Raw genomic sequence first — 71870 nt, forward strand, 5'->3', positions numbered from 1 at the left:
TTCAATCCTAGGACAGTGGCAGTCAACAAGGATATCTCAGTCTTGATATCCCGAATGTCTGCCCGGACTCCTTCCAACTCTTTCTTCCATTCCAACGTGGCTGCCTCCGGCACTGAGCTCACCTCCGCCTTGCCTGCTGCTTCAGTCTGGCCAACCTCATAGAAATAGACTACGCTTTCTTTTGTGTACAAGAGCCCCTTATTGAAAAAGAAATCCAAATTAAATTGTTCTGGGGGATCGCACATTTCCAGAGACGGCACCGACCTCGCGATCGTCATTGTGATATTACGCTGTAGATAAGCTCCAAGGAGATGGCAAGTATAGAGGTGGCGGGACGTGTGGGTAGTCATCAAATGGCACGCTTGGGCCAACCAGTAGCCGAGGTGGACTTTCACACCCTTTAACATACACCAGGTAAAGTAATGCTCTGGTGTTGTCAGGGTGGAGCTGACTTGCCCCATCAGATTGTAGCCAACGAATATCTGGGCAAAGCGAAGGAGGTGGTTGGTGATGTGGACTCCCCGTGATATGCTGGTTTTGAAATGCCCCCCACGTTTGTGCGTGATGAGCTACCACGCCTGTTGCGTGTTAAATCCTAGGGTTAGCCTAGGGGGACCAATCTGTCTGTCATCCCAACCTCCTTTAATCTCTTCCTCCGTGGTCAGTAATCCCAACCTCAAGGACCACTCCCTGATGTTCATTGTAGTGTCAACATTGAACAGACGAAACGAGATCGAATCAGTGTTGATGTCTGTGGTAAAGTTGAGCTTGAATGATGTGAAGAACTCTTTAGCAAGGGCAACTGGCACCTCCACAGTGCTATGGCTCAACAACCATTCAAACCCAATTGCGTTGATCTAAGAAAGGAACTCTTCATCTGACTCGATCTCTTATAAGGATTCAGGGTGATAGCTCTTCCCTGACTTAGCTTGCTTCCCCTTCGTTCCGCGTTCCGCATACGTCTTGGCCTTCTTAGGGTCGCTAAAATAGGCCATCTCTCCCAGAAGTTTCTTCGTGACTACCACCTCTTCCGGCAAATACACGGGTTCCTCAGCATTGCCCTCCTTTGAACGTTCTTCCTTGGCGTCTACATTCTCCTCTACGTCCTCTTCAGTATCATGAGCGAAAGGCACTTTGATCGGCTCGCTCGCCTTGGGATTAGATCTCAACGTGCGTGGCCCCATAGGCTCCATCGCTTCTTCCACCTGTTTCTGTCTCTGCATTTCTTGCTTTCCTACCGAAGTTTCCTCATCCTCTGGTTCTGCAACTTTCTCTTCAACTTCTTCCTCAGCTTCTCCATTTCCTTCACTCTCCGCTACATCGTCTTCCTCTGCTTCGACATTCCCCTCATCACCATCCACCAGACCTTCGTTTTCCGCAGAACCAGCCGTTTCTTGCTCTGGTCCAATGGCCACTCCCGGAATCTCGTCGTTATGAATTTCCTGGGCCCCCTCTTTCCCTTAACTACTTGTCTCGTCGACAAGTGTGGAATCTGGCGCTAGGAGTGGTACCTCCGCCTGAGTATCAGAAGAAGGGAACTCTTCAACCGGCGTCATGGCCATCTGTGGTTGAGCGGTCATTTGATCCCCTGCTGGAGACTCAGGATGGGGTTCAGGTGCGTCATATGAGGGCGGTTGTACGATGGTCTGAGTTGAAGTAGCGGTTGTCTCCCCAGTTCTGCAAACTTCTGCCAGACGGGCATAGATTGCACTGGCCTGTGCTCCCCGACCGAATTTCTCCAAGAATTCCTTCACTATTTGTTCTTGGTCTGCCACAATTGCTGGTGTGCCGGAGGTGATGGGTGGATCTAAAGGCATCTGCAGCCTTCTCTTCGTGGGCTCAGTCGAAGGTTCGGGGAGTGTGGGTTGGGATGTGGACTCTCGCTCGGCCGCCGGCTTAACCGGTGGCTTCACCGCTGCTCTTCCTTTTGTAGCCTTCCCTTTCTTGGTGCTGTGGCTGCTTCGGGTGTCCATAGTATCTGAAATTGGTGTCTGGTGACGGCAACGCCGGAAGCTAACACACAGAAAATTAGGAATTTTGAGATTAGGGTTTCGAACAAAATGCAAAGCGTCTGTGAGAAAAAGAAGCGTGAAGGGAAAGTTTTAATAAAAGGTAGGGGAAAATAATCCAGATAAAACAAAAGAAGGCAGGGGAATAGTTGCGTGTGACATGAGCGACCGTACCCCCTCTGCATCGAGACTTGAAAATCATAATTATCCTTCCTTTTGAATTTTGAATTTAAAATATCCCCCTTCTGCTTAACAACCGTGTAACTGTTGTCCTTTCAACACAAAACTTAAAAACAATTAAACAAAATAATGAAACACCGGATTTTCCAGGTCAAGTAAAATTAGACTGAAAAACAGTTCAACTGACCTTCCAAGGGTTATTCGGTGGTTCAAAAATATTTTTTTTGGTTTAAAAGATTTTTCTACTTTGTTTGAGTTTTCTTAAGAGAACGTAAAAAGAAATATTCACAATATGTACAAAAAACTGTTTATGTATTCTCGGGAATTGGGTTTTGTCTTGAAAATTTCTTTAACCAAAGAATTCCCAAAGAATACTTAAAACCTTCAATCACTTAGGCGATAGTGGGGAACAGGCGCAGTGGAACTTCTTCCACCACACACAACTCTAAACTATCCCTATACCTCTTGACTCGATGACCATTTACAAGAAAAGGAACAGAGTTAGGAGTACATCCCTGAATCTCCACTGCTCCGTTAGCTCTGAGGCTCACGATGGTGTAGGGTCCTGCCCACTTCGACTTCAGTTTTCCTGGCAAGAGTTTCAACCTTGACTGGAAAAGGAGTACTTTCTGCCCGACCTGCAGTTCCTTCGTCCGTAGATTTTTATCGTGCCACAACTTGGTTTTTTCTTTGTACCACATTGCGGCATCGTAAGACTCGAGTCTCAGCTCCTCCAGCTCCTGCAGTTGCTGTTTCCTTTCCTCTCCACAGACCTCTGGCTTCATATTCATTTCTCGGACTGCCCAATAGGCCTTGTGCTCTATACCTACAGGAAGGTGGCACATCTTGCCAAACACCAGTCTATACGGCGACATACCGATGGGGGTTTTAAACGCAGTACGATAGGCCCAAAGCGCATAATCTAGCCTTCTGCTCCAGTTCTTTCGCAACGGGTTGACGGTCTTTTCCAAAATTCCTTTGATCTCTCTGTTAGAGATTTCTGCTTGACCGTTGCTTTGCGGATGATACGGAGTGGAAAGTCTGTGATGTACGATAATACTGTGCTTGGGGATATATCGTATTTCTTCATGAGTGCCTCCATCGTCTGATTATAGAAATACGTTCCCTGGTCAGAAATGATCGCCCTTGGCACCCCGTATCTACTGGAAATGTTTGCCTTGAGGAACCTTGTGACCTCTTTTGCCTCACAGGTGGCAGTTGCCAAAGGAGGATGGGAAAGGACCCATGAAGTCCATCCCCCAGATATCAAAAACCTCGCAGATGATCACTGGGATCTGGGGCATCTCATCTCTGGTAGAAATTCCCTCGGTCTGCTGGCACCAGTTACAATTCTGGCAGTAGTCGTAAGCGTCCTTATTCAGTGTCGGCCAATCAATTCCACTGTCTAAACTTTCCGAGCAGTTTTCCTTGGACCAAAATTCCCACCGCACGCCAATGCATGGCAGTGGTCTAGTACGTCTCGCTGCTCCCATTCCGGAATGCATCTTCTGATTACCTGGTCGGACCCCATTCTCCATAGATACGGATCGTCCCAGAAATAATATTTGGCCTCACTTCCGATTTTCATCCTCTAGGCACGGGAAACTTCTAGAGTACTGGGCAGTTCCCCTGTGACTAAGTAGTTTGCTAGGTCAGCGAACCATGGTTCCACATTCAGCGTGTACTTCCCTTTGTCAGAAACTCCAGCTCCAGTCGCAGCCATTACCTTATCCCAACAAATGAGGCTTGAGGTTTCTCCTGTGAAGTACAGATGCTCCTCTGGGAATGTGTCTGGTATAGCCTCTTCAGTATCTCCCTGAAAAATTCTGCTGAGATGATCAGCCACCTTGTTCTCCGTACCCTTCTTATCCTTAACTTCCCAATCAAATTCTTGAAGTAACAACACCCATCGGATCAATCGTGGTTTAGACTACTTCTTTGCCAATAGATATTTTAACGCTGCATGATCAGTAAACACGATTACCTTTGACCCCAACAAATATGGTCAGAATTTCTCAAAGGAATACACGACAGCTAGCATCTCTTTCTCCGTGGTGTCTTAATTCTTCTGGGCCTGGTTCAAGGTCTTGGACGCATAGAATATCACGCAGCTTTTCCCTTCAATTATTTGACCTAAGACTGCTCCGACCGTGTAATTGCTGGCGTCACACATTACTTCGAAAGGGTAATTCCAATTTGGAGCTCTAATTATAGGGGCTGATACAAGTCTTTCTTTCAGAAGTTGGAAGGCCCCTTGACATGCCTCGTCAAAGTTGAAGTCTACGTCATTCTGCAGGAGGCGGGTAAGTGGCTGTGTGATTTGTGCAAAGTCCTTAATGAACCTCCGGTAGAATCCAGCATGACCCAAAAATCCCCTTATCTCTTTCTGATTCGGAGGATATGGAAGCCTTGAGATCACGTCTACCTTCGCCTTATCCACCTGAATACCTTTTTCCGAGACCACGTGCCCCAGAACAATTCCCTCTTGTACCATGAAGTGGCACTTTTCAAAATTTAGTACCAGATTCTTCTCTCTGCATATCTGTAACACCTAATCCAAATTGGCTAGGCAAGCTTCGAAAGAATTCCCGTAGACTGTGAAGTCATCCATAAACATCTCTATACCCTCCTCCGACAGGTCTGAGAAAATACTCATCATGCACCTCTGAAAAGTGTCTGGCGCATTGCACAATCCAAAGGGCATCCTCCTATATGCATACGTCCCAAACGGGCATGTGAAGGTTGTTTTCTCCTGATCTTCCGAATCAACGTAAATTTGGAAGTATCCACTGTATCCATCCAGAAAATAGAAAAACTTCTTGCCTGCCAATCTTTCCAGCATCTGATCTATAAATGGTAACGGAAAATGGTCCTTCCACGTAGCCTCATTCAATTTTCGGTAATCTATACACATCCGCCACCCGGTTACTAATCTCATGGGCACCAACTCATTCTTCTCATTTGTAACCACTTGGATGCCTGACTTCTTAGATACCATATGGACCGGGCTTACCCACTTGCTATCTGGATAGAATATATGATACCCAGCGATAGCAGCTTGAGTACTTCTTTAAGAACCTCTTCTCTCATATTCGAATTCAGCTTCCTATGTGGGTCTCTGTGAGGTTTGGCTCCATCCTCCAGGCGGATATGGTGCATGCAGAGATCAGGACTGATCCCCACCAGATCTGATAGAGTCCATCCTATAGCGGTCTTATTCTTCTTGAGGACTTCTAGCAACTCTTCTTCATGTTTTCTGGTTAGGTTACTGTTGACAGTCACTGGGAACATCTCGTTCTCTTCCAAATAGGCATATCTGAGGCCTGGGGGTAATGTCTTCAGTTCCTTCTTCGTTGCACTTGTCTCCTGGGGTAATGGATTCTTCTTTTGCTCTCTGGTTATTAATCCTTCAGGTGCTGGTAAATGTTTCCCACTATCAACACAAGCTAATTCCTTAGACCTGGCAAAATTTGGACTTTCACAAAACTCCAGAATTGCTTCTACTAATTCTTCATCAGTCATTCCCAGTGTGTTGACTGCCTCACACCAACTGGCTACCTCATTGCCGATGGAGTGACTCAACTCTGAATTTTCCACTTGTTCCTGCATCAACTCTGTCTCAAGAAAATCTTGGAGCATGGGTTAATTACATCCACAACATGCATATTCTCTATATCCAATGGCTTTTTCATAGCCTCATCAATGTTAAAGGTAAACTTCTCTCCATGACAATCTAGACATATGGTTCCATCAAACACATCAATGATTGTCTTAGCGGTGCGTAAAAACGGTCTTCCTAAAAGCACTCCGCTAGACTCAGCAGACTGGTACTCACTCATCTTAATTACATGAAAATCAACAGGATACAGAAAATCGTGCACCTTAACAATTACATTTTCTAAAACGCCCTCAGGACTGATGCATGACCTATTAGCTAACTGAATTACCACCTTTGTTTCCACCATCCTTACTCCCTTCAATTTCTTATATAGAAAAAGCGGTAAAACATTTATCGAAGCACCTAAGTCACACATGGCATGCTCAACATTAATGTTCCCAATCGAGATAGGGAGAGTGAACATACCTGGGTCAGTACGCTTCGAAGGCATTCTTCTCTTCTGGATCACGACTGACACAGTTTCTCCAATCACAATCTTCCCATTGGGTTTGGTCTTCCCAGCGATGAATTCATTGTTAAACTTACTGAAGAAGGGCAGCTTAAGAGCCTGAAGAAACGGTAGGTTAGTTTCCAGCTTTCCAAAAATTTTCATGAAGTTCGCTGGATCTTCCTTCTTCTTCCTAGGTTCACCTCTGTGGGGGAAGGGTTTCACTTGCCTCTCACTGTTGCTAACGTTTCCCTTGGAAGATTCTCCAGTTTCTCTCCTGATTTCATCTGTCTCCACCTCAACTTCTGGACCTGGGAAATGTTGGTCAGCTGTCCAGGGTATTGCTTTCTCACTGTCTGTACTCTGGTTGGCATTCCCTGTTCCGACCTCCCCTGTTTCAGCTTCCCCTGTTCCGATTTCCTTTTCCAATGGAGTAAGAATGGACTCTCCATCTTTCTTCACACTTGGCCCATCATATCCTCGCCCCGATCTCAGGGTTATCTGGCTGATATTTGCCCTATCTGTTGGTTTTACCGTGGCAGGAATTCTTCCTTCGTTCCGGCGCATCTCACTCAAAGAAGTCGCGATCTGAGAGAGCTGTTTCGCTAACATGTCCATGGCCGCCTTCTGCTCAGTCTGTGCATCTTGAAGCTCATGCACCACATCATTGTTGGACTGCATGTTGTTCTGAATGTGCTGTTGCGAGTTCACCAGATCACTCACCAATTCATCAATGCTCTTCGGCTATCTGGTACTCGGCTGGCTGATGTTCGAGCCTTGAGGGTGGTTTGGACCATGTCCCTGATTCGGCCTGAAATTACCTGGACCTCCTGTGTTGTGATACTGCAGATTCTGCCCTTGTTAATTTTGATGGTTGGTCTGAGAGTTCTGATCTTTGCCTTGATAATTCCTCTGGTGCGGTGGCACATAAGAACTGGCTGGATTGTTCTGATTCCTGTTTGCCCAGTTGGGTTGGTCATTCTGCTGCCGATTGCCCCAATTGTTCCCCTCCTGATTTCTGTTAACCCAATTCGGTTGTTGCTCATAAGGGTTTGAATAGTTGTTGCTTTGTTGCGGCAGCGGCAGATTCGGATCATTGTCAGACCATCTGAAATTCGGGTGATCCCTCCAGAGAGCATCCCTTTGCCTGCCTGGGTTCCAACTTCTGTTAGGGTTCCAGCTTCCCATTGCATTTGCTTGAGCTTGGCCATCACCCTCGTTCTGCTGACCATAGCATTAGTACACTTCCTCTGAACCTGGCAGTTGCTTGGTCTTTTCACCTGGGTCTGGGGAATTGTTCTTCCCTAAGGCAAACAGAATTGCTTTATCCAGCTTATCTATTTTCGCAACTATCCAGTCTTCACTTTGCACGTTCACTGCTTCCACACTTCCCCTCTTAAGGATGGTGCGAGGAGAGTCATACACCTTCTTGGCATCAATCAGCCTGCCCAAAATCTCTCGGGCTTCACTTACTCGTTTCTTGGTAAAATTTTCCCCGCTCGAGGAGTTTAATAAATCCTTGGACTCCGGATTTGCCGCTTCATAAAAGATGTTGTAGACCTCTGCTTTGCACATTCGGTTATTAGGGCATGAATCGAGCAAACCCTTGAATCGCGACCAATACTGACTCAACGCCTCATCATAATCTTGTCGGCATGCCAGAATCTCCTTCTTGATTGCATTCGTCTTGTTCGATGGAAAGAAGTAATCCAAGAACAGTAACCTGAAATCTGCCCACGAGCTTATAGAATTTGCCAGCAGCCTCAGTAGCCATGTATTCGCCTCTCCCTTTAGTGCAAAAGGTAGAGCACGTAGCCTATAATCTTCCTCAGTTGAGTTAGGTGGCCTCTTCTGAATGCTGCAGAGCTTGTAGGGACATTCTATCTTGCGGCCGTAGAAGTGTGGCATGACAGCCAGTACATTGGTCTTGATGTCTACCAATCTCTGAGCTTGGGTGATTACTATTGCTTGTGCCGGCTCGCCGTTCAAATGAGCATTTAGCGAGCCGATATCTGGATCATTGTCTGGTTCAGTCGCCATTCTGACGGTTCCTTCTTCTAAGTCTGTAGCTGACTCAACTTCTTCCTTGATGGGTGGGACTAAGTCGTCTTCACTTTCCGAACAAAGCTGGACTGGATCTCCTGTTGTCAACCCAGATCAGGTGGTAATAGGGGAGACCGTTCTCTTGATCAGCCAACTAGCTTGAGCGTCCCTCCAACCAAATGAGTTGCTCCAGTGTCCTGACTCTAAGCCTCTGCGCATAAACTGTAATAAAAAATGAAAAACAACGAATAAAAAAAACTATATACGCCAAAAATCTCTAGATGCAAACATAAATAACGCCATCAATCCCTGGCAACAGCGCCATTTGAAGCTGGAAAGGTTTTCGTTACGCTGTGTGTGTGCCTAATTCTTAGGTACAGAGGATTCACTAGAGCACAGGGTCTAGGAGATCGTGAACCTTCAGAATGCAGTCGTTGTTGTAACAACCTTGCCTCAAAACCTCAACCCTCTACACTATTGGTTAGTATAGGGAAGTCGGGATCGAATCCACGAGGACGGAAGGGTTTGAATGCACAGAGAGAACTTTTGGAGGGGTTTGGCTGCTGCCGCGCAACATGAGGGTCGAGTTTTAAACTACTAGGCCTGAGAAATAAAATCTAGTCTATGCTAACTACCAGATCTGGAGAATTGAAAGTACGTAAAACGTAAATGCATGCATGAATTGTATCAAACCGAAATTTGAGAGTATTCGCAAAATTCCTGGGTCAAGTAAAAGAGTTTCCTAAATTAACCGAACACATGGCATGTCACGACCGCCCTTCTAGGGTATAATAAATGCGACGATCGCGACTTAACATGACTTAAATGCAATCAAAGAAAAGAGCTAGGGTTTTATAAAAAGGGGTTTGACCAAGGAAATAAATGAACAATAAATCAAGAGAAAAGGGTGACACTTTGGTAGATAGACCAAAAGGAGAAAACAATTATTTTCATTGGTATTCAAAATAATACGGGTTCAACGTACTCCAAAATGTATCATGTCTTTAGATTCTTCAATTAACTTGCTCAACACCACCATACTCTCGTCGCCGCTCAACCTGCACATAGGGAAAACACATGCTGGCCTGAGTACTATAAAAATACTCAGTGAGCTCATGCCGAAAATATTTTCAATAAAAGTATTATTTATCATGCTACACATAAATAACAATCGGGGTTTAACTTTAGAAAGGCCCGAGGCACAAAAAATAATTTCCCATTGCAAAAGTCGACTAATCAGTCATTTTCCCATTGACGTTAACCATATCTGCCAATACATGACTTGGAATGTGGCCACAAACCAAGTCACTAGACCGGCCAGCCCATACGCTAGCACACAGTCTACCATAGGTGTACACTAATCCAAGTAGGGTTTGCTGCCCTACGAGGACCTGAATTTGATTTAAATAATAGTGGTAAAAGCCACATCAGATAAGTATGTTAAAATCAAAATATCGCATAATAATTATAGTTGCATTCCCATCGATAAGATATTTAGGACATGGTCCTTATTTAAAAGAAAGCCCACCTTGACGGCTTAGATCTCAAGTACTTTCTTCCCCTTGCTATCACGCTGAGAGCACGAGTTATCACCTTTAAAATTTATGTGTATCATAAATCAGTCTCAATTATCGACTCAAAATCATGCATGTCCCCAACGTTTCCCTTTTCCCATCAATTCGTTTTATCAACATAAGGAAACACACCATAGCACACATCAACGTACAACACATCACTACATCATAGAATGGGTTCCTTAACACATATGCATCATGTATATCATTCAAAGCTTAACAACATAGATTATCTTTGCATGACTTAAATCTGGCAGAAAAGCGCAGTCGTTTTGTAAAAATCATTAAAAATCCATCCGACCTCCGTTGGGGCTGAAATTTTGCCACAACCCAGTAAAAATCATTAAAAATCCATCCGACCTCGGTTAAATCAAAAACGAAACTCACTGGTCGAGAATACAAATTCTAACAGAACTGCGCAGTCGACTTCAAAAATTCATTAAAACTTCATCGTTCGACCAAAAAGGCTGATTTTCACACACAACACAGAAGACACCTTGAAGTTTACTCACGTAAAATGTCGCACAAAAATAAGATTGTTTGATCAGTCAAACACACTTCAGAATCTACTGTCCGAACACCACAGTTATCATGCTTCCAAATTTCGAATTGGGGTTTATCAAATATTCATCCCAACGTATATATTTATACTTCCAACACATAGTCACGCTTCAAAAAGATCTCACCATCATGTTCTCATATATTCACATAGCATTCACCCCAAATCATCCACAAGTTCATTCTTAAACAACCTAAATGCATATACATATCCCTTTTTTTCATGCAACCATCAATCCCACCCGATTAAATATTAGATCTACGATCTCTACACTTATTATATGCATGATGGAATCAAAATCAAGGTTTCGATGGAGAGGATAAGGAAAAGAAGTTCAATTATACCTCTCTTGATTGAAACGATCGGTAGAACAACGTATAATCTTGATTCTTCAACAATTCTTGGCAAAGAATGAAGAGATCTTGAGGGAAAAAGAAAAATAAGTGGAAGAGCAGTGGAGAGGAGAAGAGTGGCGTGTGGGATGTGAGGGAGGCGTGTAGTTGGCTAGGGTTAGGATTTTCTTTCCTCTCTTATTTATAGAGTTAGAATATAATCCCCAATTAATTACATGAAGATTTGGGGGAGATTTGGTGGGGAGGAATCGACGTGATTTTTGGGGAGGAATAAGGGGGATTTCGAAATTATAGGCTATGATTTAATTTGGTATTTCACGGAGTAGAATAGAATAATACGGAGCAGAATAAAAATAATAAATCCTCCCAATAAATAGTGAGTAGGCGATTTTTATATATATTCTACCACAAGGAATTAAATTCAAATCCTAATTTAAATAGGATATGGCAAGATCTCCTTAGTAATGGTAAGATTTGCTAGGATGTTTATATTTATTCATGGAAGGGAATAAATAAAGGATCAAAATATATAATGAATAATTTCCTCCTCCAATAAATAGGAGAAATTCGAAATCTCCATGATGTAAGGCATAGGTGTCGTTTTTCTCATGGAGAGGATAAGGAATAATCGGACTTTGGATTTAATTTGGATAAATATCCCAAGCAATTAATTAAATTCAAGGAAAAATAGGATTTCTTCTCCAATAATAACAGGGGTCGAAAATGCCAAATGAATACTGTTGCTCCTATTTAATTTCACTCATCCCTTAAGAAATAATGCGCCACAATATATTTCACCCCGCATAGATTATTCACACAGCCACGTCACAATTTCAACCATTTTCACTTCCACCACATATTCTCAACACTTTGACCTTTCAATGGCCACGTCAAATGTTCCACATCTTTGACTATTCAACAACCACGTCATATGCTCAACGAATTTGACTAATCAAATCAAATCTAAATTCCAAAACGCAATTAGGTCACACAAAAAACATGCAATCAATTCACTCATCATTTAATTCACATACTTCACGGCATTAAAAGCATTAAATGCAAAAATTTTATGCTTCACAAATTAGGGTTCCGAAAATGGGGCGTTACATCCTACCACTCTTAAAAGAAATTTCGTCCCGAAATTTGGTACCTTCATGAGAAGTGTTCCGGGTACAATTCCATCATCTTGTCCTCAAGTTCCCACGTGGCTTCTTCGTACCCGTGGTTTCTCCACAACACTTTTACGCTAGCTATCAATTTATTTCTCAAATTCTGAACCTTTCTGTCCAGGACCATTTGGGGTCTCTCCTCGTAGCTCAAGTCGGAATTCAATGCAACTTCTTCGTAATGAATCACATGCACATTTTCGAGACTTGGCGGTAGCGCCAGTCGGTACGCAACGGGTCCTACTCCTTCTAGAATTTCATGAGGCCCGATAAATCGCGGTTTCAACTTTCCCTCAACACCAAAACGCATTATCCCTCTCGACGGGGATACTTTGAGAAGCTTTGTCGCCGGGTTGAAATTACAAGTCGGTCTGTCGGACATCCGCGTACGACTTTTGTCTGTCCTGGGCTTCTTTGATTTTTTTTTCACGAATTATTCGAACAAATTTTAATCATTTCTTTAACTGCATCTGGTCCAAGTACTCTTCGTTCGCCAACTTCGTCCCAGTAGAGCGGCGATCTACACTTTCTTCCATACAAGGCTTCGTACGGCGCCATGTTTATCGTTGCTTGGAGACTGTTGTTGTAAGCGAATTCGATCAGCGCTAGCACTGATTCCCAACTTCCTCCGCGGTCGAGCACCACGGTTCTTAACATGTCCTCAAGAGTTTGTATCGCCCTCTCGGATTGTCCATCGGTCTGCGGGTGAAGTTCCGTGCTAAAATTCAATTGAGTTCCAAGCTCGCGTTGCAGACTCATCCAAAATCTTGAAGTGAATTTCGGGTCACGGTCGGACATGATTGTCACTGGGACTCCATGCAGTCGCACTATTTCCTTTATATAGATCTGAGCTAGCTTGCTCGATCCATGCGTTACGGGAATCGGTATGAAATGCACACACTTGGTGAGTCGGTCTATAATTACCCATATGGCAGTATTCCCATTTTGCGTCTTTGGCAATGCCGTCACAAAATCCATGGCGATGTGCTCCCATTTCCACTCTGGAATTTCTAGTGGTTGCAACTTTCCGTACGGTCGTTGATGTAGAGCCTTCACTTGCTTGCAGGCTAAGCAGCGCTTCACAAATGCCGCTATGTGTCTCTTCATGCCATTCCACCTAAAGGACTTTTTCAAGTCTTGATACATCTTCGTGCTTCCCGGGTGAGCGGTGTATGGAGTCTCATGAGCTTCACTCATGATCTCGTTCTTGAGTTCCACGTCGTTTGGTACGCACAGTCTCCCTTCAAAAGTGAGGGCGTTGTCGGACTCCTCACTAAAACTTCCAGATTTGTCAGTTCTCAGTTCAATTCGAATTTCTTCAAGTTTTGTATCCATCCGTTGTGCTGCGACGATTCTCGTTCTTAGATTAGGTTCAACCACTAAGGTGGCAATTCGGCCTTCCACTGTTTCAGGTGCCCTTACCACTTCCAATTGCATTTTACTAAACTCTCGTATTAGACTTTCCTCTTCCGTCAGAGAGGCAGCTAGTTGCGAATGGTTCCTTAGGCTCAAAGCATCTGTCACTACATTTGCTTTGCTAGGGTGGTAGTTGATGCCACAATCGTAGTCCTTTACTAATTTGAGCCATCTTCGTTGTCGCATGTTCAAATCTTTCTACTCGAAGAAATATTTCAGGCTCTTGTGGTCCGTAAAGATTTCACATCTTTAGGGCATGCACTACTGCTGCTAGCTCCAAATCGTGGGTTGGGTAGTTCAACTCGTGCGGTCTCAATTGTCGTGACGCTTAGGCGATCACTTTGTTGTTCTGCATCAACACGTATCTTGGTCCCACCTTCAAATCGTCGGTGCAGACTACGTAGTTCACTCTAGGCTCCGGCACAGCTAACACTGGCGCGGTGGTCAATTTCTCCTTCAAGAGTTGAAAACTTGCCTCAACTTTAGCGGAATTCACTTGGGTTCCTTCTGCCGATACAATGTGTCCAAAAAAGTTTACTTCTTTCAGCCAAAATTCACACTTGCTAAATTTGGCGTATAGCTTCTCGGTCCTCAACGTCTCCAAAGTGATTCGTAGATGCTCCTCGTGCTCTTTCCCGTTCTTCGACTAGACCAGGACGTCAAATATGAAGACCAAAACGAATTTATCCAAGTACGGGTGGAATACCCGGTTCATCAAGTCCATGAATACCGCAGGTGCATTCGTTAGACCGAACGGCATCATAACAAACTCATAGTGACCATATCTTGTACGAAATGTGGTCTTCGGTATGTCCTCCCTTCGAACTCTCAGTTGGTGATATCCGGACCTTAAGTCCATCTTTGAAAACACGCCGGATCCTCGGAGTTGGTCAAACATGTCATCTATCCTTGGCAGTGGATACTCTTTCTTGAGAGTCAATTTGTTCAACTCTCTATAGTCGATACACATTCTCATCGACCCGTCCTTTTTCTTGACGAAAAGCACCGGTGTGCCCCACGGTGAGACACTAGGCCTAACGAATCCTAGGTCCATGAGCTCTTGAAGTTGTATCTTGAGTTTCTCCAACTCTTTAGGCGCTATTCGATACGGTGCCTTAGACACAGGTGCGGCTCCTGGTTCGAGGTCGATTGTAAACTCCACTTGTCGATCTGGCGGCGGTCCAAGTCACACTTCGGGAAAAACGTCTGGAAATTCTCGCACAACAGCGACGTCTTCCACTTTCCTTTCCTTCATCTCCTCTCCGTGGAGATAAACGAGATATGCAGGACGCCCTTTCTTCATCATTGCGGTAGCTTGAAGTGCAGAGATTATAGCGGTTCGCCGGTTCATCGAGATTCCATGGTACACGATGGGTTCCTTTCCCCAGAGCTTGTAGAGATATTTGTCTCTCCTTACAACGAATCGTCGCAAAATTCGCGGTCAACCAATCCATCCCTAAAATTACATCGATATCTCCCATCGCCATAACTTGCGGATCGTGAGTGACTAACTTAAGGTTTCCCATAACGATTTCTATGTTCGAGCATGTTCGAGAGATTTCTATTGTCCCACCCACTGGTGAAGACACTACCATCTTATGTTCAGATTTGCTAACAGGCAAGCTCAATGTATTCACACTCAAATCAGATACGAATGAATGCGATGCGCCAGTATCAAACAACACAACGACAGGAGTGTCAAAAATTTCGCCCATACCTGTTAGGTTTCCCTTTTCTCGATCGCCTTGCTCCATCTTCGGTTGTTTTTATTCCAACGCATACGTTCTAGCTGGAGACGGAAGTCTTGAGTGGGTTGTTGTTGTCGTGACAGCTGGTCACGATTTCCCCTCGATACACTCTGCGGTGCCCTTGATTGCTGACGGGATCCTTGATCGTTCTGCCTCGATCCCGATCCCGATCCACCCTTCTTGCTCGGACACTCCCTAGAGAAGTGACCATTCCCTCCACATTTGTAACACTTGGTAACGTTTTGATGCCGACATTCTCCGAAGTGATACTTAGAGCACACGTTGCACTGTGGTACCCTGGATTGGTAGTCTCCTCTCTGACTAGAAGTATGTTGTCCTCCTTTGTGTTGAGATCGATGCTAACTCGACTGGTACCGTTTTTCGTCGTATGGAGTCCGAGAATCATCCCACTTCCTTTTCTCCCGGGAATGGTGTGTCATTTTTGAGCATGTCTAACTATAGAAACTTATTCCTTGTGTATATCCGAGTCGACTACTGCATTTCCCTACCGTCTAGTATCAAGGATTCGAAATTTGACCCAACAGTCTTACTTGGATATGAACAGATTTCAAATTGTTGCATCATTACTAAGGATGTCTTTAGTCAGGAAGGCTCCAAAATTAATCAAGGAAACAAGTACAACAATGCAATGATTGAGTTTCATTGGACTCAACCCGTCCATTCTGAGAATTAAATGGTTTAGAGGTATCAGATAAAACCCATAGAGCTTTGAGAATTTACTTCTGATGAGAGCTCGGAAGAACATGAGATAGGTCACGGAAAAAGGATGAAACTGCAAAAATCCTCAAATTCCATAGCCGACTGCTAGATCACAATTTGCAAAATTCCAGACAACAATGAAGGATATCGTTCAAACATGTCAAGGCCTAAACTAATCAGTCTCGACAGGATTTAGAAACATGGACAAATGTCATGAAGTAGTACAAATGATGGTTCAACAACATCAGGTTATTGGAAAAGATGAAATCACATCAATGGGTTAACCGGGTTTGTTAAAGACAACTCAAAGTGATGGAACTTTTCAAAAATTTAACACGATCAACCCGTTAAGGAAGAAGAGAACATGATAGCCTTAACTTGGTGTTGCAGAAAGAAAAATCATTGAGTATGAAACAATATATGTAGTGAAACCGAGCTAAAAAGAATTTCACTTCTGCAAGAAAGAACTTGTCACATACATGGTTACAAAATAAAGAGGTGAACCAGTAGTTCCAAGAATAATATTCCATTCTTTGAAGAAAATATGTCTGGAGGTGTGATCATACTGAAGGTCATAACTGCAAACAACCTTAGGAATGAAGTTCAATGACGGAAGTTCATAAGGTCAAAATATTGTCCTTATGAATGATGAATCAAAGGAGACTACTCAATCAAGTTATCCAACGTTACAAAGGCAAACACAAACTTTCGAGACAAGTGAGTCATGACTCGATGTAGGGAAAAAAAATAATGGACATTACTTGCAAATTGGGAGTCAGCCAAGGTGTTTAAATAGACAAGGGCTCACGTTTATTCAAAACGTCCCGAAAGGAACTTAGAATCCAAGTAAGTACTGTTGAAAGTAAAACGTTCATTCTAGCTACGAGGGTCGCACTCCCTCGCACATTTTCACGAGCCTGAACATGGTAACATCGTTCTATGAAATCGTGGATTCCAAGTTGAGATTCATCGTATCGTCGAAATTAATAACTATTTTTGATGGTCGCATCTTCAAAGTCTTCTTGCCATGCCACGTAGTTTTCGAAATGCATTGTCATTGCACACGTGGTCTTAAAGTGTCGTAAACATCGTCGTACTTGTGTCGCATTGCCACTTTGGTATGGTATGCAAGACTACATAGTTTTATTAGATCTTAGGTATGATCTCGCCATTGTGAGGATACACCAAAGTTCGAAATATATACTTTCGTTGGTTTATCACTCAGGAAAGTGATATTGCAGTTGTCAACTTACAACTAAGTTCTAGCACGTTCAGTCTGGCCTACCTCATAGGCACTCTATAATTTCAAGTATAGCTTGAAGTCTCGTACTTCAACGTATATTTGATCATTACCTAACTCAAGCTTCATATGACTCCTACGTTCGCAACGAAGTTCAAAAGTTCCATATTTCACTTTAATAGTGGTTCTCCACAATACCTCATACTTCATCGGTCATAAATTTTCACCACATAAACGTCATACATATATTGCACAATCAACACATTTATTCGTATAAATCATTTGGTGTTCCATAGCATAACAAACATCGTACATTAATATATGTGAATAGCAACACTCATTCAATCAATCATCCATGGAATCGCATTTCATAAATCATGCAGTTCATGCTCATCTGTATCACAATCACAACTCGCAACTACACGTGTATCATGCTTTGCATTTCACAGTTTCATAGTCATGAAATTTTAACCGCCTAGGCATAAAATTTTGTCATTCCTGGAAACAACATATATTTTCTTAAAGTAAATTTTGCAGTTTCATGGACGTGATAGAAAATCTCAACATCAACCAATAAAAGTTCACAATCATACTTCAATATCCAGCACATTCAACGCCATCATGCCTCACTATTAAACAAAAGTAATTGTATTATCTCATAGTGTCTCCCGGTTCATATCTTCACAATATTTTCCAAAAGGCATAGTATTTACTTATTTCTCACAGGTGTTGTTTCATAGTATAATCAAGTAATCACACTCATACTTCACGTTTCACAATTCATGTAATTTTCAATCATTTAGAATTTCATCTATCCAAACTCATAGAAGTCCAATCACATATTCGCCGATATTCCTTATCGGGGTGTGCACAACAGTATTAATCATTTTTGGCATAGTCGTATTAAGCAATTTCATATCCATGTATTTTCATCATCCCACACTTCCAAACAACATTTTCAAAGACGTCATATTATCTTCGATTTCCATCGAAATAATTTCATTTTCCACCAAAGGAATATCCCCATCACACTTTTCAACATTTCACAGGTTCAAATCAAACTTATCGAAACGCTTGTTACCTCATTCTTTGTGGTTGGGCGGAGATGAGTCGTGGTGTTGAGCCTTCGACGGTTATCAATTAGTAAATTTACACATGAATAAACTTTGACTCAACAAGACTCTTGGGTCCAGAGCGGAAAGAACTGAGACTCTGATACCAAACTGTCACGACCGCCCTTCTAGGGTATAATAAATGCGGCGATCGCGACTTAACAGGACTTAAATGCAATCAAAGAAAAGGGCTAGGGTTTTATAAAGAGGGGTTTGACCAAGGAAATAAATGAATAATAAATCAAGAGAAAAGGGTGACGCTTTGGCAGATAGACCAAAATGAGAAAACAATTATTTTCATTGGTATTCAAAATAATATGGGTTCAACGTACTCCAAAACGTATCATGTCTTTAGATTCTAAAACGGAACTCAAAATAGTGTCAAGATTAAACAATAAGTAAAACAGGTTTCAACGGAAGCATCCAAGGGAAAAGTGAAGTTATGTATGAAGACACAACGACACTCACATATCAAAGATAAACAATTCATTCTTCAATTAACTTGCTCAACACCACCATACTCTCGTCGCAAGCAAACGTAAACAGGAAAACAAAGTACTCTAATTAGCTAGTGACAAAAGCTGCAATTAACAAACTAAAGCAGTACGACTACAACTACCGATCAACTTCATCTCTTCCAACAAACGAACACGGAATGAACAGAGCATACATGAAAAACAGAGCATACCTCAAATCAAATGCCGAACACTTCAATTAAACTGAAAGCTATCAGATCTAAACTACTGGACTAAGTAAACAATCGGTAACATAGTTTTCCATGCAGATCCGAACACACGTATTCCAGATTTGAACGATTAATAGAAATCTAAGCTAGATCTACCAGAATCAACACCAAACAAATTAGATCCACCATTCTCAACATGATCCCAACTCCGATTCAATCTCAATTCAGAAATCCACCTCCGATCAATACCAATCTCAGCTCCGATCAAAAAAACAATTGCGAAAAGCATCCAAAGCAGAAATCCGAGCTATAAATGACAGAATCGAACGAAAACAAAAATTTTAACTAGATTAAACATAAACTGAAATGAGTCACAAAGTAATCGCTGAATTTCCGGTAAGGAAATCGACGAGGAAATAGTACGTGCAGAAAGTAAATTGTTTCTTCACTCCTTCTCGGAGTGGTGTTACACCTTCAGCTGAACAAAATCAAACCACCACTAACTACCCCAAATCTCCATGGAACCAAGTGCGCGAGTGAGTGTGTGAAGAGTGAGCCCAAAAATACTAAGGAAAATTCTCTACTTCTTCTCCTCCGTGGGTTCGTCCTTTTCTTCTCGTAAGCTTCCTGGTATTTATAGGCGTGGCTCCAATCCCTATGGCAACGGTCATCTTGATTTGATGATTGTACCCTCACGGATTTAACTCTTTTTCTCCACTTTTCTTTTCTATTTTCTCTGCCCTGGTAATTGTCTTCCATTCATGGGTCTGGCAGATTTTTCATGCACCTGGACTTATAAATGCATGTTAGAACCTTAGACATCACAGAATTCATACATAAAATAGATGCATGATACGATCATTATCACTTACCTTCTCAATTCTGACCGCACCTTTCTCAACCTCATCTCGAATGAAATATAACCTCACGTCGATGTGTTTGCTCCGCTCATGAAAAGTCTGATGCTTTGCGAGGCAAATTGCGCTATTACTGTCGCATTTGATAGCAACACTTTCTTACTTCACTCCAAAATCAGCAACCATTCCTTTGAGCCAGAAACTCTCCTTAACGGCCTCAGTCAATGCTATATACTCGACCTCCGTTGTTGACAAAGCTACTATAGATTGAAGATTTGACTTCCAGCTCACTGCAGAGCCAAACAAGGTGAATATATACCCGGATTGTGAGCGCCTATTGTCGAGGTTAGCTGCTTAGTCTGAGTCGCAAAAACCAGTAAGATCATCTCCATTATCTTCACTTTCTACTTTGAACACAATTCCTAGATCAGAGTTTCCCTTGAGATATTTGAGAATTCCCTTCAAGGCTAACCAATGCTCTTTCCCTGAACATGACATGTATCTACTGACTACACTCACTGCATGAGAAATGTCAGGCCTCGTGCATATCATCATGTACATTACACTGCCCACTATGTTGGAGTAAGGTATTCGGCTCATCTCTCTTTCTTCTTGTTGGTTTCTGGGGCGCTGCTCCTTAGACAGTTTTGTTTGCTGGGATATTGGAACTGTTGTTGTCTTGCTCCTTTCAATCTGGTACTTTTGTATGACTTTCTTGACATAATCTTCCTGAGACAACCACAAAATTCCCTTGTCTCTGTCTCTGAATATGTCCATGCCCAGTATCTTCCTCGCAGTTCCCAGATCCTTGATCTCAAACCCTTCTTTCAGTAGACGTTTTACTCTATCCAACTCTTACCTATCTGGCCCAGCAAGTAATATGTCATCTACATACAACAGTAGATACACTGCTGGCCCCTCGGAATCAGATTTAAAGTAAACACAACTATCATATTTGGAATTTACAAATCCCATTTTCTGCATATGCTCATCAAATTTGATATGCCATTGTCTGCTTGCTTGTTTTAAACCGTAAAGGCTCTTTTTCAACAGACACACCTTATCCTCACTGCCATGTATCACAAAACCCTCTGGCTGATCCGTATATAGTCTCTTCAAGATCTCCATGAAGAAAAGCTGTCTTCACATGAAGCTGATCCAAATGCCAATTTCTTTGTGTAACTATGGCCAGCAAAACTCTGATTGAGGCATGCTTCACCACTGGAGAAAACACCTCAGTATAGTCTATTCCCTCCTCTTGTGTGAAGCCTCTAGCTACAAGTCTTGCCTTAAATCTGATCTTGTTCCCTGCCTCCACCTTTTTCTTAAATATCCATTTACAGCTTACTGGCCTTTGTGTGGATAATCTATTCACAAGTATCCAAGTCTTATTCTTGAGCAAAGACTGTATTTCCTCTATCATAGCTTCCATCCACTGCTTGCTCTCCTTTGATCTCATAGCCTCCTTGAAGTTTGCAAGCTCTGCATACTCAATATTCTCTGCAATGCAAAGTGCATAGAGTAAGTATTCTGCCACACTGAATCTGGTTGATGGTTTAGGGACTCTTCTGATCCTGTCTCTAGCTAGGACATAGTCACTTAGATCTTGCTGAGACTCCTCAGGGTCCGGAGTATCAGTGCCTGGCTCTTCTTGTTCATGATGAGCCTCTGATTGCTGCTCAGCCTCAGCATCTCTGTCAGATCCAGAAGCCTCCACCTGAGCTGATTCCTCAGGCTCTAAAATCTGCATCTCCATTAGTTTTTCATGCTCTGGTTCCTTCCTTAGATGAGATGGCCTTTCACTGTCTTAAGCCTTCTCTAGAAATGGCATTCTATTCTCTTCAAATTGCACATCTCTAGATATAATGATCTTCTGATTTCCTAGTTCTATGCACTTAAGCCTGTAGCCCTTTACTCCCTTCTGGTATCCAATCATCACACATCTCAAAGCTCTTGGCTCCAGCTTGCTTTCCCTGATGTGAGCATAAGTCATGCAACCAAAAACTCTCATATTTGAGTAGTCCATAGTCCTTCCATACCACTTTTGATCTGGAGTATAAAATGCTATTGCTGAAGATGGACTTTTATTAATAAGCACTGCAGCCATACTTATAGCCTCACCGCAGAACCTTTTAGTCATTCCAGAGCCAAACAACATGCACCTAACCCACTCTAAAATGGTTCTGTTCATGCGCTCAGCAACCCCATTTTTCTGGGGATTGCATGGAGTTGTCCTGTGCCTTCTCATCCCTTTCTCCTTGCAGAAAGAGTCAAACTCATTGCTAAGGAATTCTAATCCATTGTCAGTCCTCAAGCACTTCAGTGAACAGCCCTTCTCAACTCCAACTTATCTACACCATTCTTTAAACCTCATAAAAGTTTCTGACTTTTCTTTCAAGATAAACACCCACAGCTTCCTTGAAAAATCATCAATGATGGATAGGAAATATTTACCTCCACCCAATGTGATTGGTGTAGCTGGCCCCACAAATCACTCTGGGCATAGTCCAGTGGAGCTGCTGAACTGTGGATGCCCCTTGCAAAGGGAAATTTCTTGCTTTTCCCGAGCACACATTGCTCACATAACCCCAGCTGTTCACTGGGGTTTCCCAGCTTTATCAGGCCCTTCTTAGCTAGTTCTCTGATTCCTGCCTCCTCTAGATGCCCAAGCCTGAGATGCCAGGTTCTCAGATTCAAATCCTGCACCAGGTTTACTGATCCAACAATCACACTAGCCTTTAGATAGTACAAGCTCCTTATTCTTTCAGCCATCATGACAACCTTTCCATTCTTGACAATACTCATGACTCCATCAGATAAAATGCAAGAGTAACCTGCAGCATCTAGAACTCCAATGGAGATCAGGTTTCTTTTAATCTCTGGGATGAATCTCACACCAGTGAGTAACCTCACAGATCCATTATGCAGCCTGAGTTTGATGTCCCCTATTCCTCTGATCCTGCATATCTGATCATTTCCTAATAGAACTGATCTAGCAACATCTTTTATTTCATCAAAATAACTTCTGGTTGGGCACATGTGAAAGCTGCAACCGGAGTCTATGATCCAAGGAAGCTCCTCTATCTCCTCAGACATACACAGGGCCTTTGGGACTTCCAATTCTTCTGCAAGATCAGCAGTGTTCTTCCCTGCTTCATCCTCATCCTGCTTCTTCTTCCAAGACCAGCAATTCTTCTTTAAGTGGCTAGGTTTCTTGCTATAGTGGCATGATCTAGTCTCCTTCCCATCAGCTCCTTTACTCTTCCAAGGCTTCTTATGTGATTTCTTCTTCCCATTCTTCTTGAAATCAACAACAATTAGACTTTCAGACACTATATCAACAGACTTAGAGTAGGATTTCTGGATCTCCTTGAGCTTCAAGGCAGAATAGACTTCCTCATACTTGATCTTGGATTCTCTACCAAGAAGCATATCATCTTTAAAGTGTTCATAACTTGGTGGAAAAGAGTTCAACTACATCAGAGCCTTATACTCATCCTTGATCTCCTCATCAATGTTCTCAAGATCATCAACACATTTTCCAAAATCTTCAAGCTGCTCCAACACACCTTTCCCATCAGCAATCTTGAATGTCAGTAGTTTCTGCTTCAAATGTAGTCGGTTGACCAATGATTTAGCCATATATAATAACTCCAATTTGGACCATACTCCAGCCGCTGTATCTTCCTTTGAAACTTCTCTCAGAACTCTGTCATTGAGGTTGAGGATCAAGGTGCTGTATGCCTTGTATTCCATCTCTTGAGCCCTTGCCTTTTCTTTCTCATCTAGCTCAGACTTCTTCTCCTCACTGCTGCCTCCACCATTCAAGATTTCCCACAAGCCCTGAGCATCAGGATTGCTTTCATCTTAAGCCTCCATAAGTCAAAATCATTTCGGCTAGTGAACTTCTCAACATCAAATCTTGTTGTAGTCATTCTTCAAACAGATGGGGTGCCGACAGAGAATGAATACCAAGAAAGAATTCCAGAGAAAACCCTAATGCATCCATGACTACTCAACCATTCCCACAGACGACGCCACGTTGTAAAGATTTTGATCCCGAAGTTGTGAGGATCAATTGATCGATTGAATGAACCGCAACGAGAAAAGGAAACGCAGCGATTACGTGGTTCGGATCTAGGCCTACATCCATGGGCAGAAAACTAGTGTATGTGTTTATTGATCACTCAAAGAAAGGTTTTACAAGAACACTCAATTCTCTCGGAGAATTACAAGTAAAGAACGCTCTCAACTAGCTCAAGGTCGACTTGCTTCGAGAGCACAAATGCACAGTTGAAAAACTCTCTTCTCTTCTTCAACCTCTCTTGAATTCTGTTGTTGTGGAATGAGAGGAAGCATCGTCGCTACTTAAAGGAAGTAAAACTCAATCAATTCAGCTCAACCGCTAGCTTTTTCGCAAATTTTGTTACAACCGCCAATCCAACGGTCATCTTCCTTTCTCCTTGATCAAGTTGTTTCCCTCCTTTTCACCTTGATCAAGTTGCCTTCCTTTTGTTCCTTGATCAAGCTGCAACTGCAAGAATGAATCTTGATCTTGATCAAATCAATACACTAACACATTTATTTCTAAATAATTTTCTCATTTTTACTTTATTTTCTCCACTTAACACACGAAGTTAAATAGAATAAAATCACATGCCGCCTAAGAAATAAGTCATCTTCCTTAGACGGGGGGGGGCATATTCTAGGAGCCCAAACTATGTGATTGAATAAATCCTCCTCTATCTGTTGCAGGTCAAGGGCTCCTTGCCTCTCCCCTTCTTCAAACTCCGATTCGTATTTTTCATAGAGAAATCTCTGATCAAAGATAGAACAAGATCCGTTTTGCATCATATCTAAGGGATTCCTCGGTTCGGGCTGAATGACCGATTGACCAAAATGAGATCCCAAATTGCTCTTTTCAAAGCTACTGCCCTAATAAAAAAATTATTCTTGTAATAGGGCTGGTGCCTTGCCAGAAATACAGTGAAATCACCTTTTTCTGTTCGTTCGCCCGACCCAGCTACGAAGAAAGTGTTAGGATTGGTATACTGAAAAGCATATTTCGAGCATGCTGCACGGATAGAATTGCTTATATACAATAAACTCTACAATCCACTTTTAACCCAAGGCGAGAAGAAATAATTTTATCGCATTGGTGTTTGCTTATGCATTTATAAGATGTTTCTCAAACATTTAAATGTATAAGAAGCAAATAAGTCTAATTCTTCTGCATAGTAGACTGGTCGTGAACGACGTTCACAGAAGGTGACTCAGTCGGTCCTTTGTAGAAGAGAAATAGAATTTCACAACCTAGATAGGCTTTGGCTACCTATCGTGAAAGGTTGCAGTGTCAGTCTGCATGTTTCCTTACCTTAGGAAATAAACGACAATGGTGTGGTATAGCACTGAAGGATCTAACAGTTGAGATAAGTCTTTCTTGCTATTTACTGAAAGACGAGGTCTCGGTGATTGTTATTTCTTAATCATTGTTGACATAACATTGAGCATACGATATTGATTATGCACTACTTTGATTTATCAAATGGTGCGGATTTTTCGCAATCCAAGAATCCTGGTATCTTGGGTAGTGGTGATCAATGTCTAGAGGTGCTAGTATTGTTATTGCAATGAATCGTGTGCTGGGTGAGTCCAGTTTGATAATATCCTCAAGAGGTGTTCGAAAAAGGTTTTATTATTCAGAAACCCGGCCGGTTGGAATTTATTCAAGAATACTAAATAAAGATTTTGAACTAGACAACTCTTGGAAAAAGATATTAATTAATTAAAGTCAAATAGCAGACTTAAATTAATTAATGGATATTTATATCTTAAACACGGGAAATAATAAATTAAAGAGGTAAAGCCTGGATTACTCGTAATTTGGGATTGGACGGGCAGTCAATATTATTATTCTATAGTGGATGATAATAATATTCTATTGGACTTGTATTAAATTGGGGCTCAATTTAATTAGTAAAAGTCCAACAGGTTTGGCCCAAGTCCATCCTCCATGGATCCCTAATCTGGCCCATCATAACTCTATATAAAGGAGACTAAATAGAAGACAAAAAGGTGGTGATTTTACTCTTAATTTTCGTGCTCCCCAGTGGGAGTGGACGAAAAATCGGTTTTTGAGAAAACTGATATTCTGTCTTCTTTCTAGTCAAGCCTTTTTCGATTATGACAAGCTTTGCCCACCCAAAGGTCATTATCTGAGTTCGGGATACAGATTAGAAGATTCGTGGTTGAGTTACGAAGAACATCACGTGGAGAAGGCGCAAGCAATCGTCGATTCTTTGGAGAATCAGATCGGTAATCCTAAACCGTAGAATATCATGAATTAGGATTTTAATTCCTTAAGCATGATTTTTGTGCGTTCTTGTATGCAATTCAATGTTTTACATGTGAATCAATTAATCCCATAATCGGTCAAATAGATCCATATGTATGATTTATTTGTGAATGCATGTCTTCCGTTGTGCAAGGGGCACCAAACCCCAGCAGAAAGATGTTCACTTATTAAAATAAAATATCTTATATGTAGGAGTAAATAGGGGAAGTTTCAAATCCAGAGGTTAATCGTACTCTGGCAACTTTACGTAAGGCAGAGTTTGGTTTTTTGGGGGTGATAGTGGAAAAGTTGACAGATAAGTCACCCTTACTGCCACTCTATTGAACCATACATTGGAGAATTTTTTTTTAAATGGAAGGATTCAATTTTTTAGTCAGGTCGATTTATGTTATTGTAACGTGAAAGAGCCAAGGTGTTGCAGGGATGTATCCTACTGATTAGGATAGAAAATCCCAGCTAATCCTGAACCTGGCTATCAATAATTCCTCAACCCACTTCTACTAACTAGTATAGTGGATGTAAGGGTCGAATCCCACAGAGATGAATGCGCTTTGGTAATTGTGGTGATATTCTGGAAAGGTTGGTTAGTTACCGCGCTTTGGGTTGAGATTCTAACTAGGCAAGAATTTAAGATGGTACTCTACTGACTAGGAGGGGTGAATGATGATTGATAAGCTACTGTGTACGTGAGAGTGGGGGAACATTATGTCTCTGAAAATATGGGGAAGGTACGGGATTACTATAAAAGGCTAAACAAAATATCAGAGAAAAAGTGGTAGTTAAGTGACTAGGCCTACAAATCTGAAAAGTACCAGCTGAAAAGTAAAGGACAAAGCAAAAAGTAGTTAAAAAGCAAAAGTGGTCCCAAACTTGGATGGAGATGTTATCTTCTTCGACATGAATTGGATCAGATCAACAAACCCAGATTAATAGACAAGAACTGCAGATTAACAACTTCAGAAACACAAATCTAACAAATTAAACTTCAAATCAAAAGATTAAACTAACGAAACTGACATTACGCTTACTGGGTGACATGCAAGGTGGCAGAAATCACGTAAGCTAGGCTTCCACACTTAACCATTTAGATCTAGAATCTAACAGCTATCTAAACTCAAGAACTCAGATCTATCAATTTGGAAATGAAAACATGCTTGCAAAACTTGGAAATTACCGAAACAGTTAGATCTAAGATATCTAGGCAGAAAGAAACTGAATCAAACAAGAACCGATGCACAAAAACAACTTCATAACATAAAAACGTTCAGATCTCAACCAAAATACTTCGAAGTAAAAAAGTATTGAAAAACGCAATAGATCCAACGTAAGAAAAACAAGTAAGATTAACTACGAAAGCAAGTAAGATTGTTTTGCCACTCCGGGCGATGAAACTGCTGACACTACAATCACACTAGCTGGAACGAAAGAATGCGGAACTCCGAAGAACTGATGGAACTCTCAGGTGATCATGGCTGTGGCGAGGAACGAGAATATGAAGGACAATACTGAAGGAACTGATCTGCCGAGAGAGAGAACTACTCTACTAAGAGTGTTTTCCTAAGGTTGATGATTTTCTCTCTCTCCAAGTGGCTTCCTTTTATATGGAGGCCTACCCTTGATTTTTAGGGTAGACTCTCCTCGCGAAATGACCCTTTTGCCCTTACTTGTGGTTGTTCTTCCCAGCAATCCTTCTTCTCCATCTCGAGCCCTTTTTTTTGGCATGCATACTGGTCAGTATGGCAACATTCGGACGCCCTTTTCTCCTGAGTTGTCCGAGCCTTTCCATATTGACTAGAACCCTTTCCCTGCACACTTTAGCAACTGTTTTGCAGATATATTCCAATTATGCACGCTATACTGACCAGTAACCAAGGCCTAGAATACGACTTATCATAACGCTTTTTGTTTATTTCTTAATAACTTATTTTTTGATTTTATTTGTAACGCACTCCATCAAATTTAATACAATCCCAAAGGACAAAAGCAATAATAATGATGAAGAGGAAATTTGATGAAGCCCAAGTTTGTTTTCATTTTATTTCTAAATATTGTCCTCTCCATATTTCTTTTTCTTCTTCTTTTGCTTCTTCTTCTTTATCTTCTTTTCTTTTGATGGTTCAATGTATTAAATTTGGACAAGCCCATGGTCGACTAGTCAAAGTTCTAACCTAACTATTACAAACCATACTCGGTATTGGTAGCTATCTCAAGGTAGGATAACTTCAATTCAGCTCCGATGTTGGCTGAGGTTGGTACCCACATCAGATCCCACATCACGTGGTGCAGGCGCTTCTGCATGTTGTTTATTGCCGCAAACTATACCAATAATGGTAGTCTCAGAAAACTGATGACCCAAAGATGGTTACAAAACAGGGGATCCCGCAAGCGGGCCTTAACTACCGCTGCAACGTAGGTTGCTCATTCATGAGGCTCGTTTCACGCATGTGTTCTATCATAAAACTACATCAAATTCTGTGAACTAACAACCAATTTTGAGTCAGGTGTGTGTGAAAATCCGCCATATTCAGTAATGAATAGATCAGTTGGGCGGATGAATGGATCAAGGAATGGAACCAAAAACCTGCAGCGCTGAGTTGATCAAGTCAGAATTAAATGGAGCGAGTAGGAGTTTCCGCATGGAAGATAGAGCTAAAAGACCACACCACAAAGTAAAGGACATGAATGATATTTCGGAGAGGATGGTACCCCAGGGATCAGTGCCCTACGCCTCTCTATATAAAGAAGCTCAACACGAGAAAATGGTGGTCTAACAGGCATTCTTAGAACATCTTTAGGAATTCAGCTCTCTTCTAGGGCTGAAATCGGAGTTCATTTTCCTTCAACTTCCTGTTTTCCGTTGCATACACACTTGGTTCCCGTTTTAGTTTAGTTTAGTCATAGTTTGGTGTTGGTTTTCTGTATTCTAAATCGTTTTGTTCTGTTATTCTGCTTCGAGAAGGAGTGTTGAAACAATTTCCTTCTTTCGTTGTTTATTTTCAGTTTACTTTTGATGTTGTCGACTCTTGATGTTTTAATTACGTAAATTTAGAGTTATGGTTTAGTTTCCATTTTTATGATGCATGGTCTTAGCTAAAAGTGTTTTGTTTCATGTTAATTTGGTCAGATCTGAGTTTTCAATTCATGTTTTGTCCAGTTGCGAAAGAAATCATGGATACGTAGTTTTAGGATGTTTAGGTCTGATAGATGCATTTCTGTTTATGCATGATTATGATTAGTTTCTTGTTTACGTAGTCGTGGTTAGATCTTAGGAGTAGATTTAATTTTTACTAGTTGGAATGATGGTTTACTATTCAGATCTACTTTTACTCTGTTTTTCATGTTGATTTGGTGTAGAAGATGAAGTTGTTAAAATGTTTTTACTTTATCATACACTTTGCAGGAGACTGACAGTCCCCCGTTTATTCTAATTGCCCATTTCGGGAAAGTTTAGTCAAGTCGATCAGTTTACTTAGTTTAATCTCTCAAGTCAAGTAGTTAACTTAACTCACCGCTAGAAAGCGTGGCCGCAGCCATTCCCATTTCGTGTCCAACAACAAATGTAAAACACATCATCTCTGTGGGATCGATCCTTACTTCCCTATACTAGTTAATAGTATTGTGGGTTAAGGTTTTGAAAACACACTTTGAATTCCTCGGTCCATCTCACTCAAGTCGAATCTAAGTCAAGTTGATCAGCCTGAGTTTCCACTAGATCCACTCACCGACATTTTTGCAGGTAGAAGGCACACATAGGCCAGCCGGATCAGTTTGATGATTTAACTTGAGCAGTTCACAACGATACCAAAAAAAATGAGAAGAACAGAGAGTGAAAAGTGCAGTTTTCACTTATCCTTGTACAAACCCCCATAGGCGTTGTCTAACACGTGACCCCGTTCACATGATCGTGTATACGCTGAGGGAGATGTTGGTATCCTCAAGGCGTCCTCGGACCCTTGACTAGTGGTACACACATGGACCCTTGACTAGTGGTACACATGGACCCTTGTCTAACACGTGACCCCGTTCACATGACCGGACCTTGAATTATGGCGCGCATGGTCCCCATCATGAGTAAGTCATTAGGCTGGCTTGAAGAGGGAGAGATACGGGACCTACCACGCCCATCTGAGTTCCCTTAGTGCGTGGAGAGAGTGGCGGGAGGACTTTGTCTCATTCTTGCCAGATGTCCCTATCGGGTGTGGTCCTACATGTCCGTGACTAGGATAGCGCACGATAGGTGAGCGCGTACACACAACGCCCCTCGATTGACTTGGTGCGTGGAGAACGAGCAATGGATTTGTCTCTTTCCCGTGAGATATCCCCGTCAGTTGTGGTGCCCACTAGGCTGCACTGCACCGCGCCTGCACTCATGTGCCGTCAGGCGTTGATTGATAGCAAAGTAGATTTGTCACATAGTGGTTGGGCGTGATGAGTGGCTGATGTCGCCAACGGTCGTCTGCGGCTATGCGCATGGTGATTCCGACATGGTTGATCTCAGGATAACTCCGACCAAGACCCATCGGAGCCGGTGCAAGGCCGGAGCTTCTTGACCTTCTCCCCAAGGGAGGTGTTCTTCTAGGTCTGGACTCTGTGGTGGCTGGGATGGCGTTGGGGTCGTTGCTGGAACTCCGGTGCATGTATTTAGTTGAAAGACTTCCACCTAACGCAGAGTTTTGGTCACGGTTGGCCATCACCATTAAGCTTTAAAACTCGAGAAACCAAACTGAGAGAACGTCCACAGCAGGGATTCGACTCTCCCTTTCTTCATGATAACTCACAAGAGCTGGCCGTTCCCGAGAGAGGCTGGGGCAGCGTCGGGACCGTTGGAAGAAGTGGGGGGTGTGTTTGCCAGCGCAGGATCAAGAAACTCCAGCCGCGAGTTCAAGAACGCCGGCTACACATATGGCGCTCGTTCTACGGGGGGCCTCCGGGGGCGTGTGTGGTCTCTGGCCATTTCGGTGGGAGGTTGGGGCAGTGTCGGGACCATTGGAAGGATAGGGCCTGTGTTTGCCTGCGGGTTCAAGAACCTCCGACAACGAGATCAAGAACCGCCCCTCAACGAGTTCAAGAACCTCCGGCAGCGAGTTTGTGAACCGCCGGCTACACACATGGCGCTCGATGTACAGGGAGCCTCCGTCTTGTCGCCACCACCAAAGCGCTACACTTTTTATTCTTTTTCTTCTTCTTCTTCTTCTTGGGGTGTCTGTTCTACTGTTGATAGGAATTGGGTCTCGAACTCAACAAGGTGGTTTTTTCATGTTTAACCACGTTTCATCATATCATATATGCTTGAAAATTGATAAAAGATTTCTTCGTTACTCTATCTATTCTTATTCACCTTTATCTTCCATCGAATTCTTCCGTTTTTGCCCTTTTCTTATCTGGTTGTTGGTAGAATTCTATTTTCTTTGAATTGCATTGACCCTGCTCCAAGGTCTCACGCTTCTGTACTTCCTACGATTAATTTTTTTTGGTGTGTGTGTGTTTTTTGTCATCCCTATAATAGTCAATTTGCTATCATTAGAACCATAGCTCACTTATGCTTTGATCCTGATTAGTGAGGTGTTACTGAAAGAGTCCTTCACCACGAAATAGTGAGCTGAAGAATTAGGAAAATGTATCTATATTTTGCTAGTAGATAATGATGGGGTTGGCATGAATAAATAAATTAGAAAATTAGATCTATTTAGCAGATTATTTAGACAAAATCTATTCGCGTAATTATCGTAGATGGCTCGCTACTTCTCCATGTGATGATCTTCAATACTAGACCACGAATCTTCTGACTAGTTTCCGAATTATATTTTGATATCAGGGTGGGCTGATCCTATCATAATATATAGGACTTGAATAAAGAAGACATAAATCCTACACAAAGTAGGTGAAGAAAAATCGGTGCCTCCTTCTTGAGGGAGAGGGACAAAAGTTTGGAGTATATTTTCTATTTTTCTGTCTCTCCTTTATTCTGCTATTTATATTAAATCACATATTCGGCCCAGTTAGGGATCTATGGAGGTTTAGATGCAGGCCACCCTCAATTTGCTCTTATCTAATTAAATTGAACCCTAATTTAATTCAAGCTCAAATTGGAATATTATTATCAGCCACTACAGTAATAATATTGATCTACACATCCAAATCCAAAATTATAAGTATTACGGGTTTCCACTTTTAATAGTTATTTCCCGCGCTAAAGATATAAATTTCATTTAATTAATTGAGGTCTGCTACATACTTAATTAAATAATATCGTGTTAATTTCAAGAATGGACTTAGCAAGAAACGCTTATTTAGCATAAAAACAAGTATTGTTGTTGGATCCAGTTAATGCTATACCACACCAATATCATCTTATTTCAGTAGAACTTAGAAATATGTAGACTGACATTGCAATCTTTCACGATAAGTAGACAAAGCTTATCTGGGTTGTGAAATATTGCTTTTTATTTGTTTAGAATTGACCGTGTTACCTTAAAGTGGACGGCACACACAACCGGTCTACTAAAACAAAGACTTTGACTTGTTTTGTTTCTTATAAATTTAAATATGTAAAAACAACCATTAATATTAAAATATAACACCATTATGACAAAATAATCTGTGTTATTCCTTGAAAAATAAAATAAGAGTTTTTATAATATCCAATAACTCGAAAGGTGATTTCTAGTATAAAAAACTCCAATAGATAAATATAGTTAAGCAACATGGATATTGTTATGTTCTTGTATATACAATTATGGCGTGGTTTTTGTCATATATGAGCTTTATTAAAGGTTTTTGATATGATTGGACTACGTAGGTTAGCTGGTCTTGCCTTGTTTGCATATTAGATCAAATTTTTTGGCTCCCTACTGCGATGGCCGGGTTTAATTTATATTGTAGGGATCACACCACTATGGATTCACTAATTATCGAGACATCTTTTTGTTACACCGCTTACTGAGATGACTAATCTAAGGAAGAACAAACCAGATACAAAAGAGAAAATGTACTACAAGAATACTAAGTACAGACTACAAGAAATTACAACCCTAGCTTTGATCAGTCTAAACCTAAATGAAGAACAAGAAGGTACTAGAGATTTGGAAATTATGGCTCAGGTCACAGCAGTGACTGCACTAGGCCTCAGACCTCCCCAAATCTTAACTGAATGCCACTAGATAGGAACCGCGGAACGGATAGGACCATCAGAGACTAGGCCTCAGACCTCACCACAACCATCTCCACATGCTAATCACCACGATCTACTCAGATCTCAGCCTTACTACACAGGATCTCTCAAGATCTTCACCAATAACACTTGGATCTAACTTTTGAGTTAGATCTAACACAAAATCTCAAAGGAAACCGAAGCAGTGACCTAAACTCAAGATCTTTACCGATGGATCTCTCTAAAACCGAGAGTCATCGATGGAAACGGAAGATCAGAGAAGATGACCGGTGATGAGAGAGAGAGAGAGAGAGAGAGAGAGTAGAGAGAAGGTAGAGAGTATCACTAAGAGAGAGAGAGACGAATAGACTGAATGAGGGGAAGAAAGGGAGGCGGAGTAATTTAACTCAGCAACTAACACAACCCTCAATCCAACGATCAGGATCTGTGATCCGCGTGGAGTTGCCAGGTGTCAGCAATTCGTGCGCTCAGGTAAGGAATGGATAAAACGGGCCTCACAAAGTGCTGGGCTAGTTTAATATCTTATCGGGCTACAACTGGAGGCCTGATTTGGTCCACAAATATTCAACACATATGTTTTTGTAGACTTATTAAATATTTTTGCTGGCTAATTAAAAAAAATGTGAAACCGGCGTTGCTTAACAAGAGGTGATCATTGTAAATAAAATTACTATGGCAACTGAGAACCCTATGAGAATTGTAGATAGCAGTGGAGCTGGAAAGTGGTCACCGTCGAGGGGCGCTGCTTCAGCTAGTGCAGTGACTAATGAATTAGGGTCGCTTCTTAGACGACAGACTTATGATAGAAATCAATGTAACATCACTATAAACCTTAGTGGTAGTGCACCTTCAAGCATCGTGTGCTCTTTTGAAGCCTTTGGTGATCTTATATATAAGCAGCTCATCCCAACTCCAGTTTGATAGCTATGGGTAGTAGTTTGGAGCTGCAACAAGGTGATCCTTTGTATTCAACATATTTAAATAGGGACTTGAATGCAAGGGTTCATCGTCATACAATTATGAGGAACAATGTGAACCTTGCACGGTAGAATGTGTGCAATGCAAGAAATTATCTTTCCACTCATGAGGAGGAGCCTGAAGGTGATAGATCACCCTGGGGAGTTCATATGCTGGGTGGATATCGTGCTTGAGCAGAACACGCAGTCGTCCATTGGTCGTAATAAAAGCTTGGTTGATTATATACAGGTATTAAGTGTTTCAGCAAAATTATTGTCAGTGTATCTCGTTGTCTTCGTCTTTTACAAAAAATCTACCTTCTTGCTCATTTTTATATATGGTTTATTCTCCAATTGTAAGGAAGATTTCCCCCAAAAACCTTCACCGGTATTTCGCCAGAATCTTACCTCAGGCCATGATGAAGAAGCATTTAATCATGATATTCAGAACCTGACATTGGATTTATTATCTGTAGAAGCTTCAAAACCACCTGAACCAAAGTCAGATTATGGGTTCCATAATTTTATTAGTAAGATTGATTTGCCTCCATAGTCAACATCAACTAAGGAACCTCCATCAGCTTCAGTGCCTAATGCTTATAAATTCTTCTCTTGACACCTCAGGAGGGTCTACCATCCCGCACGAGGACGAACTAAATCGTAAGGATGCTTGTTTTATTAATGATTTTGTGAGTGATGCCAATACGGAATCAGATGCTTTCAAAAGCATCGATAGAGTGGAAAATGACCAAGATAAACAGGGAGTACAATTGGATGAGGTGCATGGTTTACATGTGCGGAGTACTCATTCTCAGCATTCTCTAGGTTACCATATCCCTAGATCTCAAGTACAAGGTGATAAAAGGATTAAAAGGATCTGTAATTGTGTTTCTGTTAAGAGCTTCACCCTCTCAACTTGCCGGCAACCTAGATTGACAGCAACAAATTAACGTCCGACGTCCGTGATCGGATCGGCGGATTAAGGTGATCGGCTGTGCGAGGGCTTTCGTTCCTGTCGGGCAGTCGACGCCTAGGGTTTCTGCTATCAACGCGATGTTGGGCATATAATAATTTCATTCATAATTGGAATTATGAACAAAGGCCTATTTATAGTCTAAGGACTCTAGGGTTGGTTCGACCTTCCTAGACATCTCGGGAAAGAACCAACAAAGCAAACCCGAAACGGAGCTTAGAGTTCGCTTGACTCTTACATAAAATAAATATTTAATAAAACCAATATTCTAGAAATAAAATAACAAAAAGATAAATCATCAAACTTCTACATGCCTATTTGGGAACAAACTCGCCTAGCCTCTGGGGTGGACGTCTGTTCCTCGACGGCTTGGTGGCTGCGATGGATGTTTGCAGTTGCTGCTCTTCTTGCGCTATCTCTTCCACCTCTGACTCCCCTGGTGCGTCTTCTGTCGGCTCACGGAAAGACGTTGAAGGTCCGTATCAACCCCCTCCCCCACAGCAACCTCCTTGTCCTCAAGGAGGACATTTGGAAAACGCCCCTACACTACCTCAGTCGGCTCCCAAGTTGGAGACTCTGTCCCATCGGACCAACGAACCAAGACGTGCTCAACCGGCCTTCCATCGTACCAAAGGACCTTACGGTCTAGCACCCGAACAGGGTAAACAATCGGTCTATCGCCAAAAAACTCTGATGGCAACTTCATTCCCTCACCCGCGGTGTCTACCGCCACAAAAGTGCGAAGGAGGCTCACATGAAAAACGTTATGAATACGACTTCCCTCTGGCAAGCGCAGCCTGTACGCCACCGGGCCTATGCGCTCCAAAACCTCGAATTGCCCGTAGTAGCGCCGTGCTAATTTCGCTCACTGTGGTCGAGCGACCGAGTGCTGCCTATACGGATGAAGCTTCAAGAGTACCATGTCCCCCACCGCAAACTCCACGTGTCGGCGATGTTTATTTGCCGAGTCGCGCATACGTTGCTAGACGCACTCCAAATTTCTCCGCAGCTCCACCAACAGCTCACTCCTCTGACGGATCAGCTCGGCTACCGACGACGGGGTCGCCGCCGACGGCTGTGCGAACACCAGGCTCGGAGGGTCACGGCCATACAACGCCTTAAAAGGTGACATGCCCAACCCCGAGTGATGAAAACAATTCAGTGCAAGCTCCGCCCACAGTAAAAAGTTTGTCCATTTAGAAGGTCGGTCTGATGTGAAGGCCCTTAAATACTGCTCCAATCCCCTATTGCGGACCTCTGTCTGGCCATCCGAATGAGGGTGATAAGCGGTCGAAAAATTCAGCTTTGTTCCACTCAAGCGCATCAAATCTGCCCACACCTGATTTAGAAATACCGAATCCCTGTCTGACACCAGCGTTGCCGGGAATCTATGATGGCGGACCACCGTATCAACAAATAGGTGAGCCACTCTAAGAGCATCAAAACGGGCCGGTAACGGTGTGAAGTGAGCATACTTGGACAATCGATCCACCAGCACCATAATCGTTGTATAACCCCTTGATTACAGCAGTCCCGTAATAAAATCCATCGACACATCTTACCAAACCTGCGTGGGCACCTACAGAGGTTGCAGAAGACCCGCAAGCTTCTGTGTTGAATATTTCATCGTCTGACATACGAAGCAGGCCTCCACAAACTTCTTCACCTCATCTTTCAACTTGGGCCAGTAAAATTCCGCCCCAACTCTTCTAAAGTACGCTCAAACCCCGGATGGCCCGCCGACGATAAGCTGACGATCGGGAGCCTACAAAAATGTGACATTTATAATACACGAGGCCATCCACCAAGGTCAGATGTGCGGCGGCCTTGCCGCTCCGGATAGCCAACGTAATCTCTCTCATTTCAAGCGAGGACGCCGTCTCGCGACGTAGCAGTTCCAGCAGCTGAGGTATCGGCTGCGTCGCGGCAATTAGCTGTTGGCACTGCTGATCAGCGTCCCCCGTATCCTCCTCAGCCAGACTCGCGTCGTCTAAGGCGGTCTCGGTGGGCAGACGCGCGGCGTCCGCGGCAGTCTGAGGCTCCTCCCGACGGGATAAAGCATCTGCCACTCTGTTCATACTCTCTTTCTTATATTCGATTGTGAATTTGTACCCCATAAGTTTTCTTACGTATAGCTGCTGATCAGGAGTCTGCACCACTTGCTGAAGTAATTCTTTCAAACTTTTCTGATCACTGCGAATTACAAACTCACGGCCCAAAAGATATTGGCGCCATTTCTGAATAGCCTCCATGATAGCACACAGCTCTTTGTGATAAGTCGAGACCACCCTCGGACGAGGCCCAAGCTTTTTGTTGTAGAAAGCAATGGGATGACTATCCTGTAATAACACGGCTCCAATGCCAGAGTCTGAAGCATCTGTTTCTACACAGACAGGCCGTTCAAAATCTGGTAGCCGGAGCACTGGCGCCTTCGTCATCGCCTCTTTCAAGGGGAGGAAGCTCTCCTCTGCTGCGGCCGTCCAGCAAAATGCCTCTTTCTTGAGGAGGTCTGTAAGCGGTGCGGCGATCAAGACGTACTGTGCAATGAATCGTCTATAGTACCCCGTCAACCCCAAAAACCCTCTCAACTGTTTCACGGTCGTCGCCACTGGCCATGCCGTCATCGCCTCAATTTTTGTAGGATCCGCCTTCAATAAGCCGTCAGTAATAAGGTGACCAAGATAGTCCACCGTCGGACTACAAAAAGAACATTTTGACAATTTGACAAAGAAGCTGTGCTCGTGCAATACGGTTAAGATTGCCGACAGGTGCGATTCGTGCTCCTCAACGAACGGGCTGTAAATCAGGATATCATCAAAAAACACAATGACGAACCTGCGGAGCATAGGTTGGAATATACAGTTCATGGTAACCTGGAAAGTGGATGGCGCATTCGTCAGACCGAAAGGCATTACTAGGAACTCAAAGTGCCCGTCGTGGGTTTGGAACGCAGTCTTGAACACATCCACATCATGCATCTAAATCTGATGATAGCCCGATCACAGATCTAGCTTGGAAAATACTCTCGCCTTCCCCGATTCATCAAAGAGCTCATCTGCTGTCGGGATTGGAAAATGATCCGGAACTCTGGCATTGTTCAAGGCTCGATAATCGATGCAGAAATAGAAAGACCCATCTTTCTTTCGGATAAATAACACAGGCGAAGAAAACGGGTTGCTGCTCCTCTGAATAATTCCTTGCTCCAACATCTCTCGGACTTGCCGCTCAATCTCGTTTTTCTGGAAGTAGGGGTACATGTACGGTCTCACATTCACCAGGTTGGACCCTGGAAACAAATGAATTCGGTGATCGTATGGGCGAATCGGAGGCATTCCCGTCGGGACCCTGAAAACCGTACGAAAACCATCCAACACTGCCGCTACCCCTATCGGCAGATCATCGGGAAAAATCTCCAACTCAGTCGCACCTGATTCCAGCTCCAATAAAGCGATCTCAAAGCATTCTGCCACATCAGGGGAAGAGTGCATCAATAGTCGAGGCTGTACCGCCAGGCGGCGCGGTGGTTCTGTGATCCCACGCAGGATGAACGGCTGCCCCTTGTGATTGAATTCCAGTGTTTTGCGTGTGAAGTCTGCGGAAATCGTACCCAGCGACTCCAGCCAATCCATGCCTAAAATCACATCCGGGCCATGAATCGGTAAGATGTGAAGGTCCACCACAAACTCGGATCCTTGCACCTTCAATTTAGTTTGCTTCGCCACGTGAGTGCAAAGTAAAGCTGCTCTGTTACCTACAAACACCCGAAAAGGTCGAATCAGAGATAACGGTAGATGTAGACTCTCCGCAATTGTCGGATGCAAGAAGTCTCGGTCACTGCCCATGTCAACCAGTATGCAAACCTCACGATCCTGAATCTGTCCCAACACCTTGAGTGGGCGAGACCGTCGTCCCCCATCAAGCGAGTGTATATGGGCGACCTCAGTCGGTGCCTCCTCATCCCTAACAGCACCGTCCCACTCATCAGTTGCTGCTTCCTCCTCATCCGCGTAGCAGAGCATACGCTGCTTACACACATGACCAACTACCAATTTCTCTGGACAGTGCCAGCATAGCCCCAGTCGTGAGCGTTCATATCTCTCCACCTGTGACACCGGAATAACCGGTTGGCGCTGTTGTTCCTTCGCCCGCTGTTTCGGTCCCGATGGCAGACCCAGCCCGACAAACGTAGATGTAGGCAGTTGGGGACCTGATGGGGCAGTCGGTGTACGGCTGTCGCGCCCTTGCCACGGCTTGCGCTGGAAACCCGAAGAAGGTTGCGCCTAGTTACGGTCAGATTGTGTATCCGCTATTTCCAGGGATAACGCCATGGCTGCTGCCAGAGACGTCGGCCGGTGTAGCGACACGCGTTCTTGCATATCCGGTTTCAGACCCGCCACATACAGAGTAAAAAGTTTTGACTCCGGGACCCCCTGGACCTGATTTAAATACTTCTCAAATGTATCATGGTACTCCAGCACTATTCCCGTCTGAGTCAGCTTAGCGATTAACTCGAAATAATCCTTGAAGCTTTGTCTGTCGAAGCGGTGCCGAACATCCTCCAAAAATTCCTGCCACGTGACAAAATCATTATTGGCGTAATAATTAAACACCCACTCCGACGCTGGCGGATCGAACAGCATGACAGCGTAATGAAGACTCTGAGCCTCTGGCATGATCACGTGATCAAAATAATAGTGAACTCTGGAGATCCAGTTTGTTGCGTCGCTGCCATCGAACCGAGGTGGCTTCATTGACACCTGATTTTTATCAACCGTCGTGACTAAGATCCATGCATGGTGATTTTCCTTAAATCGTAGGGATCTTTTTCCAATACAAGGAACTGGTCAACAATAATTTTGTTAGAGTTTGTATAATGCAAAAAACATCTTTTGAATGTGCGTATGTGTAACGACATGTCAGAAACATAAGGAAGACACTTAATCTCCTGCCGGTTTGCTCGTTCCCTTGCCAATTCCGGAGCATATTTGGGAGGATATAAGCATGGATTTCCTCTCCGGACTTCCCAAAGCGGGCGCGGTAGACTGCGTATTCGTGGCGGTCGATCGTCTCTAAAAATACACCCATTTATCGCCCCACCCACGATTCACACTTATTTGCCTGGGAAAATTCGGGCACAAGCCATTGTGGATTCTTTCTGATCGAGGGATAAAGAATTGACCCATTTGTGACACCACCTCATGCGCGCTTAGCACAGGATGACGGTTTCAGCTAACAAGCATCGGCGAGACGTCGAATATGCAGCTGGGGAGTTGGTGTATTTGATGTTCAGGCCATACCACCAATCTTTCCATTTCACGGCCACGAATTGGAAGCTTCCGTACCGCTACTTTGGGCAATTTCAGATCGAGGCCCTGAAAATTCCCGATGGATCGTGCATCTATCCGGTGTTTCATGTTTCCTTACTGAAGAAGGCAATTGGTGTCCCGGACTCCACGTGAAGATCTTCAATACAAGACCTCGGATCTTCTGATTGGTGTCCCGGACTATACGCTGATATTTGTGTGGGCAAATCTCACCAACGTACTAGGACTCGAATAATGGAAGACAGAAACTGCTCACGGAGGGAGCACAAATTTCGAGCTCTCTCTTTCTAGAGGGGGATGCAAATTTTGTATATGAAAAAGTGTATCTTCTGTCTCCTTTATTCTCTTATTTATATAAGTCACATATTGGGCCCAGTCAGGGATCTAAGGAAGAATTTGGAACATGCCTCACCCAATTAGCTTTTTACTAATTAAATTAAACCCACAATTTAATATAAGCTTATATTGGAATATTACGAGCAGCCACTACAGAAGTAATATTGCACTGCCTTCCAAATCTGAAATTACAAGTATTTCGGGTTTCCTTTAATTGCATTTGATTTATTTCTCGCGCTTAAGATAGAAACATCCATTAATTAATTAACGTCTGCTATAGACTTAATTAATTAACATATTTCGAATTCCAAGAGTGGACTTAGCAAGAAACTCTTATTTATTATTCATAGAGTAATCAAACTCCAACTAGCTAGGTTCCAAATAATAAAACCTCGTTTCGAGCTCCTCTTGTGGATGTTATCAAACGAGACTCTCCTCGCGCACGTTTCAACATAATAGCAATCCTAGCACCGCTAGATAATGATCACCACTACCCAATATACCTGGATCGTTGGGTTACGAAAAACCCGCACCTTTGGTAAGTCAAAGTAGTGGATACTCAATGTCGTGTGCTCAATGTTAACGTACATTGATTAAGAAATTAATTATCAAGACCTCGTCTTTCAGTAGATAGTATAAAGACTCGTCTTGCTGTTAGATCCATTCAGTGCTATACCACACCAACGTCATCTTATTTCAATAAGGCTTAGAAATAATCGGACTGACATTGCAACCTTTTGCGATAGGTAGTCTAGCCCTATCTAGGTTGTAAAATTCTTATTTTTCTTTGTTTAGAACTGACCGTGTTACCTTAAATTGGACGACGCCCACAACCGGTCTACTAAAACAAAGACTTAGACTTTGTTACGTTTACTTATACATTTAAATATGCAATAAACAACCATTAAATGTAAAACATAACAACATTATGACAAAAATAATCTGTTGCATTTATTGGAAAATAACCATTAGAGTTTTACAGTATGCAATCACTCGAAAGGTGATTTCTAGTATACAAAACCCTAACAAATGGTTCTATAAATCGTGGACAAACTAAAATGTCAAAAGGATTCTTTAAATCGTGGACGGAGGAACTAATAGAGATAAGATAAAAATTTACGCAACCTATTTCTTTTTAATAGAAATATATTACTTCCTCCGTCCGAAGAAATATGAGCCTTTTTTTGGGTGGCACGAGATTTTATGCAATTTTATTTTGTGTGTTAGGTAGATAGAATAAAGTAAGAGAGATAATAAAATAAAGATAAAATATTTATATTTTTAGTAATGAGTTATCTTTGCTGGGACAATCCAAAAATGGAAGTATGTCATCTTTAGTGGGAAGTGTCCCATACTAGCCTTTTTATATGTTTTTGATTAATTCATGGTCTGTGAAAATGACGTGTGCCTCGATTCCACCCACAATCCCGGCTCTGGAAGACCTTACTTGTAGTTAACGGACTCTTTATGGTATTCAGTCCTATACAAATCTTTAGTTATTACGCTATCAAATTGTGTATGAACAGCTTGAGCTTCTTCAACGTTGTGATAACGGTGATGGATGAATAGCCTTGCAAATTGCGTCTTCTTCTCATTTAAAATGCGGTGCTGGTTGGATCAGGATGAGGAAGGCGTTTTGTCTTGAGCGCTCCCTGTAAATCAGATGAGTACTCCCTCTTGTTTTTGAATTTAGGAGAAAGATCCACTCTTGTCTTGCATTGTCCATATCACTGCGTCTTCTTCAATATTACTAACTCTTAACTATTTAAACAGACTTAGAGAAAAAGGGAAATACTATATTATTCCCAGATAATGAAACAAGTTGATAAGGCATGTGTATACATTTCACCAATAACACAAAATCTATTCATTTCAATATCAAGAAAGTGATAATTAAGCATTAGATGTACACATGCAAATTATTAAAATCAACATGTTATTAGTCAATATCCATGATGCCTATTATCTCCTAAGCATCAAATATAGATAGAAGAAGAGAGATATACACTGTATGATGAAATATTGAATGAAGGAAGATTTATTTGAAGAAATTAATATATATTGAAAGAGAGAGCTGTGATCAGTCGTCATGCTGAAATCTGGTCAATCTGTGGAGCGGCGACCTCCAAATCCCATCTCTTATCTGTATCCTCTATGCAGCACGATATCCCTATCTGCAACATCTTCTCCATTTGGTTAGTGCTGCCGGCGGCTTCCATGTCCTTGTGAATAACAAGAGAAAATTCTTGGCCGGCAATGCCGTTGATCCAAGCTGCTATGTCTGTTGTGGTGCCATTGGGGAGGCATTTTCCAGTGAGGATCTCGAGTATGAGGATTCCGAGGCACCATACGTCGGTTTTCTTGGAAATGCAATGGTGGTGAGCGTAGTCGGGGGATTTGTAAGCGAGGAGGAGGTTGTGGACGTAGGCGGAGTTGACGACAGGGTGGAGAGCGTAGTCCATGAGGAGTGGGTTGTATTCATTGTCCAAGAGAACGTTGGATGATTTCAGGTGGCCATGCGCCACTCTTAGGGTTGGAACCTCATTTTGGAGATACATCAGCCCCTTTGTCACCCCCTTTATAATTTTCAGCCTCGTACCCCACCTCACCACACCCGACTGTTTTCCTGCACGTACATTCATTCATTCATTTATTCATTATACTATAACAAATACTACTACTACCACTACTACTACTACTACCATGCAGAAGGGCGGCCAAGTTGCCATTTTTGGCGAAGTCGAATACCAAGAGCTTCTCGTCCTTGCGGAACAAATAGGCGACGAGGGGCAGTAGGTTAGGGTGGCTGAGTCTCCCTAGCCTCCTCATGTGCTCATGGAATTCCTCCCTATCAATGCTGTTCATATGCTTGAATCTTTTCACCACCACAGCCTCCCCGTCCACCAGCAGTGCCTTGTACGATGCCCCCAAGTTCCCGCTTCCCAGCACCTCAGCTGACGCCCTCAGTAGCTCCTGCAACTCAAACTTCTGCCTCCTCTCGTCCACGAACGACAACTTCACGGGTTTTTGCCCATCCTTTTCGACGTCCACAATGGCCTTGTCGTCCCCGCGCTTGTTAAATCTTGAGAGAAGAAGGATGAGCAGGAAAAGAAGCAAAATCCCGAGCAAGATAGAGATTATGATGAATGAGATGGGAGTTGTTTTGGAAGATGATGGGAACAAACAAGCGTTGGAGAGAGGGGGCCCACACAGTGCTTTATTATCCGCGAATGAGGATGGATCCATGCCTTTGAGAGCGAAGGGGATGGGGCCCTCCAATTGGTTGTTGGAGAGGTTGATGTGCTTGAGATTTACGGAGGTGATCAAAGGGATATTGCCGGTGAAGTGGTTATTGTGGAGGTCCAACTCGATGAGCTTAGGAGATTCAAGGGAAGTGGGAATGGGCCCAGTGAAGTTGTTGTTCGCCAAATGGATTTTCTTGAGAGAGAACATGCCCTTGAAGGCATCAGGAGCAATGTCGCCGGAGAAATAGTTGTCCGATAAATACAAGGCCTTGATAGAGCTGACTTTCTTCCAATCGGGCATGGCACCCTCGAACGTGTTCCCCATCAGGCTCATGGCGCGCATGAAACGCAACGGGGCCAATGCGTCCAAGTCGATGTAGCCCTTCAGGTTCATTCTCTCCAGCTGTAGACCCCACACGTAGTTGTTGTAGCAGAGCACACCAACCCACTTCCCGCTGCATGCTGGGCTGCCCGGATTCCAGTTCCACAGAGCCCCCTCGCTGTTCATCAGTGACGACTTAAACTTGAGGAGAGCCTGTTCCTCCACCTCCGCGGAACATGAATGAACCATAAAATATACAAGAATAATTACAAATAAACTACGAAATTTGTAATCAATTGAATGAAGATGATGATGATGATGTGTCAACATTGTTAATCCCTCAATATTCACAAAATCCAATCAATCTCTATAAATTTTTCTTTTTTGTTCTCTGTACTTTTCCTTTTCCAGTAATTTTCTAACGTTGATTCTTAGGTTGGGGAACATGAGATTCGGGCAAGGAACAAGGTAGTGGGTGACCATGCTTTGTTTCGATTAGACTGAGAAATTAACGTCTTTTTAGGAGACCATTTCCTCACACACAAAGGCGGATCCAAAAAACTTTGATAGTGGAGTTGAAAATAGTAAAAAATTAATAATCTATATAATTCTTATTTAAAAAATAAATTATATTAAATAGCATTATCTTTATTAAGTGGAGTATTTAACTTTTACAAATGTTTTGTGTCACGTGGCAGCACGAGATTGGATTTATGTTAATATAACATGGAAAAATTAAAATTTTATAGTTTTTTTTATTTATTCGAAAAGGATGAGTGTTACACTGTATCATTTCCTATTTAAGACAATTAAGACAACTCATTGCTGCTTTTCTAAATGCTGACACTAGTTAGAACGACAATTACACTGTATCATTTCCTATTTACATGTCTCGCAATCTCCATTTTTTTTACTTATTCGAAAAGGAATAGTATTACCGGTTGCAATTATGACAACTCATTGTTTGCCAACACTAGTTATAACGAAAATTGTCATATGTATCATTTCCTATGTGTATCTTATTCGAACATGGAAAGTATTACCGGTTGCAATTATGACAACTCATTGTTGCTTTCTGACAATGCGAACACTAGATGTCGATTTGTATCCCGACCCCTATGACTTATATGGTATTCCCTCTTGTCCCTCTGTAGCGGAGTCGTCTTCCTTTTTGGGTTGTCCCACTGTAACTTGAGTCATTTCCTTTTTTGGAAAAAATACTTTACTCTCTCTTCATCTCTCTATTTTTTTTCCTTTCTACTTTATTCTCCTTTTACTTAACTCATTTAAAATATTTTTTCTTAAATCTCATGCCGAAAAGAAATGCCTCTACTACAGAGGGACGGAGGGAGTAGTATTTTTATGCTCCTTAATTATTTTACATTTTTCTTAATATTTCATGTTTTTATTCATTTTATGTGAAAATATTACTTTTTATAATTATTACTTCCTACTCTGTCCTTTCATGAAAAATAGTTTTATTTGTGAACAACATGTGTTTTAATGAGAAATTGGTAAATAATTATGAGATGTGGTGAAAAAGTAGATGAAATAGGATAGTAAAAAGAGAAAAAGAAAGAGAGAGAAGATAAAAAGTAATAAGAGAGAAAATGAGAAAATGTGAATAAAGTATGAGATAATGTTTCCATTTAATGAAATAAGACTATTTTCCATGGAAAAATTAAAATGGTAAAATGAAACTATTTTTCGTGAACGGATATATATATTTACCAAATTATATATTGCAGATTTATCATTTATGTTTTTGTTTACATTTTTTTACATGAATTATACTTTTTAGAATTACTATTATTTACAAAATTCTATATTATAGATTTATAAGTATGTCGTATCATGACAAATGTATTAGTAAAATTTTAATATGTTGATTATTTTTTTTAAAAAAATGTTTGCATAATTATTTCAATTAGAATTTAATTTCATCATGAATTTTTTATGGTTGAAGAAGCATAGAAGAATTATCAAAATAGTATTATAAAATTTTGAATAATTAATATAATACACGAAAATTAAAGAATTTATACAATTTTTTTGTTAATTCGAAAATGAAGAGTATTACCGGTTACATTTATGAAAACTATTTGTTGCTTTACTAACAATGCCAGCACTAGTTATAATGACAATTACCATATGTATCATTTCCTATTTATATCTTGCAATCCAAGTAGTATTACCCGTTGCAATTATGACAACTGAATGTTGCTTTTATAGACAATGGCGACACTAGTTATAACAACAATTACAATATGTATCATTTTTTATTTATATCTCTCGCAATTCTCTATCATATACTCCCTCTGTCTGGCTAAGCGAGATGTTTCATTTTCGCACATGTTTTGCGAAAATAATAGTTAGAGTAGAGAGAAAGTAAAGTAAGAAAGAGAATAATGTAGATAAAACTATCTTCTATAATATTATCTCTCTTACGATATTTTCTCTTCACTCTAACTATTTATTATTATTTTTCAAAACATATGCGAAAATGAAACGTCTCGTTTAGTCTGGGACAGAGGGAGTATTACCGTTTGAAGTTATGACAACTCATCGTTTCTTTTATGACAATGCCCAACATAGTTATAACAACAATTATCATATATATCATTTCATATTTATATCTCTCGCATCCCCTATTATCTAGGTTGCAAACAATGCATGCACTAAAAAGTTCTCAACATCCCACTGTGAAAATTTTAAGATTTTAATTATTTTAAATTTTTACTAGATCTTAGAATTTTAATGTAATTTTATTTTAATTATATAAATTTAACTACATAGTACAACTGCAAATTAAGTGAAATATGAATGATAAAAACTAAGAAATTGAAAAAATGAATTTAGCAATGGTTATCCATTATCATTGGTGGATTTAGAGCATCTCTAATAGGTCTGGACATGCAATAGCCCTCCCATAGCCTTCTCACTGCCACATCATCTGCACTAAAATACTCCTGCCATATCATCTGGACATGCAATAGCCCTCCCATAGCCCTCACATAACCTATCCACATCACTAATAACAATTATAAAATTTAATTTACAATCGTAGCAACATACGAAATTTAATTTACAAATACAGGAAAATTGAATAATAATATTAAAATTTATTAAAAAGTACAATAATTTATAAAAAAGTACATTAATTTAAAAAAATACCAAAATTAAAAATTACAAAAAAAATACATAAAAAATCACTCCTCGCCTCCGTCGTCGCCGCCGCCGCCTCCATCGCCCCCAACGCCGCTGCTACTCCCGCCGGTATCCCTCTGAAACCCCGCCAATTCTTCACGCATGCTCCGGAGCAATACGCGAAGATAAGTCTTCTCCTCGGGGTCCACTGCCGTCCGGAAGTCGGCTAAGGTCTTCACCATTTGAGCGCGAGTTTGTTGACGCGCGAAGAATTTGAGCTCATCAATGTACCTGCCGAGGGGGGATGCCAAGCCGGCAAACTTCCCATAAGGGGGTATACTTTTAACATCACATAAATCTAGGGGACCTTGTTGCAAAAAAATTGGGGGATTAGGGCTGTCAAACCCTAACCCGTTTCCTCCATATGCCGCCCCCACCGTTCTGGGAGTCTTCGTCTCCTGTTCTCCCACGAGGATTGGTTGCCTCCCGGTTGCCTCCTCCCGTCAGGAATAATCCACTTCCGCCGCTGTCATCCATGCCGATTGCCAATCGAGCTTTCGCCTTCTGACCTTCGTCCCACCATTCGGGAAATCCGACCAAGAGAAAGCATGATTCTCTGGTATGCTTCTGTTTCCCGCAATGAGAGCACCACAATTTTGATTTATCTGGTTTGAATCCTCCTCCTTTCAGGTTGGGTCCAGCAGCGTATGGCGGTGGTTTTTGGTTGATGCGTTGCTGATGTTGGGGTTTGGTTTTGGGCAGTGAATCCTAGCCCCACACCGCTCGATGATGAGTCGGCGCTGACTGTTCCGATCGGGGTATCTGAGTTTGCTGTTGGCGGCATGATTTTGAGCCGGGTAGCTTCTCATTTCACCCGCCCGTATGCGGTCTCGGCTGAGGGCAAGGGAAGCTCTTTGAGGATATCGCGTCGGATTTCGTCGTATCATTCATTCAGTCCAGTAAGGAACTTAAACAGACATCTTGTTCCTATGTATGTTTGGAATTGCCCGACTCCTTTGTCACAACAATCAATCGGGCGATTCTAGCATTGATCTATCTCGATCCAAATCCCATGGAGACGACGCCGGTAAGTTTCGAGTCCTTGTTCTCCTTGCACTATCTTACTTGCTCTTTCCTCCAAGTCATATAACAGGTACGGATCAGCGGTGCTTGCAAACATGACAGACAAGCTTTCCCATAGGGCCTGTGTGGTTTGGTGGTGTGCGAAGTCGACGACGATGTTGGTTTCGATATTGTCGATTATCCAAGAGAACAAGATCATGTTGATATCTTCCCATTCGATATAGCCTTTCGCCCTTGGTTCCGGAGGCGCAGGTATACATGTGAGTTGCCGAAGAGCTCGTCTGCTCACAACAGCTATCCTCTTTAGTTTCTGCCAGAGAGGGTAGCTGTTTCCATTGAGTTTGACCGCCAGAGTCACGTTCTTACTCATTCTCGGTCATAACTCGTTGTTGTTGTTGGGTTTTTCTTAATCGTCTGAATGACCATGGCCGAGATTTGGTGTTCTCAAGCTGTGATGAATCTTATTCTGAGCTTTTCTTTGATACCATGTTGAAAGAGTATATTTCATTCATTCAACTTGTATGTTTTACATAGGCATATACACGTTCCTTTATAAGATGAAGATGAAAGGGTTGGCAGCGGAAGCTTGCGTTATAACGGATCACATAAAATTCTAATATATTTAGCAGATTATTTAGACAAATTCTATTCGCGTAATTCTCACATGTATCATGCTCATAACTTGAATTTAAACATGTTTTAGCACAAGTAATACCTAAAACATGCTTGCTACGGAGTAAGCCAATTTACCTCGTTGATTCACTGAAGAATCGAAGATGGCTCGCGTCTTCTCCACGTGAAGATCTTGAGTACTAAACCACGGATCTTCCGACTGGTTCCCGGACTGTAAACTGATATCAGTGTGGGCTAATCTCACCAGAATAGTAGGACTTAAATAAAGACGGAAACTGCTCACGGAGGGAGCTGAAATTCGTCCCTCTGCTTAAAGGAGAGGGGGACGAAAATTTTGATGAAAATAATGTATTTTCTGTCTCCTTTATTCTACTATATATATTAAGTCACATATTGGGCCCAGTCAGGGATCTATGGAAGAATTTGGATATGGCCTCCCCCAATTAGCTTCTTACTAATTAAATTGAACCCACAATTTAATATAAGCTTATATTGGAATATTACGAGCAGCTACTACACAAATAATATTGAACTGCCTATCCAAATCTGAAATTACAAGTATTCCGGGTTTCCATTTTTTTGTCATTAATTTCTCGTGGTTAAGATAGAAACGTCCATTAATTAATTAATGTCTGCTATGGACTTAATTAATTAACATATTATTAACTCCAAGAGTGGACATAGCAAGAAACGCTTATTTATTATTCATAGAGTAATCAAACTCCAACTAGCTAGGTTCCGAATAATAAAACCTTGTTTCGAGCTCTTCTTGTGGACGTTATCAAACGAGACTTACCTCGCGCACGATTCAATATAATAGCAATCCTAGCACCGCTAGATATTAATCACCACTACCCAATATACCAGGATTCTTGGTTTGCGAAAAAAACCCCCACCTTTTGGTAAGTCAAAAGTAGTGCATAATCAATACCGTATGCTCAATGCTAACGCACATTGATTAAGAAATTAATTATCAAGACCTCGTCTTTCAGTAGATAGCATAAAGACTCGTCTTGTCGTTAGATCCAATTCAGTGCTATACCCCACCAATGTCATCTTATTTCAGTAAGGCTTAGAAATATGCGGACTGACATTGCAACCTTTCACGATAGGTAGTCTAGGCCTATCTAGGTTGTGAAATTTTTCTTTATTCTTTGTTTAGAACTGACCGTGTTACCTTAAAGTGGACGACCCACAACCGGTCTAGTAAAACAAAGACTTAGACTTTGTTATGTTGCTTATACATTTATATATACAATAAACATCCATTAAATGTAAAACATAACAACATTATGACAAAAATAATCTGTTTCATTCCTTTGGAAAATATCATATAGAGTTTTACAGTATTCAATCACTCGAAAAGTGATTTCTAGTATACAAACTCTAACAGAAGAATAGCTAAACAAGGTAAAGATTTGCCCTAGTTAATTTCCATTTATTCACGGTAATTCCCTAATCTTGGCAATCTTCTCTTGATTTATTTTATTCAGACCTTCCTTGATTGAATTCTTTCCAACACATAGTACAAGACAAGGTTTGCATCAAAATGCATCCAGAGCCTGAAAAACCCTATCGTAAGGTCTGTTTCTGTCGATCTGGATAGAAGCATCCCACCGGGTGGAAGGCGCTGTTTGGGCAGAAGAGAGTCGGTACGGTACGTAATGGTGAGGATTATAGAATGGAAGAGCCATGCAAGGTTGGTTGTGGGCTGCTACTGAAATGGAGAAACAAGGCTACAACAACAGCCATTTTAGTGTGGTTGATGTTTTGTCATGAAGTGATTGCATTTCATCAAGAACCAAAAGATCATCTTTGGTTATAGCTATTCTTGTCTTGCGATGTCTTTTAGGAAACTATTTATCTGTGTAGGTAGATGCTATAACAGCACAAACCTATATTCGCAGCTAATCTGCTTTATCCCAAACATACTTTCTATTAACCTAAAACCATGTCATTTCGCTTGCCTGAACACGTAGAAAAAAATTCTTTAGTACAGAGAAATTGATGGTGTTAAATGATCATCAATAATTTGTTTAATCATCAATTGCTTCCTGATATAGGGTGCATGATGCACCCCAGGTCTTCCCTTCGAGGATGAGATTATCTAATTCCATTGTTGAATGGTTGTTTGTTTTAATAGTATTTCATTAATTCAAGTCAAGATATGCATTTCCTAATGTGAGTTACTGCCTTAGTGAAAGTTGCCAGATTTGCTTTGTTTATTTGCATGTCTATGCTACTAAGCAAGTGTTTTATTTTTATCTTTTATGTGTGTTACAATGGGCAAGTCCTTGGGAAATTAAAACAAAATATGAATCTTGAATAATCACATTAACTGGAGTACATGGCTAATGGACATTAATATAATCCGCTTATATTCATTTCATACATTTAGTCTATCTACCCTAATCCTAAACTTCAAAAGTAACGTCTACAAATATTCACACAGTCCATTTACTCTATATACATTCCTCTAAAGCTTGTTATCAAAGTCATGTCGCTCTATGTATAGCTAGACATAAACATGAAAGGAAACAAATATATGTGTAAGAAACAAAACATCAAAGCTAGAAGTGAGCTCACCCACCAGAATTGGGCGTTGAGCCGCTAGCCGCAACAGAGTCCGGCGAGGGCGGTGCAACGCTGCTCTTGAGCGGCCCAGTCTCATCATCTACCAAAATGTCAACAATTTCAACCTTGTGAGCATTCAAGTCTTCATTCTTGATGCCTTTCAAAGCTTCCAAAACTTCTTCCATGGAGGGTCTCATATCCTTCTCCTGCTGCAAAGCCAGTTCCGCGACTAATGTGGCCATCCGTCTCCCAGTAGTGTTCGTCTCAAAGCCAAGAGTCGAATCAACCAACTCGTGCAGCATATGATTTTGGATCTTGTTGACGGCCATGTTGGCTAAATTGATGTTGTGGCGGTGCCTGTTGGTGTCCACGGAATGCAGGGACGATATGAACTCGATCAAGACCACTCCAAAGCTGTATACATCGCTCTTTTCCGTGAGCTGGTAGCACTGGCAATACTCCGGATCAACATAGCCCGGAGTCCCCTGTGGAGCCGTTGAGACATGAGTAGCATCTATTTGGAACAATCTAGACAGCCCGAAATCAGCCACTTTTACATGGAAATCGTTGTCTAGTAGTATGTTATTGGTTTTGACATCCCGATGTATGATATCCGATTTATGGAGATATGCAAGCGCCTCAGCGGTTTCAATGGCGATATTCAGCCGAACAGGCCAAGATAGCAACCCAGATGCAGAACGATTTGCATGGAGGTGATCAGCTACCGTTCCATTCGGAATGTACTCGTAAACAAGCAACAATTCTCGACTTCGCTTGGATGTGCACCCAAACAGAGCCACAAGGTTTACATGTCTTACTTGAGTTAGGATCTCAACCTCATTCATGAACTGCTCCACACGCTTGAAATTGTTCTCGTACAAACGTTTCACAGCAACAACACGACCATCAGAGAGCACGCTTGTGATGGGAAGCAAATAAATGATAAGAGAGTTCTTGCATTTAATCAAGAATTAGCTAGAAATCGTTTTCTTACCATAATATAAGTACCAAAGCCACCATCACCGAGTTCTTTAGACGGATCAAAGTTATTGGTTGCTACTACAAATTCTGAGTAATTGAATACCTGCACCCCAAAATACGAGTTGTCCCTACCAATATTAGATTTGGAAGGTGGATATGAAGGGATGCTTTTAGTGAATTTGGTTGAAGAAGGCGTAGACGGTTCCTTGATGGAAAGAAGCGTCAAGTCATCCTTGCTCGCGGTTGGAGTAGATGCAGTCAGCTTCCTCTTCTGCCTGCAGTAGAAAATCAACCATCTCAAACCAATACCAGCAAGAACTGCACCACCTATGGGAAGGCCTGGGTGTGGATACACAGATGAAAACATTTTCAAATCTCAAACCTAATTTGTTTACAGTAAAACAGTTTAGATTTAAAAAAAACATACCGATATTCCTCCCCAAATTAGAGTTATCATTATTCGCTGCAGTAGCCATGAAATAACAAAGTGTTAACAAAGGCCTTGGCATTATTATTACTCCCTCCGTCCCCCAAAATTCGTCACCATTTGACCCGGCACGGGTTTTAAGAAATATAATAGAAAGTGAGTTGAAAAAGTTGGTGGCATGTGGGTCCTACTTTTATATATTAGTTTTATAATAAAATGTGAGTGTGAATGAGTTAGTGGAATGTAGGGTCCACTACCAAAAATGGTAAAAGTGAAAGGTGACAAATTTTCAGGGACGGACAAAAAAGGAAATAGTTGACAAATTTTCAGGGACGGAGGGAGTACTATATACTACTCCTCATAAAGTATTCAAACAAAGCTATCATTTCAACAATGAACAACAACTACAAGCAAATTAAGTCTCAAACTAGTAACATATTTCAACAATTAATTCCATACGAACATCAAATCTCAGGAAACTATGGCTTTGCTACTCATAACATAAATCCCCAATACCTTGAGGAGGTAGACTGAAAGGAAAAGGACAAGGTTTATTGCCACAAACACAAACGACTTGACTTAATACTGAATCAAATCCGCATTGAGAGCACAATCTCTCTTGAGGTTCAGGAACAATATAATTGAAGCTAAAACCAAGGACATAGAACAGAGTGAGATCCTCGTTACGTGGAATTCCAAAATTCGAAAGAGAACGAGGCACGGAACTCGGTAGGTGAGCGAATTGTGAGTTAACTCGGTGACATTGTTGCTCTGGCCGATGAAGGGATAATAGATGTTGACGAAGTGCGGAAGACGGTGGTGGCTAGGGTTAGACAATCTCCAACCATTTACACTAAACTCAAACTCATTTTTGAGTACACATGACATCAAAAATAATTTTACTCCAACCATTTACACTAAATTCAAAATTTATACTCCCTTCGTCCTCTTTTAGGAGTCCCGATTTACCATTTTTTGATGTCCCACTTTAGCAGTCGCGGTTGGAATATTCCATAAATAATATTAGGCCCCATATCCCACTAACCTTTTTCCACTCAAATTTTATTATAAAACTAATATAAAAAAGTAGGACCCACATTTCACTATCTTTTTTCACCAACTTTCCTTTATATTTATTACAACTCGTGCCGAACTCAATTGGGACTCCTAAAATGGGACGAAGGGAGTACCATTTTTGAGTTTTTGTCTCGTAAAATTTTTGTAGTCACACCGTATTTGGTGTTGTTTCACCAAAACACTAAAAATGGATTTAAGTTTAGTGTATAATTTGAAAAGATTTCTATATTAAAACCCATTTTTAGAATATGATTGAAGATGGTCTCACGGAGGGAAGAGGAGGAGAGAGAAGAGCGTGACGTGATAAGATGGTATTGTAGGTTTGTTTTCCATTATTTTAAACCCCATGCCGCCAAATTTGTTTGGGGGAACTAAACTAATTTGATTTCTATTTAATGGAATTATATGGGTATTTTAATAATCATCTTATGGAAACATTTTTTCATAAAATTTAAAAAATATATACTCTCTCCGTCTCATAAAAATATGAGTAATGGAAATGATATAGAAATTAAGAAATAATTGGTAAAGTTAGAGAGATAAGGAGAATGATAGTTAAAGTATTGTTAGTGGATAGTGAGACCTACATTATTAAATTGATATAACTTTCTAAAAATTGAATGCACGTATATTTGTGGGATGGACGAAAATGGAAAGTGCACAATTTTATGGGATGGAGAGAGTATATTACGAGTTAAATAAAAAAGTTTAGCAACAAAATAGTGTAAGATATTAAAATGTATTGTATGCTAAAATAGAAGAAACAACTCAACAATAATCAATAATTAATGAAATCAAGATTTTGACATCGGAAGCTCAAAATAAATTTTCTGCATTATTTTCTATCTTACTTTACTTGTTCTCTATTTTAACTATTTATTACTCCCTTCATTCCATAGTAGTGAAGTCATCTTTTCATTTTGGGCATTCTATAATTAATGAGTCATTTCATTTTTTAGTAATAGTAGTAACACATTTTCCACTCTTATTTTTCTCTCCCTTATTATATAATATGTACTTTTTTCTCTCTCCTACTTTATTACTCCATCTATCCCAACTAAGTTAGGTCATTTCTTTTTTTGACATAAAAATGAAACATCCAATAACTCTTACTTTATTCCATCACCTACATTACTCTCTCTCTTTATCTTTTCTACTCTATTCCTCTCTCCAAAACAGAAACAGTACACTAATATAAAACACTTAACAAAACTTAGGACTTGTTCACCTTTTTTAGACGAGAGAAGATGAGAATTTAAACTGAATACTTCCTCCGTCCCATAATAATTGTCATTCTTTTCCATTTCAGTTTGTCCCATAATAATTGTCATATTTCATTTGTACATAAATGGTAAATAGGTCTCACATTGTACTAACTCACTTCACTCACAATTTATTATAAAACCAATATAAAAAAGTGGGTCTTACATTCCACTAATTTTTTCAACCAACTTTTCTTTACATTTTTAAAACCCGTGTCTACAATAAGAGTGACAATTATTATGGAACGGATGAAGTATGATTTATGAATGGGCCCATATAAATACAACTCAAATCAGATGTTCACTGAAAAAGATATATGCCAAGCTTTAGGTTCTTAAAAAAGTAATCATTAGGCTTTCAATTAACGGAATGACCATATAGCCCCTCTGATGTCCACTAATTATTGGTAATTAAAAGGGAAGTGAAAATGATGAGGGTAGAGGTGTAATCTTCCTCCCATTTCTTGATCCAAATTTTGATACCAGGTACACAAACCACCAACTCCGTCTGATTTCATTTCTTACCATCTCACACTTCAATAGTGCGGGCCGACAGTTCTTTAAGGTTTAATTAGATATAAAACTAATACACCCAACTACTTTTTATAGCATTCAGTGTATTAATTTGTCTCAACTAAGATGTCACATTTTTTTTTTGGTAATTTCTATCTCCAATTAATACACCCAACTACTTTTTATCACTCATATTTAAATATTCATCTTCCGTTCTCTCTCTATTTTAATACGTACACCCATTTTTTCTCTCTCCAATTAAATACATTAATCAATAACTCCTAAAATCCAGTGACGGCTAAGAAATGCGTCATCTTAGCCGGGCGAAGGGAGTATATGATTGAAATTTATATACTTACTCTATCTCATGTTACTTGAGTCACTTATTTTTTGCATTCGTTTTAGAAAAAAGATACTCCCTCCATTTCAAAAGAATATGCATTTTTTCATTTTTGGTCCGTCCCAGAAGAATATGTAATATCTATTTTTTGGAAACTCTTTTCTCTCTAACAAAGTGTGATCCATTCTCCACAAACAATACTTTAATTTTTTTTATCTCTCTCTTACATTACCAATTGTGCATTAAAATTTGTGACGAATCCAAAGTGCATATTCTTTTGGGCCAAATGAAATAATAAATAGTTAAAGTGAAGAGAAAATAATCTAGAGAAAAGTCTTATCATACATGTTCTCTCTCTTTCTTTACTCTATCTACACTTTTTTTTGCACTCAATTTTCCAAAACGAGTGCATAAAAAAGAAGTGATTCACATAACGTGAAATAGAGAGAAAGTATTATTGTAGCGGAGGGAGGGTGGATTAGGGATAAAAGAATTAGAAGTGTTTTAGTTAGAGTGCGATTGAGGAAGTATTGTTTTAGCGAAATTTAAGCATTAAAATATTTCATCATATGTGAGGCTATATTCACATTTTGTGGCTTGGGCCGACAACACCAAAACAACATCATGGGTAAAAAAACAATGTACTGCCTCTATTTTATTAAAAATAAAATATTTTCTTTTTTCTATTAAAAATGATATGTTTACTAAAACAAAAATAACACTTTCTTTATTTTTTTCACTCTCTTACTTTCTCTTCATTAACTCATAATACAACACTATATAAAATCTTATGGAAAAACAAATGTTTCATAGTAGTATTTAATAGACTTTCACGTTCAATGAAATCATGAAATCACACAAAAATGGATAAAAAAGAACATATGTATGCGATTTCATCTAGACTTTCACATGCAATTAAATCATGAAATCACACAAAATTTAATCAAATACCATATTATTGTTGTGCAATCAGGAGGCGGCTCAAACACGTCTATAAAACTTGTGCATGTACTCGGACATATAATACACTACATGCGTCTAGCCTTCAATAAGAGCATCCGCATCGTTGCTTTCTCTGAAGGACGGCGTCCGTGCCGCTGGCGAGGGCTTTGTGCTGTCCGCCGCTGGCGAGGGCTTTGTGCTGTCCGCCGCTGGGACGGCGCTGCTCAATGCATCGAGCATGTCCGTGCCACTGCGCAAACCGACGTGGCGCGACGGGATTGGCCAACAGCATAGCTGTTGGCATTTTCGTTTTTTTTAATTAGAATTTAATTTAAAAAATGGGTTTTAAATTAAAAATATTTATTTTCCCACTTCCCAATAAATTATATCCATTTTCTCACCACTTTTAATTTATTTTTCAATTTATAAATTATATCCATTTTCTCACTACTTCCCCAAAATTCACATTTTTATCTATAAATACCCTCACTTCTCATCTAAATTCTCTCATCAATTCTCAATCTTTCACTCTTACGAAAAAAAAATGTCCGGCTCCGGCGATCATCCCTCCTACTCCCGCGGTTGGAACCACGAATGGTTCGGCTCAGAACCATTCCCTAGTCTGGACACGCAATTCTCGGGCCTTCCTCAAACCCAAGGTTCTCAAATTTTAATTATGTAATTTTGTTGATTAATTATGTAATTTTAAGATTTTAATTCTGTAATTTTTATTTTTTAGGATTTTAAGTTTGTAATTTTTATTTTTTTAGGATTTTAAGTTTGTAATTTTTTTTTATGATTTAATTATGTAATTTTTATATTTTTTAAATTTGTAATAGTAGTTCGAGTATTTTTAATGTATTTTTATATTGTGGAAATGTTTTTAGTAATTGAAGTATTTAAATTAAATAATGGAATGACGGGACCCTTGAGCATGTCCTTGCGGAAGAGCATGAATGTGAGTGTTGTGCTTTTGGAGAAAAGCAGAGAGTAAAAAATTAATAAAAGTGGATATGGGCCCACATTTATGCTCTTGCCAACGAGCATGGATGAGGATGCTCTAATCTTGCTGTTGTACAAGCTTGGGCTTTAGTTCTGCGTATCCATTAATCGTTTGTATGAAATCCAAAATAATATTAAGCATATTAAAGTTTCATTTAGAATCTAAGTAATTGCAATTCATATTCCTTTATTAGACGACCCACCTAAAATAATTCATTTTCTTATTTTAGCAAGTACTATTCCCTCAGTCTCGGCTAATATGACATATTTCTTAGCCTATACGAAATTTTAAAAGTTATTGATTAGTGTTTGAATGTATTAATTGGATTTCCAACAAAGAAAATGTGTCATTTTAGTTGAGACAAACTAAAAAGGAAACTGTGTAATCATAAATGATGGATGGAGTATAACACAATTAGTCTCTCGTACTCCCTCCGTTCCATAGTATTGGAGTCATTTTGTCATTTTGGTACGTTATATAGTAATAGAGTCATTTCCTTTTTAGTAAAAATCAACACATCTCTTCTTTCTTACTTTATTTTCTCTTCACCTTTCTACCTTTTTCATTGTCTACTTATTTTTCATTTATTTAACTCACTTAACACAATTTTTCTTAAATCGATTAACACGCCTCCACTACGAAACGGAGGAAGTACTTTATTTTCTCTTCGCTCCACCACTGTATTAACTTTTCGAACATCATTCAAGTGCTTGTTCATCGATTTCATTCTTCTAAGTTTACAACTTGATTACCCAATTTACTAAAAAACTAAAAAAAAATTGTGAACGAACAAATGAAAAAAACTATTGATATTTGATATGGATACAAGGAATATTAGATAATCAGAATTGCTGTGGGATTAGTTTAGATATATAGACTTTAGGAATACCTACAATGTATTACCCTAAAATTGTCCAGAAATATACGGCTTGAATGAGACAAGAGAATCAAAAGTAATGACAGCATCACACCAAAATGATCCCCTAATCACACTTAAAACACTTATTAACGATAAACACAGGTGATCAAACATATGCCATTCATCTCTCTCTCTCTCTATTTTGTTGTGTGCGTGTCTGCATTACAGCACCATGTTAATTGGGGTCCACGCCCGAAAATTCCAATGGGTGTTGATGCAACCAATAACTACCCTATCATATGAAAGAAAAAGAAAAAGAAAAAGAAAAAGAAAAAACCAATAACTACACAATCACCCTCCACTTTATCTCTATACCTTCTCTTTCTTCAAACCAAGGTATGCCATCCAATCCTCTTTGATCCTAGTTTTCATTCTTTTAACCATAGGAGAAATTCTCAAATTATGAACAGGAATAATACTGTGAGAGCATCAGAAATGGCGGACCACGAGAAGCCAGCCGAGGCCGATACCAGGCCTGGCTCGGTCAAGGCGGCCGTCACTTCTTACCGCCAGCGAATTAGCCACGGCAACTCCAAACTCAACAACTTCGAAACATCATTTCAGGAGGTATGCAAACAAACAAAAAAAAACATTCCTCAGTTTGCATTTCCTGTGAAATAAAATTCAACGAAATAGACTATAATTCGGTGTATTAATTTTTAGAAGCCTTTCGTCAAAAGGAGAGAGCTCCATTGGGCAAAGAGAGATACTAACCTTTTAGCCGAGAGCAGAAAAAACGCTGAGCAGGTAACCGCTGAAGCGAGATCTGAGCTGTTTGCTGCAAAGAAAATGGCAAAGGATCTAAAGCGAAGAATTGATGAGTCGAATGCAAGAGCAAAATCACAGATGGAGGACTTGGAGAAGCTGCGAATGGGTAAGCGAGAGGAAGAAGAATGGGACAATGCGAATTTTGAGTGTGAGAAAGTGATTACAGAATTGGAATTGGTGAAACGAGAGCTAAGCAAGCTCAAGATGGATATGGCTTCCGTCATGGAAGAGACGAGACGGGCAGAGAAAGAAATGAATGCATCCATTTCGAAAAGAGAGTCTTACTTGGGTTCAGTTGAATCACTTTCCAAGGAGATTGAGGAGGTCAATGAAGAGCACGTACTGGTTGAGTTGGCCCGAATCGAAGCCATTAAGGAGTATGAAGAAATCGAAACTCAAACCAGAGAACTGGCGCAAATCTACGCATCTGCAATACAGGTATCTCAGAAGAAAACGCAAAACATCATCATTGATGAAACTGAAGTCGAAGCAAGAGTGATGGCCACCATGTCAGAAATCAGTATGTTAGAGAGTGAACTCAAGCAAGTTAAGGAAATGAAAAAGGGAGTAGAAAATAAGGAAATTACACTGTATCAGGAAGAACCTGCTGATGGAGTGGATTCTGCATTGTTGTTAGAGTCGGTGCTGAAAGAGTTGGTCGCAACAAAAAAGGAATTGGAACAAGTTAAAGAAGGAAGCTTCCAGTTTATGGCTTCTATGGATGTCGTTCGGGATGAGCTCACACATGTCATGGACCAAACGGCTCGATTGAAGAAGGAAGAAAAGGAAACAGAGATGTTTATTCAAAGTCTCAATTCAAAGCTGCTGAAAGCCAAAACCAAGCTGGAAGAAACATCCGCGGCTGAAGACAAGGCAAAAGATATCATATCGAATCTCAATCTCACGCTTGAACAGCTCGAGTCAGAAGCTGAAACACACGAGAAAGAAAAGTCGCTCAGCAGCGAAGAAACTGCAGTTGTCAAGGCAGAAATTCAGAAATCAGAGACGGAGATAGACTTGTGCGAGGTAAGATTACAAGCTGCGTTACAAGATCTCAAAGCTGTCAAATCATCAGAAGCATTGGCTCTCGAGAATCTGAAATCTGTTATTGAGAAGATAGTAAGAAATAGAGCTTCAGCCTCCCGGCCTAGCTCAACGATAACTATTTCCAAGTTTGAATACGAGTACGTGAAAGGGAATGCTGCTGGGGCGAAGGAGATAGCAGACAAGAAGGTTGCAGCTGCTCAGGCGTGGGTTGAAGCTTTAAAGGCAAGCGAGAAAGAAATTCAGATTAAAGCAGAGCTCTTCAGAAGGGAAACTAGAGAGCTACAAGTGGAGGAAGAACGCGAGGTTCATGAAACTGAAGGATCAACAGATTCAAAAAAGAGAGTTGACAATGACTTTGAAAAATGGAGGCAAATGATGGAGCCTGAAAAGTTGCCCTCTGAGGCTGCACTTCATGTCAAAGCCATGAACAAAAGCGTTAAAAGGACACCAACAAGACGAGGAATGGCTCGGAGATCCGCTTCTCCTGTTGTTCCTCGGTCAACTTCTTTCTCAGTCGGGAGGAGGAGAAAGGTGATGCCAAATCTAGCCAAGCTTTTTAGTGGAAAGCCCGTTGAGAGTGATATACAACCCACATAGAAACTTCACCATACCACTAAATAATGTGTTGCTTGGTAAGTTGATCAATTTTAGCTCCTTGTATCTGTTACCATACAATATTTCCTTACCAGTTTTCAGAGGGAGAATGTTGTTATCACTGTCGTTATTAGTAAGCAGCAAGTCACAACCATTATTATCATGCTGTGTGGGCACATGCATCTCACACAATTGCATGAACCAAGAAAACATGCATTTTGTTACTAATCATAAAGTCTCACTTTGGAGACAGTAAGCATGCATAGTATATACAAGAATGCACCCCATCTAATTGAAATATTGCAAGAAGATATGAAATTGAAACTTGGCAGCTAAGCTTATATCCACACTTAAGAATACAACTGACAAATATAAGAGAAAATCTATAGCATCATCACCAGCCAAGGAATCAAAATTGGCAGCTTTCAGCAAGTAATTTAACAAATAGTAGAAATAAATCTCTTATAAGAAAACAAACAAATATAGCAAATGGACAAATTGTGTATAGTATTCAGTTAACTTCTACACCTTAAGGAGCTACATATCTCACCAAAAAAACTCTTCAATACAAAGAAATATTGTTAAGGATGAAGTTCCTTAACTCGTAGATTTTGCGTCGAACGTCGCGGGAGCTTTTGCCCGTCGATCAATCCGGCGTCAAAATTAGGGTTTTGTGCCTTTTGCACGTTTGAAAGGAAAGAGAGTAAGAGAAAATTAAATAGAAGGATAATTGATATTTCTTGAATGATCGAACTAAAGAACAATGTCCACTATTTATAATAGTGGATACTAACTTAATGAGCAAGACAAAAGATATGAAAAAGATATGCAAATCCATAATTAACTAACTAAATAATAATAATAATAATAATCGTATCAACTCCCTCACGGTTGAAATCCACCTTGTCCTCAAGGTGGGCACCATGAAGCAACGATGAGTGTCGAGGAATCCTCCTGGGTCAAACATACACCGAATAGTTGAGCGTCTCCCTGCATCAATGCGTCCATGAATACTCAAGCAAAGAGTGTCATTATGCGGAGGAATCAACCGGGCATCGGCGTCGAGCGATGTTGATCGATGATTCATACTTACATGAGATGAATCACTCAATAATTTTAGCGATGCGTTGTCCATAATGGAACCACCCAAACCAATCTGAACTTGGGGAATCTCGATGCAACCGTGAACCGGTTTCTCTTTACATGCGGAATCTGGACTGGACTTCTCTATCTTCTCAACCTTTTCAAGTCTACCAAAACCAACAGAAGAAACAGGAATCGTCTTGGCAGAATCAGCAAAGTCTTCCTCAACTCGATCACAATCAGAAATCAACGCCGACGGTGGCGGCGGCTGATCGCGGGCGGTATCGGGAAGCAGCGCAAAGGGTGGTGGTGTTGTACTCGACTGCTGCGGCGGAGCCAATGAGTCATAGGGGACTAAACCCGACTGCCCCGGTGAAGCCTTGCTATTTCCTGATGGAGGAAGGTGCTGAACGAGGTCCCCAAACCCGAAAATTTGGGAGTCGTAGGGCTGCGCAGGTTCAGGCAGCTCGGGAGGAAGCATGTTGTCGATGCGTCGGTCGGCTGCAACAAGGTGAGACTCCATCCTGTAGCACGCTTCCAACAATTGTTGAAGTTGTGCGAGAGTCGGATGTGCTGTGGTGGTGGCTGGACAAGGTGGATGCGGCGCGGGCTGATTCCATCTTGAGTTATGGTTGGGGGCAGCGGATGATCGTATCCCGAGACCTCGTGGAAGGGGCGTTGTCCCGGTGTCTCCCAGTAGGCAGGTGGATCCCAGCTAGTGGGTTGTCTGAGCGCGGTGTGGTGTGGCTGCTTAGGCAGTTGATAAGGCTGAGAGTATCCCTGCTGCGTGCACAACCTTGGCGGGTCCCAACAAGGGGGCGGTGGTGGCGAGTACAAATCTGGCTCGTAGGACGGTGGTTGCCGATACGCAGTTTCCTGACGCAGCCATGGCGGGTCCCAGGAAGTGGGTTGACGGGCTTGGTAGGGATGGTGTTGTGGGTGGAGTCTCCCATCATGTGGATATGGATATGATGGTTGTTGATCTAACGCTCTGATCGGATGGAGCAGGGGTTGAGATACGGGCTGCCATGGGTGGTAATCCGCCTGTCGGAGTTGATATCAGGTGTAGTTGTACGACATGTAGACAGCAATTCGGGGGAAGAGATCACGATGAAAGCACCAATTGTTAAGGATGAAGTTCCTTAACTCGTAGATTTTGCGTCGAACGTCGCGGGAGCTTTTGCCCGTCGATCAATCCGGCGTCAAAATTAGGGTTTTGTGCCTTTTGCACGTTTGAAAGGAAAGAGAGTAAGAGAAAATAAAATAGAAGGATAATTGATATTTCTTGAATGATCGAACTAAAGAACAATGTCCACTATTTATAATAGTGGATACTAACTTAATGAGCAAGACAAAAGATATGAAAAAGATATACAAATCCATAATTAACTAACTAAATAATAATAATAATAATAATAATCGTATCAAATATGGAGTAACTATGTTGTACACGCTAGTAAACAATTTATAAATCTCAACCATCCTCAATAAAGGGACGATTCTTTAACTTCAGGCTGACAGAATGTTAACAGGGTTGAGAGAGGCAGGAAAGAGCACCTGATACAGTGTTCCTTTCATTTAGCAGAACTACTGAGGAAAAACACTGCCTGTTACTTAGCCTGGACCGCAGGCTCCAAAAACGTTGTTGTTGCGTTAGTTATTTTCAGGTAATGAGAAGCCAATATAGGTTGCGAAGGTTGAGATTTGAAGATTTTGTTGTATGCAATTTCCTCATCATGCTGTTGCTTCGTTCCTTCCAGGGTCTAAGGTAAAGGATATTGATAACAGGGGTTTCTGATGACTCCTCAGGACCAACCTGAATCAGTGGCTCTTGGCCCATGGGAAAACCAAAAAAACAAACTTAGCCCCAAGTTGTTAGTCACAATGCAGGGATTATATTATGTACCAGTAAAAACCTTAATCAAAATCCATAATCATATGATCATAAATAACTCAAAATTCATAGTGCTAATTAGTTCCTAGTGAAATTAAAGTACATTAGACATAGTATGCGAGAAAATACAAAGGAATCAAATAACAATATTACAGTAAAAATCGTGGAACCACAGTTGATGAATAAGAAATTGATTATGTGGCTGCTGTGGCTGTTGTTGGGATTAAGACTGGTTTGGATGACTAAAATAAGTCACACATCAAACACTTAATAGCTTGGCGGGTAAAACAGTTGGTTATGGGAAGTTTATTTGTTAATCAGTTTCAAGAGCTGATTCCATCAGGGAGCTGAAGTATAAAGGAGGCTCAACAAAGTAACTGCTCATTAAGTTCAAGATTCAGTTCAATTCATCAAGACAAGTCGAGTTTCTTCATCGAGTGAGTTGAGAGAAACACTTGCTATCATTAGCTAGTTTGCATCTTTTCTGATCGCGTTTTCAGAGAATAGAGAGCATGAGTGTAGCTAGTGATGTTGAGAGTGTGTAGCTCTTTGTTCAAGAGCTAGCTTTCGTCTTGTATTCGATCTACAATCGTGATCAATATAGTCATCATCTTCTCCCCGTGACATTTACATTTTTTGTAGGTTCTAAGGAACTGAACCACGTATATCTCGTGACATTTACATTTTTTGTTTGTGCATCTTCTGTTATCTTCGTAATTCTTTGATTGTGATTCGAAGATCACTCATTTGGATTTCGCAATCTTGGTCGCTTTTCACAAATTGGCGCTATCTGTGGGAAACAACCCATTGTGATGACTACTGCCAAGTTTGATATGGAAAAATTCACGGGCAAGAATGATTTTGGGCTATGGAGACTCAAGATGAAAGCCGTGATGATGCAGCAGGGCTTATGGGAGGTTTTGAAGGGAAGCAAAGAAGAGGCTGATGAAAAGGATGGAGCCAAGAAGCAAGATCTCCAAGATAAGGCGTATAGCACTTTGATTCTTAGCCTAAGCGATCGAGTACTGAGGGAAGTTTCTAAGGAAGAAACCGATGCTGCTGTGTGGGCAAAGCTTGAGTCATTTATACGTAACCAAGTCCCTCACAAATAGGTTTCTCTCGAAGCAGAAGCTGTTTACATTCAAATTCTCTTGAGTACATTTTTATATAATATTTTTAAATAAGTAAGCAATGTTAATTAATTTCTATTATCAACATACAAAATAGATATATATTTACATATATGGTGTGTGTGATTATATAATTTTTATACAAGATAATTCTGCATGAATATAGTTATGTACAAATTATGATCATGTCAATTATATATGTTTCTACTAGTGAGATAAATATAAAAATAAAATTTGCATCTAAATCTAAAGAACATAAGTAAAAAAGTACAAAGGTTTCTACCATACATTCAATGTTAATTGTTCAGAAACAAAGTTTAATAGACTAAATATAAATCTAGGCCAAAATAAAGTTTAAACTAAAAGACAATCTAACAATTGCATGCTAAAAATAACATCTACTTCAAATACTGCGGGCATTCACACAAATGTATCAAACAATCATAATTTTCTTCATGTGATCCAAATCAATACTCGCTCCAACTGTGTGCTAAAATTTCTTGGGGATTAACCCTTTTTTCTCTGCAAGAAGAATCTTTTTCTTTTTCTTTTCCATCACCATATAGCCACTAAAGTCGGTAGTCATTTGCTTCATACAATCAGGCACGATCGTAGTCCCTGATGGTTTATTCCTCGATCCAAGAGAACTTGAGGAAGATGTAGCCCACTAACACATGTATCTAATGAGAATTGTTTCACTGGTCTGAAATATAATGACCGTCCCTTTTTACATCCGTTAGACGACGATGAAGTCGGATGGATAATTTAAATTTCCTAATTTGGGCTTATGAACGGAAGTATTTATTTTTCGTGAACGAGAAGTGTTCGCTAATTCGTAAAAGGAATAAAATTTAAAGTGTTCCGAGCGAAATAAAAAGAAATCGCGCTCTCTTTATTTTCTTCCCAAAGTGAACGTTTCAACTTCATACAAGAAAGAAAACTAAGAACATAAGTTTCGATTACATACACCGAAGTGATTAAGTTACAAGTAAAGAGGTGCAAGGTTTTGAAAAGAAACAAGCATGTGCCCATCTTATCAAGCTAAACTACGCCCAAGCCGTGTCTCGATCGACCGTCGGGCCAGAGGCACCGAACCATGTCGCAAGGGACCGATTCCCAGCTAACTAGTACTTGTACATCACTACAAAATGCCAAAATGTAGACAAGTTAAATGAGCCTTTTGAACTACCAAAGAATAACAAACAATATTGAAAGTAAGATGCAATCTTACCTTTTAATGAAGACCAAAGTAATACCGAATTAGAAAAAGGTAGCTAGCAACACCCCTGCACTCCCTAATCCAACCGAAGGCTGCCATGAAGCAGCCGTATCAGTTCTTGACCGCAGCAGCCTGCAGGGTTCGGCTAACAGCCGCAACCTTGTCGTGCACCTGCCACTGCCAAGGATTCTAGTACAAAATCCCCAACATTTATTGTGCACCTGCGACAAGGGACAAATTCTATAAATGAACAAGGTACCAAGCATTCACAAAGTGCCAAATGCAGTTAAAGGGACTGCAGGGTAAGGCCTGTGTGCAGCAGCCACATTTATTTCACGAGTACACACCCCATAAACCACCAAAATGTGTTAGCAATGAGCCAGAGATTCAGAGTACATCTCTGTCAAAAGTCCTAACAAACTCCAAGTACACAAGAAGACCTATAAGACCCCCTCTATATGCAACAAGTTCTCCCCACCACACACTACCAATTTCAACCGGGTATAGAGACGAGAGTGGACTTTCGGTGCACACCAACTAGGGCAGCCCCATTGCTGTCTCAATCACAAAGAGGTAACACACCACTCTCTCAAACACGAATTATAGATCACAACATCACATAGAAGCACTGTCACATCGAGACATCTTTTAGCATGATGATTTCCCAATGAACCAATGGAAAGAAACAAGTATAAGGAGGTTAGGAACCATCCTCCATCGTGTAAACAAGGGAAACGAAACATGGCTGCCCTTTTTCCTTTCAAGCCGACGACTTAGGGATACTCAGCTCTCGGAACTTAGGAACTCATCACATAATCACATAGGTTCACCCCAATGGTGTCAACGAGTAAATCCGATCAATAAAATAGGGACTAATAACCTTAAGCCTAGAATCAAAACCTTGTTCGAATCTGCCATAAACTAAACATCTCAATGCGAATCAAAACTAGCCAATAACAAGGAGAATAAGATAGGCTAGAAGAGAGTTAGCTTTGGCGATAGAACGGTATGGAATGGAAGGCGTGACGAGCAGCTGCCCCCGCCCGATCGCTGCACGACGCCGCGTAGCTTGAGGCAATATCGCGGTAGGGGAACTAGGGCGGAGGAAATAGCAAATCGCCGGTAGGAGCGGCTCGACGGCGAGCTACAACAGGACCTCGGCGACGGCGAAACCGCCACCTGCGCGACTCCCCTATAGCAGAAAAACTGAGCGTCGCCGAAGGGAGCGAAAGTGTGTGCTTCGTTGCAGAACGGCGGTGGTGGGTCGAAGGAAGACGCCGTGAGGTGGAGGAGGCGACGCCTTCCTTCCACCGGTGGCTCCACCGCGAAAGAAACACCGTCGCCGCTGCACGATCTAGGCTTTGCCTCTCGGTTCCGAAGAGAGGACGGCGAGAGCTTGAAGGATGAGGGCTCCGATTCGTCGGGGACGGTGGGACGCCTGTGAGACGGCGAGAGGGGGGGTGCCGATCAGCTAGGGTTTCCCATTGGAAGTTTGGGAAAAATTGAAGAAGGAAACGAGGGAGAGAGAGAGAGAGTGACGGATTGGGGGTAGGAATTGGGCCATGCCCATTCAAATTGAATTGGGCCATTTTCTTTATTAAAAAAAAGTATAGAATTTGGGCCACTATGCTAATAAAATTGGACTTAGTGTTATTTCCCCCCTCAAATTTAATCCTTTGGGCCAATACTGATTTAATTCGTTTGGGCCACTACCCTAGATAAATTTGAGATTATAAAATGTAATTCCTTAAGCCACGGAAGAAAGGAAAGTGTTGGTCGTGTTAGCATAATGTCCAATAAATGATTAAATTGGACTTTTATTAGTCAAGGTAAGAATCCTAATTTAATTACGTAATTAAATCCAAGAGGGTTTAAATTCGAAAATGGATTTTTGATAATTTAAATCATAGTATGAGCTACTAATTAAAACATTAGTATGACAAGAACGTCGAAATTTATCCCCCTAATGTTTCGCCAAATTAAATAACACACATTTAGGGATGCATGCATACTAGACAAATAATTACTTAAGCCTAATTAAGTATATCATTGTTTATAAAGGGACGTCGTCGCACGACAAGTGAAAGCAAGTAGAGGAACGATCACTTGAAAGTTTAAGCAACAGAGGTGGGCTTTTCGTTCAAAAGTGATTTTATGTGAAAACGTGAATATTTTTGAATGAGTTGTCATGCCATGTTTTGTTTATGATTACCTATCTGTTGGCTATGCCAAGCATGTTAAATCGAATTCGGGTCCCAGTAGAGCCGCAAACCCTACTCGGACTAGTGTACACATATGGGACCGTGTGATAGCTTTCGAGTTGGCTGGTCCAATGACCGTCGTAGAATATGGCCACATTCCCGGTTCACACAAGATCAGATATGGTATGTTATGAAATGTTATGTGACTGCGCAGTCAAATTTATGAAATGATAAAGGATTTAGTGAAGTTAGGGCAAACCCCTAATTTTGCTTTTAAATAAAAGGAGATGTTGACGAATGGGTCTATAAGCGGACCACACCTTTTCCCTCTACCTTATGTCTTGTCGCAATCACGATTTATGATGTGGTGCTTTGGAACAATACCAAATGTATAATAATGAGCCTTATGAATGAACCCATCTATTCTTAGATGGTAACGATCTCACGAGGACCAAGAAGCTATCTATGACATATGGGCGTCTCTTGAACATTTTAATGATGAGGACAATATGAAGTTTCCGATGGCTTTATGATAACCAGGTCATAACCAAATGAGTGTACCCTCAATCCTGTTAGGGAGATGTATCCCTACACGAAAAGAGATCGTATCTGCGATCTAATTAAGTGATCTGATCTTGCGTAACATGTTAAAAGTGGCTACGCAACCAGAAACAATCCTTATACCACATTGTGAAGCACTATGGAGAATACGATGTTTTACAAGAATGACCGTCCTCGAGAACAATATGAAAATACGACCTTCAACTGCAGTTATTAGTTTAACAGCACGAGAAATCCCATCTTGGAATGTGTGATTTTCTAGAACGCATTTATCATGTCCGAACTCCACAGAAAAACAAACAAGGAAGTGTCACTGTAACACCCCGACTTTTTCTACCCTTTTTATTTGTTCTCGTAGTGACATCGTTTGTGCACCTGAAAATTTTTCCCTTTGTTTCTTTTATCGGGAGAAGGATTTTACTTTTGGGCCAAATAATTATTCTCTCCTAGCCCAATTTGAAGCCACTAACTATGGACCAAAAACATATTTTTATTTTTATTTTTTTTCTTGAGCCCATTCTCATTCGAAACCCAATCACCCGAAGAGAATAAAAACAGCAGATTACTCCCCTCAACGTTCAGTTACTAGATTTTTGGCCATGATCTTCTGCATCGCTGAAAAATCGGAACAAATCTCTTTAACAAACCCTAAAATAAAGCTGTGGTATATGTATATGCACATTTAGAGAAGAAATACGTTTGTTTTGTTTCTGGAATTGGAAACGGGGAGAAAAGAGAAATCAATACAACATTTACTACTCATCAAATCAGCCAAGCATCGTTGAATTCACGAAAATTTAACGGGTAGACTAGAGAGAGGAATGTGAAGTTAGGAATCTGAAATTTTTGGGTTTTCCAATTGAAGAGAGAGTGACGGCAACGTGGAGTGACTGGAGGGCTGACCGGACAGGGGCAAGTGAACTCCGAGAGCGGAAGGATGATGGCAGCGGTGGCGGAGAACCGAATGAGAGGAAGACCACCGGCCGGACGGCGACGACTCCTACTCCAATCAGCATCCTCGCAACCACCAACAGCAGCAGCGCAGGGCGACGGTGCCTGCGTCGTCGGCCTAGACGTGAAGCAACGGCGGATAGCAAGCAGAGGGCACGATAGCAACTGATCCTTGGCGGCGACGGCGGCGATTGATTAACGGCCGTGTCTCAGTGGCTGAACGACGCGCTGAAGGAAAAGGCGGTGCGGCGCCGGCTCTGTTCACACAGCAACGGCGACGACGGCGATTGATTAACGGCCGTGTCTCGGCGTTGATGGAAAAAAACGTGAGAGAGAGAGAGAACGGAGAGCAGTGTGAGATGGATTTGGTGATGCTTAGACTTCAGCGGAAGGCGATTGGAAGGTCTAGGAAAGGGTCGAAAACACAGATAGAATACGGATCAAGTTATATGGAATGATAACCGAACCGATTGATTCAGTTAGCAATTGTCGTTGCCACTTGATCAGTACACTCTAGTTCTTGCTCTTTCCTCCTTGCCAAAGTAATTTATAACTCCCGTATTTTGCACAACTTAAACGGTAAAGAGGCAAGTCGGGGTCGATCCCACAAGGAAGTTGGTGTTTCGAGTGTCTGAGTAGTGAACAGGGAAGGTTGGCTGCTGCCACGCTTTAACTTGGGAGTTTTAACTACTGGTTTTACTCTAGGCAGAATTTAAACTAGCTGGCTTGTGCAAGGTAAATTTAACTACTTGATCAAGTGACTTGCAGAACAGAAAAGTAAATGCTCGAAGTAGCGAAAAAAACTTTAATTAAAATTTAAACTAATACAACGAGGAAATTAAACTAAGCTATTACAACGAGAAATAAGTAAGCGGTAAAAACCGAGAAGAATCTCGGCGGAAAACTTTAGTTAACGCTAACAGAAAATGAAGAGTTCTGCAGCGTTTCCTTCGGTCGCCCTTTTAACTAAGCTATCTAGAGGAACTTTAACTAAGCTAAGAGACTGAACTAAGCTAAGCTAGAGAGCTGAACTACGCTAGATAACTATCTAAACTAACTAGACGGAAAGTA

General features: G+C 41.1%; 5 protein-coding genes and 1 long non-coding RNA gene across 7 annotated transcripts; 1 reads left to right on the top strand and 5 right to left on the bottom strand.

The window, feature by feature from the left end:
• Positions 1–2581: 2581 nt before the first annotated feature.
• LOC121766975 lies at positions 2582–3064 on the bottom strand. Its single transcript, XM_042163196.1, has one exon. The coding sequence runs from the start codon at positions 3062–3064 to the stop codon at positions 2582–2584; it is 483 nt and encodes a 160-aa protein (XP_042019130.1).
• Positions 3065–38222: 35158 nt separating this feature from the next.
• On the bottom strand, positions 38223–39974 carry LOC121766977. Its single transcript, XM_042163197.1, has 2 exons — positions 39512–39974; positions 38223–39277 (listed from the first exon to the last, which is right to left on the bottom strand). Exons 1-2 carry the CDS (start codon positions 39972–39974, stop codon positions 38223–38225), a joined length of 1518 nt encoding a protein of 505 aa, XP_042019131.1.
• A 2996-nt stretch (positions 39975–42970) lies between these two features.
• Positions 42971–44699, bottom strand: LOC121766978 (pollen receptor-like kinase 4). The gene is made up of 2 exons (XM_042163198.1): positions 43574–44699; positions 42971–43509 (listed from the first exon to the last, which is right to left on the bottom strand). The coding sequence occupies exons 1-2, from the start codon at positions 44697–44699 to the stop codon at positions 42971–42973; spliced, it is 1665 nt and encodes a 554-aa protein (XP_042019132.1).
• Positions 44700–51756: 7057 nt separating this feature from the next.
• Positions 51757–54164, bottom strand: LOC121766979 (LEAF RUST 10 DISEASE-RESISTANCE LOCUS RECEPTOR-LIKE PROTEIN KINASE-like 1.4). Its single transcript, XM_042163200.1, has 5 exons — positions 54148–54164; positions 53812–53942; positions 53296–53331; positions 52881–53207; positions 51757–52806 (listed from the first exon to the last, which is right to left on the bottom strand). Exons 1-5 carry the CDS (start codon positions 54162–54164, stop codon positions 51896–51898), a joined length of 1422 nt encoding a protein of 473 aa, XP_042019134.1. The 3' UTR covers positions 51757–51895.
• A 5470-nt stretch (positions 54165–59634) lies between these two features.
• LOC121768773 (protein PLASTID MOVEMENT IMPAIRED 2-like) lies at positions 59635–61881 on the top strand. Of its 2 annotated transcripts, none has more exons than XM_042165318.1 (2): positions 59635–59918; positions 60018–61881. In XM_042165318.1, exons 1-2 carry the CDS (start codon positions 59754–59756, stop codon positions 61761–61763), a joined length of 1911 nt encoding a protein of 636 aa, XP_042021252.1. In that variant the 5' UTR covers positions 59635–59753; the 3' UTR covers positions 61764–61881. The 2 variants fall into 2 exon arrangements, with proteins under 2 accessions (XP_042021252.1, XP_042021251.1); XM_042165317.1 differs by having other exon boundaries at positions 59636–59918; positions 60015–61881.
• Positions 61882–66738: 4857 nt separating this feature from the next.
• LOC121768812 lies at positions 66739–68640 on the bottom strand. The gene is made up of 2 exons (XR_006043420.1): positions 67099–68640; positions 66739–67008 (listed from the first exon to the last, which is right to left on the bottom strand). It is a non-coding gene; the product is annotated as an uncharacterized LOC121768812 (long non-coding RNA).
• Between the last annotated feature and the right edge of the window lie 3230 nt (positions 68641–71870).

This window comes from Salvia splendens, chromosome 15, assembly GCF_004379255.2.
Source record: "Salvia splendens isolate huo1 chromosome 15, SspV2, whole genome shotgun sequence".
In the NCBI taxonomy this organism is placed as follows: Eukaryota; Viridiplantae; Streptophyta; class Magnoliopsida; order Lamiales; family Lamiaceae; genus Salvia; species Salvia splendens.

Excerpts from the sequence above, each read along its gene's own strand:
- LOC121766979 (XM_042163200.1), bottom strand. Across the intron at positions 53,332-53,811 it reads TTTCAGTCTACCTCCTCAAG|CGAATAATGATAACTCTAAT; the intron begins GTATTGGGGATT and ends TGGCTACTGCAG. Across the intron at positions 53,208-53,295 it reads TAATTTGGGGAGGAATATCG|GCCTTCCCATAGGTGGTGCA; the intron begins GTATGTTTTTTT and ends ATCCACACCCAG.
- LOC121766977 (XM_042163197.1), bottom strand. The coding sequence starts at position 39,974 with ATGAAGCCACCTCGGTTCGATGGCAGCGACGCAACAAACTGGATCTCC. Across the intron at positions 39,278-39,511 it reads AGCGGATACACAATCTGACC|AGAAATTGGTAGTTGGTCAT; the intron begins GTAACTAGGCGC and ends GGCACTGTCCAG.
- LOC121768773 (XM_042165317.1), top strand. The coding sequence starts at position 59,754 with ATGAACAGGAATAATACTGTGAGAGCATCAGAAATGGCGGACCACGAG. Across the intron at positions 59,919-60,014 it reads TCGAAACATCATTTCAGGAG|AAGCCTTTCGTCAAAAGGAG; the intron begins GTATGCAAACAA and ends ATTAATTTTTAG.
- LOC121766978 (XM_042163198.1), bottom strand. The coding sequence starts at position 44,699 with ATGGTTCATTCATGTTCCGCGGAGGTGGAGGAACAGGCTCTCCTCAAG. Across the intron at positions 43,510-43,573 it reads TCTGCATGGTAGTAGTAGTA|GAAAACAGTCGGGTGTGGTG; the intron begins GTAGTGGTAGTA and ends ATGTACGTGCAG.
- LOC121766975 (XM_042163196.1), bottom strand. The coding sequence starts at position 3,064 with ATGTCGCCGTATAGACTGGTGTTTGGCAAGATGTGCCACCTTCCTGTA.